Consider the following 65648-nt stretch of genomic DNA (forward strand, 5'->3'; position numbering starts at 1 on the left):
TGTGTGCCCATCTGTCCAGCCACTTGTTCCCCTGGCCCAGGTCCCCACCAAGACTTAACGACCACTGGGGAACATACTCGGACCCTGACTTCCTCATCTTACAGCAGACATCCTTCCCTCTGCCGCCCCCGGCAAGGTGTCCTCCGGGACTGGGTGGGGGAAGAGGAAAAGGAGCCTCTGGGTGGAGGCTCAGTGTCCCGAGGTAAGACCCTTCCCTCCCTCACCCCAGCCCACCTGCGCCGCCCCACAGCCTCAGAGCTGGCCTCCCCGCCTCCCTTCAAGCTCTGTGTTCTCTTCTCCCTGGGCAGTCTGGGCAACTGTTGGAAAGCCCTCGCCCCGAGCCTGGCGAAGGACTCCCCTTGTAGGGCTCCAGCCCCAGGTGGGGCTGTACTGCTGAGCCCCAGTCTGGAGACAGGCCCACATATGTGTGCCACCAAGCCTTGACGTGGTACTGGGCCCGCTAGGTGTCCACATGGAAACAAGAAAGGATGACAGGACCCCATCACCCACCGTCCCGCAAAGTCAACACCAGGGGGGTTGCAGATCCAATGCGAAAGGCAAAAAAACACAGCTTTCAACAAATGTGCAAGGATATCTTCATGAAATCTTTATGACTTTGGGCCAGGCAAAGAGTTCTCTAAAAGAACAGAGAAGGTGAGGGGTGTGGGACGGTGTAGTTGGTTGAGCCTCTGGCTCTTGATTTTGGCTCAGGTCATGATCTCAGGGTGGTGCGACCGAGCCCCGCATCAGGCTCTGCGCTCAGCACAGTCGGCTTGGGGCTCTCTCTCTCTGCCCATACCCTGCTCGCACATGCTCTCTCGCTCTCTCAAGTAAGTACAGAAGTCTTTAAAATAAATAAATGAAATAAATATTTTTTTTAAAGTGGGTTAATTCTGGGGCACCTGGGTGGCTCAGTGGGTGAAGCCTCTGCCTTCGGCTCAGGTCATGATCCCAGGGTCCTGGGATTGAGTCCCGCATCGGGCTCTCTGTCCTCTTCCCTCTCTCTCTCTGCCTGCTTCTCTGCCTACTTGTGATCTTTGTCAAATAAATAAATAAATAAAATCTTAAAAAAAAAAGTGGGTTAAACCTTTTACTCATTTTTTTTTCCAAAGATTTCATTTATTTATTTGAAAGAGAGAGACAGGGAGAGAGAAACACAAGCAGGGAGAGTGGGAGAGGGAGAAGCAGCGGCCCTGAAATAAATCTTTAAAAAACGAAGAACAGAAAAGGTGATAATGAAAGGCAGTTGTTGATAACCTGGACTATATTAAAATCTAAAATTCCTGTTTATCAAAAGGCCCTGTGCAGAGAGTGACAACAAAACCGAGGGGAAGATATCGCTCGCACAGACGTCAGTAAATGACCCTCACCCAGAACGCACGTGTCCTGTGAGTCGATAAGGGAAAGACGCATAAAAGTCGGGAAGCACCAGGAAGACACGTACCTTCGCAGGAAAAGAAACACCGTGGCCAACACCGAAGGAACCGTGAATTAAAGCTGTAGTGTGGCACCCCGCCCCCCAGCCTCCCCAGGCAAGGTGACACTGACCGCCGGTGGGGACGCGCAGCGCACAAGCCTCTGAGCGTGTCCACCAGTTGGAGCAAGTGCGCAGCCGCCAGCAAGACCTCTGGACAAGCACGTGGCCTCCGAAACCAAGGACACAGGGTTTCCCAAGGAAGTGTTCTGGAATGTTCACAGCCTCAGTATTTGTAATAGCTGCCAAGTGGAAACCACCCAGATTTCCATCCACAGATAAATGATGCAGGGTTGGGAACATCCCCACGTGGGACCACTCTTGGCGGGAAGCTGACCAGCGTAGCCCCTAGGTGTCCGACTCCAATGCACATGGAGGCTCAAAGGAGGCCGCCGGCGAGAGGATGGTTTCCGCCCCACTCCTGCCGCAGAGCTCTTGAAATCCTTGGAAATTCCCAAGGGATAAGAATCCCGGACCATCTTGTGTGTGTGTGTGTGTGTGTGTGTGTGTGTGTGTGTTTTAAATTTATTTATTTGACAGACAGAGATCACAAGTAGGCAGAGAGGCAGGCAGAGAGAGAGGAGGAAGCAGGCTCCCCACCGAGCAGAGCGCCCGATGCGAGACTCGATCCCAGGACCCTGGGATCATGAGCTGAGCCGAAGGCAGAGGCTTCAACCCACTGAGCCAGCGCCCCTGTGTGTGTTTTTTTTAAACCATTTCTGTCATCTATCATCTATCATCTCTCTTTATTGGCATATAATGTGCTATTTCCATCTTTTGTTCTAATGAGGTGACTCTGGGAGGCTCTTGGCTGGGGACGGTCCTCAGAAAGACCAGCCATGATTAGAGGCTTGGAATTTTCAGCCCCAGCCCCCTCTTCCAGAGAGGGGAGAGGTGGAAATGGAGGTAAGGATCCACCCTGTGTAGGTGAGGGAGCCTCCCTAAAGTCCCGGCTAGCTCGAAGAGCTTCTGGGTTGGGGACCCTGTGGAGGTGGGACGGTGGGTAAGGAAGCTCCGTGCCCTTCCCACACGCCTCGCCCTCTCCCCTCCTCTCTCCAGCTGCTCATCTGTACCCTTTGTACCTCCTCTTGGGATAAACTGGCAGACCTAAGGGCTTCCCCGCTCTCTGTGAGCCACTCCAGTAAGTTCGTCGCATCCCAGGGTGAGGGAGCGCGGGACCTCTGGTTTGTAGCCAAGTTGGACAGACCTTCGGGCAGCCCAGGACCTACTTATGACGGGCACCCTGTGCGGCTGAGCCCTCACCTGTGTCTCCGGGTAGATGGTGTCAGACTCTAGTGAAACCGTAGGACCCGCAGCTGGGGTCAGAGACGCAGAAGTGAAGCGTTCGGTGTGGGGACTACAGGACACTCACCGGAGAACAAAATAAGAAGAAAACAAGCTTTTCTTTTTCCACAAACATAGAAGGGAACTTAGGACGCAATTCCACTTGTGAAGTTCACTGCGGGCCGGGTTGGCTCGCGCAAGGCGGCCAGGTGGCAGACACCAGCAGGCGGGTCCTTTCCGGGTGCGGTCTGCAGCCGCCACACGCCACACTCCCCGTCTGGGCCTTTCCTGTGTGTGTGACATGCGGACCCGTTTACCAGGACTCAGAGCACCCCAGCCTCTCTCACTCTGGTGAAGCTGCTCCCTCCATCATCACCCTCACAGCCTCGGCCCTTGCTGTCTCCCACTCACTGGGGCGCCCAAAGACTGTCTGGTCCAAGGCCCTCTTCTCAGAGGAGTCTCCAGCCCCTCCAGAGCACCCCTTCTCTCTGCAGTACTTCCTTCTTGCTGGACGTTGCGGTCAGAGACGATCTGACTGACCCGGTCGTTCAGATGTTTGCTGTCTGGCTCCCCTCTTCATGCCCCCTCGCCTGGAGGCCACAAGTGTGGGTGCAACAGAGAATGCGTGGGGATGGGGATGCGGGTTGGCCTGGAGAACGGCCGAGAGGAGCGGCTTTGGGACCCAACGCTGCCGTTTGCCCGCCGTGTGGTCACGCGCAAGTCACTCACACTCTCTGTGCCCCGCCAAGCTCAGCTGTGAAAAAAGAGTCCTCCTCGTGCCCCCTCCGGGGACGGACAGGCTTTAGGAAAAGTGCTCACAAGGGCCTGGAACAGGACGGGTCATTCTGGGGACCCATCTCTGAGGCCCTGTCACGCCCGCTGGCCTACTCTTGGTGACTGGCTCAGCTGGGGGCTCGGGGCTCCAGGCCCCCTTTCTTGGAGGGCCGGACTCCACCTCCCTCTTGGGACCGTCTGTAGGAGCTGAGGTCAGGAGAGTTGCTGGGGGGAGTAACCCACTTTCCGCCCTGAACCCTCCCAACACTCTGTGGAGGCCCCAGGCCCGTACTCCCTGGGGTTCCTGCCCCCAAGAGCCCTCAATGATCCCACCTGTCCCTTCAGCCCACTGGCAGGCTCAGCAGGGCTGTGGGGGAAGGGGCCAGTGAGCCTCTTGAGGCCAGAGGAGAAAGGGGCAGACCTTGCTCCCCTACCCCACCCCCAGTCCGCAGCAGCCCCCGCCCAGGACCTCTAGGAACATTCTGGAGTGCTGAGTCCCCACTGACCACTCTGCAATGCTCTCTATTCCACACAGGTGACAGGGCAAAGCCCTGAGACCCAGAAGGGCCTCGGCTGGTGGGGGGATGGGAGACGGAGCTGCTGGCACGGGGCCTGAGATTTTACAGCGGGCGGGGCCCCTGGGAGAGGAAAGGTCATCCTGGGCCAAGAGGTGAAGTGCAGAGTGGCCTTCAGCTCGGGCAAAGGAGGCCCGTGCAGGACCGATTGCCGGGCAGCGTTCTTTGGCCAGCGTCTGACCCGACCAGGAAGACGTCCCTCACAGAGCTGGAGGCTCCTCAAATGCCATCTATTTGTGTCCTGGACCCTGACGGCGGGCGGGAGACATGTGACCACAGGGATGGAGTATTTTTGGCCGTGGGGGTGGGGCCCGCGTGGTGAGCCCAGCACCATGCTGCTCTGGGACAGGCAGCTCGGACGCCCAGCTCCGCTGCCCAGGCTGGCCACGGGGTCCCAGGTATGACACTATGAGTCCCTCATTCCCACCCTAAGAAGTCCCAAAGTCAGAGAGAGGGACTTCCCCAGGGCCAGTGAGGAGGGCAGATTTCAGGGGTCAGGAAGGCACAGTGCTCTGGTCGCAAGGCGACTGCACGTCAGCACTGGCCTGGCCAGAGTGACCTCCCGGCTCCCTGGGGGTGGTGTTAGCAGACCAAAGGCCAAAGAGCACTTCCCATTGGAGGCTGAGACACAGGGGGTCTCTCAAGCAGTTAGGGTCACCTCTGTTCGCTGAGATGAGGCAGAAGGAGGGAGCTCTGCCTGCTGGGCAGGCCTGGGTGAGGGGCAGAGACCTGGAGGACGGCCCTTGTGGTCCATTGGGAGTTAGGAGGCTCATTTCTGTTCTGCGACCTCCTGCCTAGGCAGGGGGCAGAGCCAGGCACTCCCTGATGACCCCTGAGTGGGCTCTAGCCAGCACTAGTGTGACCTTGATGATCTCAGTGGAAGCCCAGAAGCCTGTCCCAGCCAAGGCTGGTGGAAGGTCAACGCCAAAGGCTGGTCACCTGCTGGGCACTGCGGCCCCTCCTCCATGGCCAGCTGCCACCTGAGGCGTGCTGGGACAGACCCGGGCTGATCCTCGCCCAGGTGAGCTGACTCCCAGTGAGTGATCCTTGAAATGGGCTCTGCTGTGTCCAGTTGGCCTTGGTACCTGCAGGTCTGGAGGGGGACCGGAGAGGGTGGAGCTGGCCCAGTGGAGCAGAGAAAGCTCCCAGATGTGAAGAAAGCCACTTCTGGGGACAAAAGTTCAAACGTGAGGAATGCTATTAGTGCGCTTCGCTCATCTGAGCTGTGTTTGGTTCTAGGACCGTAGCCCTGGCGCATCACAAGGTTATCATTTGGGTCGGCTGGGAAATCGGGAGAGTGGGAGTTACAGGTTTCCTAACTCGGAGGAGGGGCCGGTTCTGCCCGCCGCTCAGCTCCCTCAGGCTTCCCCTCTGGTTTTCTTTCAGGAAGCAGATGGGGTGCTGGCCCCCGAGCCAAGGAGGTGGGGGGCGCCACAACGAGCGGCCGGCGGCCGGCGCCCGGGACCTGGGCCCACGAGGACCCCGCCCGGCCTCCAGCTCTGCCGCCCCGGCGCCTCTGCTGACCTGAAATGGAAAACTTCCAGTATAGCATCCAGCTGAGTGACCAGGACTGGGCTGAGTTTTCGGCCACAACGGAAGAGTGTGGTCTCCTGCAGGCCGGCCTGGCCTCGGGGGATGAGCTCTTGTCCAGTGACATTGACCAAGGGGACAGCAGCGGCAGCAGCCCTCCGGGGCCTCCACCCCTTCTCGAGGGGCGGCTGGCTTCTGGGGGGAGGGGCTGGCCCGGCTTCAAGGAGGAGGACGAGGCAGCTCCCCGGCCGCTGGTCAGCAGGTCTTGGCGTGAGCCTGTCTTGGCCCCGGGGCCCGATCAGCAGACGCCCAGCACGTCCGCACGGTCAGAAGCTCTGCTGTCCCTCAGATCTGACGCCACCCCCCAAGGCCAGAGCCTGTCGCTTCGAGGGCCGGTGTCTTCCCGAGGCGAGATGCAGAGGCTTCTGCAGGGGCCTGCCCCCCAGGGCCCTGCCCCTAGTCCCCCTGGCGAGCCTCCCCAGAACCCTGAGCCTCCTGGCTGCACCCCGGCTCCCCAGAGGCCCCCTGGCAGCCCTGGAGCCCCGGCACGCAGCCCTAGCCGGAAGAAGAGGCGTGCCGCCGGGGCCAAGGGGGGCGGGTGCCTGAGCACCCCCGGCTCGGCTCCCCCCCAGCAGGGTTCCCCGCTGCCTGCTGAGGTCAGGCCCAAGGAGCGCCTTGGCCTGGCTGCGTCCTGGGGGCAGGGTCTCCCAGCTGGGGCAGCGGAGCAGACCGCAGGAACTGGGCAGGAAGAACGGGGTCCAGAGTCTGCGGGAGCCCCTGCACAGGCGACCCGGCAAGACACAGATCCGGATCTGCCGACACCTGTCCCTGAGACTGCGGAAGGTACAGACCTCCCGAGAATGGCCCCAGGAGCTGAGCTACACACCACGTCCACACCTGCCCGGGCTGCTCATCCAGATATTTCAATGGCTGAGTCAGATGTGCCTCTGTCTACACCTGCCGCCAAGCTTCAGCCTGACATGCCTCTGTCTACACTTGCCTCCAAGTCTAGACTGGACATGGACCTGCCTGTGCCGGACCCAGTGGTCAAGCAGGAGGTGGATTCGTCCACACCTGCTCCGCCGCCTCACCTTGTGTCCAAGGCCCAGCCTGACGTGGGCGTGTCGGCAGCTGCTCCCACTTCCCGGGCTGGGCCTGACGTGGTGAAGGCGGAGGTTGGCCTAGTGGCCACACCACGATTGAGCCCTTTTGGGTCTCCAGGAGGACACCAGGAGAAGCCCAGAGAGGAGCCCTCAGCAGGTGCCCCTGGACCTCACTCAGGGGAGCCCCCACCAGGCCGGGTCCAAGTCCCCAGGAAGAAGAAAGTGCGGTTTTCCATGGCCGTGCCCAGCCCTGAGGAGCCAGGCTCAGGAGAGACCTCAGGACCCCCGTCGCCAGCCGCAGCCCGGCCCTCATCCCCCAGGACAGCCAGGGGGGGCCGAGGGGGGCCTGGAGGCTGGGACGCCATGGCAGTTGGGCCCCGGTCTCCGCAGCCTCGGATCCTCAGACACCTGCCTCCCCCTTCCCCCTCCGCTGCGGTGGGGCCCAGGCCCGGGAGCAGCTTTGCAGTGACCCTCCCAGAGGCCTATGAGTTCTTCTTCTGTGACACCATTGAGGAGGAGGATGAAGGTGCTGAGGAGGCGGCAGAAGCCGACCAGGCCCTGTCTGAAGCAGGGTGGCCAGACGTGTGTGAATTCTTCTTCCGGGACCGCGGAGCCCAGAGGCCAGGGCACGGGGGGAGCCACCCTGCGGCCCAGCCCCCACGAGCCGAGGCTGTGCGGGCCGCTCCGCCTGCAGACCCTGTGCCCATCTCCTTCCCCGAGGCCTACGAACACTTCCTTGGGGAGGACTCCCTGGGAGGCACGCCGGAGCTGGCCGCCCTGCTCCAGGTACAGGCCGCGGAGCCCCCCAGCTTGGTGCCCTGGGGTGTGGGGCCTGGCACCCCACCAGAGCCCAGCCCAACCACAGCAGAGCAGCTCGGCCTGGCAGTCAGGCAAGCAGGTGCGTGTCGCGTGGGCCCCATGGGCTGTCCAGGCCTGGGAACATACTGTCCAGGGAGTCCAGCCAGGAGGGCCACTGGGGAGGGCAGGCGAGGACCCCGAGTCATGAGCCGGCGGTGGGCGCTTGGGGTGATCTGGGAGGACAGACTAGCTCCTGGCCGTCACAGGATGTCGGCCGGGTGGGGCAGACGAGGCCAGACACAGCAGCTGCTCGGGGATCCGTGTCTGCACGGACCATCACTCTGGATCTGGGCCCTGACGACGGCAATGCCCTGCCCCCAGCCTCGAGCATGGCGGTGGCTGGGATGGCGCGGGCCTTGCCGCCTGGTCAGGCTGTCAGCAGACGTCATGCCACACTCCCCTCGGAAGGTATGTCACAGACCAGGAAGTGGCTCCCCAGAGGCAACCCGCTCAGGCCAGCTTGACTCCACTATGCCACACGCCGCTCTGTGTCTCGGGACGGAGGTGTCTGAGGGGGGCAGCCCGAACACAGAGCGTGCTTCTCTCTCCTAGGGGGGCTCCGAGACCCTCTCACCTCTTTGACCCTCAGCCAGAACGACATGTGCCTGGTGTTTGTGGCCTTTGCCACCTGGGCTGTGCGAACATCAGACCTACACACTCCAGATGCCTGGAAAACAGGTTTGGGGGCCCTGGGGGAGGAGCGGGCTGGTGCCTGGGAGGACCCGTGCCGTCCAGGCTCACTCGCCGGGCCGGCAGGGGTGAGGGCTGCGTGGCGAAGCCTAGGTTCCTCCCGTGACCTTGCTCCTCTCACGGCTGACCCACCCCTCGCCCCACTGGCCTCCTCTTGCCCTTTGAGGACCAGGCCATGCGGGTAGCAGGTGGTGACCGGGCCGGAACGGAGCCAGCACTCAGGAGGCTCTGTGTTTCCCTCACAGTCTTGCTGGCCAACATCGGCACCGTCTCTGCCATCCACTACTTCCGCCGGCAGGTGAGGAAGGGACGCCGCAGCCGCAGCCCCAGCCGCAGCCCCAGCCCCAGCTCTTAGAACCCAGGCTTGGTCCAGGAAGACACAGGACAGAGAAGTGGCCACGGGCACTTAGGACAAGGTGCTGCCCTCGGGTCTTGCCCTTTGACCCCTGTGTTCTACGGCGTCTACGAAGGAGCCGGTGTTCTTGGTCCTGCTCCCTTGGATTCCACCAAAGTTCTAACCACCGGCTAAGGCCAAGGCTATGCTTCACACTGGGAGGAGGGAGATTCCGGAAGGCTGGGTGGGTGGGTGCTGCGCAAGGAGCTGGTTAGTAGGGTGACCAGATTAGCTCATAAAAACACAGGGCGCCAGTGAAACTTGAATTTCAGACACGCAGTATTTGATGCTTTGCACTAAGTTATGTGTGGTTTATCTGAAGTCCAGTTTAACTGGGTGTCCTATATTTTACTGGGTTATCTAGTCAGCGGGGAGAAGCAGGATAAGGCATTGGGAACTTGAAGGTGTTAGAGCAGCAGCAAAGCCCCGGCTGGAAATCTGGGAAGGGGGCAAGAGTGAGGAGACTAGATGGCCTCCGGGTTGGAGGGGGGTGTCCCAGGGACACTCTGCCCTGTTGACAAGTGGGCTGAGGAAGGGAAAGCCTCTGAGGCCTCTGTGACCCCCAAGCCCCAAGGGTCTATGGCCCAGGCTGCCTTGGCTCCTGCCCGAGACAGCAAGCAGGTCCCCACAGGGGCAGGTCGGACGGTGGCTGTAGCAGTCCCTGCACGGTGGGGGTCCATAGGGCAGAAGCTGGAGCCCCTCCCATGGGGAACCTTGGATGAGGTGCAGAGGCACGATACGGTGGTGTCAGATAAAGGGATCGGACATTTGGGATTGTCCTAAGGCTTTGAGGCGTCGGAGATGGGGCAGGAAGGTGGGTGGGAGGCCGGTGGGGGCAGAGCCGTGGAGCCCTCAAGGCTGGGTGCCAGGTGGGCCTGTGCACAGGGTCCCCAGGATGGGGAACTTCTGACTGCTGAGCGGAAAACGCATGGACACACAGCACAAATAAAACCTTCTCTTTCTTTCTTATTTAGTCTCTTGTCCGATTCTCCTGACCTGCCCCAGCCCCCTGACACTCGCCCAGAATGCCCTCCACCTCTGCTTGTTGTGTCTCGGACTTTGCTGACCTCCTGCCGTCACGCCCTCTGACCTCACGTGCTCTGACCCTCACTAACCTGACGTTCTCAGCCCTCTGACCTTCACAGCTGCTGCTCCTCCCGCTGGCAGGCAAAGCCTGCGCCACGTGGCCTCCCTCATTGCTTCCCCGGAGGAAGGGCTGCTGTTGGGTCCCCTGTGAGGCCCGCTCGGATCTGTGGTCCAGCCACGTCGCCAGGCCGTCTTCAGGATGAGGCCCCCCTCCTGGCCCCTCCAGAGCCCAGGGAAGTTTGGGAGCTCCCTTCACCCTGCTGGGATCAGCCACGGACTCGGCACTGGGTGGGGTTCAGGGGTCGGATGCCGGTCAGCCTGTGGCCCTACAAAGAATGCCCCAGGCTGTGCTGTGGTCCCTGCTGGCAGGTGGTCCTGAGAACCAGCCACCCAGAAGCCATCAGATCCACTGGATGAGCCCCCCCCCAGCCTCAGGTCCTCCTCGGGGCCACCGCTTGTGGGAGGGAGAGGAAGCGTTGTCCCGGATGTCGCCATAGCTCTTGGGGGCATGACCACCTGGTGGGGAGGACAGAGATGCCAGTGCCTTTAGGAAGCCACACCAGAGCTCCCCTCAGAGAGAGACGAGGGCCCTCACTCACCTGAGGGAGGTGGCAGGGGGGCGGGCGAGACTTCCTGCACAGGGGCGACCTGGGGATCCCAACCACAAGTCTGAGAGCTGAGCCCTGGGGGAGGGGGCTTGGAGAGCAGCCCACCAATCTGCCCGATCTGAGCCCTCCCTTTTCTGTCAGGTGGCGTAGCGTCCCTTCCTGCCTCCACCCCCGCCCCCGCCGCGTCCTGTCTTTGGCCTCAGCTGGCCCTATCTTCCTGCTTCCGTTTCCCCTGCTCCCCCAGGGCCCCAGAGCCCCCACACTGTTTCCACCCCTCCGCAGGACCCCTTACCCGGCAGGGTGGGTGCTGCTACTCACATGCTGAGGGGAGTCTGGAGGGGGTGGCCCCTGGCCCTTGATGGAGCCTCGGTGCCGCTGAGAGGCTCTGGGCTGCAGGGCTCCCTTCTTGGAGAGCAAGTGGGGACCGGAGAGTCCAGAGCTGGGGCCCGAGACAGGCACAGACACAGGGACCGAGGGGAACGGGCTCGAGGACTCAGGTCCAACTGAGCTCTGCGCTGCGCTGAGGAACTGCCAGGGAAGGGGCGGGGACCTGAGGCCCTGGACCAGGACCTCCGTGGAGCTGAGGGATCCCGGCCCCCCGAGCCCCTTGGCCACTCATCATGGCCTGAGCAGACCTCAGGCTGTGGATACATCTAGCCTTTCTGTCATCCACAGGGAACTGACCTCATCCAGACCCTGGACATCCGTGATCTTGTGATAGGAGGTAGCAGGTGGTGTGTAGGGATCGGCATAGAGTGGGGAGTGTGGGGTCTTCAGAGAGTGGTCTGGGGCCTCAGGGTTGTCCTCTAGGCTCTGCCTGCTCAGCTGCAGGCAAGAAGACACAGCTTTCTTGGAGCTGGAGGTGGCCCGAGCCCTCCCTTCTCTGTGCAAGGCCTCTAGGTGGCTCCAGGACCATCCAGGCCTAAGAGATGGGGGCCAGGGAGGTGGCGGGTGGGAGGGAGAACTGGGTCAGTGTGCCGGGCCCACCTTGTTCAGGTCCAAGTACAGCGAGGTGGCCCGGCTGGGCTCCTCGCTCCGGGCCTTACTCCTGGGTGACCGACTGCTGCTGCTCCGTCTCAGCTCGGCCCTCTGCCTGCGGGTGCTGGTGCAGCCAGGGTTGGCCCGGTCCTGCAGGGACCAAAGACCTTCCAGAAGGTTCCCAAGGGCTCTCACCCACTCAGTCCTCTGAGGCTGCACAAGGTTCCCTCCGGGTCCTGCCTGGCGTGGAGTGCCATGGGGACCCACGTTCTCCCACACAAACTGTCCTCACGGCCCCTGCCTGTCTTCCACCGACCCTCCTCACCGCCGATACTCACAGGCAGAGGCTGGGCAGGGCAGCCTGTGGTGGACGGCACTGACGACTCAGGGAGAGAGGGGCTGGTGTGGGTGGAGGGGGGCGCAGGGCACCCCGAGTCCCAGCTGGTTCGTCCATCTGAGGAGAGGGAGCCTCGGCCGCCACCCACGACCTGGCCAGCAGGCGGCAGGGGGTAGGGAGGTGAGACAGAGAGCAGGACCCTCTCCCTAACCACCCACACCCTAGACCTACGCTTCAGCCCAGAATGTGAGACGTGGGGGCAGCATGTCCTCCTGTGGACCCCTCACCTGTGTGGACCCCCACAGCCCCGGGAGGCCGGCCGGCGGGGGGCCTCCAGCCCGGGGCGAGACGGTCTGCAGACAGAGCAGCCAGTGGCTGTAGTCCTCATAGCTGGCACACAGCACACGAATGGTGTTGATGAGAGGGCCTGACACACAGACTCCGTGAGGGGTGCCGGCCAGCAGAGAGCCAGGCCCCTGCAAGGCCCCGGCGAGGAGCTGGGGCACCCAGCAGGCTCCTGCCCTCCCTCCCGGGCCAGGCCTCTGCCCACCTTCAATCAGGAAAGAACGGATCTGCTTCTCCTTCTCCTCCAGGTTGATGTGGATGGTACTGAGGGGCAGCTCCCCCTGGGGGGCAGTGATGAAAGATGGGGCCGGAGCCTGGGGGGTGAACTCTGAGCCTCTGCCTGGGCCCATACTTCTGTCTCACCCTGCAGAGCTGGCCTGGGCCCTCAGACGGTTAGGCAGAGGGCGAGACAGGGCTGAGGCTGCATCCCTGAGGGAGGTCTGCACTCCCCGTCTGGCGCGAGGGATATCTGTGCCCCTGGACTTTGGGTGGGGCCTTCACTGGCCAATGGCAGGCACAGACAGATGCCTCTGGGGACTGGCTCCCTGGGTCACCGACTAAGACTGGGGGTAGGTTGGGGGAATCATGGGGCAGACCCCTGCATTTTCCTCAGTGACTGAGGGCCATGATCACCCCCAGAGCAGAAGCTAACTGTGGTGCACACAACAGACACACCCCAGCCCCAGAGCACCGTCCTACACACGCGCCCCCAGACCCCAGGAAAGTGGCCACGCAGAGGTATGGGCCCCCTCAGGCATACTGGGGCCTGGCACAAGAGTGTCTCCCTGGAGTGGTTCTGCCCCATGCCACCGGCCCCAGGCGATGGTCCTCCTGCTGGTGGCCAACACTCCAGGGTGATAAGGGGTGCTCAGGCAGGGACGCCTCCTTGGCCACACCACCGCTGAGACCAGACTGACCAGGGCAGCAGGCCGGGTGGGTGGGGCCAGCACACTCTGTCCCAACAGGCCCCGAAATACAGGTTCCTCCTGAGCTGCTGCCCCCTCCCACCCCCACACACAGGGCGCGTCCCAGGGTGCGTCCTCAGCCGGGAGGGACCCACCTTAAAGCAAAGCCCATCTGCTTCTTCGGAGAAGATAGCCAGGGATGTCGGGTACAGGACCAGGAGCCGGTCCCATTGCTCCTGTGAGGAGGTCAGAGGGCGGAGTGGGGGCGGGACCTGTGTGTGCGAGGCCCTGGCCCCACTTGCCTCCTGAACCCCTCCCCCGTCGCCTCCCCCCACCCTCTCTCCTCACCCCGCCCCATCGGTGCACCCTCCCCCATCTCCTCTCACCCACCATGTCCTCAGCCCTGTGTCCCTATGATCTCACCCCACCCCCATCTCCTCACCCCTCCACCTCCTCCCACCCCTCGGCCCCCACCTCCCCCCACCCCTGAGCACCGCCCCCCCCCCACACACGTGCGAGGGCAGATGCTGCAGCTTGACCCTCGAGGCGCAGACGGCGCTGCCCACCGTCCGATGTCCAGATGCTGCCCGGAGCCGGATCAGCCTGCGCTGCAGAGTCCAGGGCAGCTCATCCTCGGGGGGGCCCTGGTGAAGGGGGGGTTTCAGGGGCAGCGGAGGCCGTGGGCCCGGAGGGGAGAGGAAAGCGGCCTGGGGGTCCCCAGCACTGACCTGCAGGGGCACCGAGTGGCAGAGCTGTGGCCCTCTCACAAGGGCTATCTGCTTTTCCAGGTGGTACAGCCAGTGGCCCAGCTCAGCCTGGCTGGGGCAGAGCACATGAAGAGGAGCAGGCAGTGGGCCTGGGGGTAGAGGTGGGGAGTGGGCTGGGCCAGCAGCCCATAGGAAAGGCCTGATCCAAGGGTTCCCTGGGCACCACAGGGCCTGGGAGAGGAGGAGCCTGTGGCACCATCCCGGACCACTGGCCTCCAACAGGCTCTGGATGTCCCCTGCCCCCTGTCCTGCACCCCAGCTTGGCAAATGCTTATGTGCCCACCGGAGGAAAAGCCAGGATCCCCCTGTGCGCTCAGGGTCCCTCCAGGTTCGGGAGCTCAGCCAGAGCTCAAGATCGCTGAGCAGCCCCAGCTAGAGGCCCCTCCGGGGGGCCAGGTCCACTCACGCCCCCTACACACCTGTGATCTGGAAGGCATGCTCTCTGGACCCCTCAAGCGGGCAGACGCTCAGTTCCATCAGCGGTAGCAGCCCCTGCCAGAGCACACGGGGGGAGGGGAGGGCTCGGGGACGCCTCGTGGACAAGGAGACCCACCTCCCAAGAGGCTGCTCTCTCCCTCTACCCCCCGGCCTCCCCCCTTTGCCTATTTCCCCTCACCTGGAAGGTGAGTCCTTTGGAACCATGGGCCTGGAAGTAGAGGTAGGAGGGGAACAGCTCCAGGTAGCAGTCGCTGGTGTCCTAGGGGAGAGCGGGGCTGCTGGTCTGAGGGGCTGCGAGACAGGCCCCAGGCTGGTACCCGAGCACCCCCCACTCGGCCCGGCCGGGCCCCACCTGGCTGTGTTGGAATCGGAGCTGGACCTTGGCGTAGTGCACAACCTTGCCCAGGTCCCTCACGGGCACCCTCCGCCGCCCCTTCTTGAACACACTCAGGAACGGCTGCTCTGGGTCTTCTGGCTGGCTCTCCAGGCCCCGGAGGTCCTGTGGGGAGCAGAGCTCAGGGGAGGGGGCCTGACCCGGGGTCAGCTGCCCCACTCATGCCCACGTCCGCGGGTACGTGATACAAAGGTGAGGAACACACACACACCACCACTCATAGGTACAGAAGCCCGACGCACGCTCACGGCCTCTTGTGCGTACACACTCCCACCGGGCCACTGTAAGCCAGCAGCACGTCAGTCAACAGGCAGCCAGAAGGAGATGCGTCCCACCAGCCCTCGCGCGCGTGTGCTGACCTTGTCCGCGCACTGCAGCGGGACCATGACTTCAGCCACAGAGAAGGCCGAGGTCCCGGCACTGGCCCACGGGGCCCTCTTTGATCTGCCTCCTCCCTCTGTCCTCTTCTCCCACATCGGGCACAGGCTGACACGAATACTTGCTGTTCCCCCACCCATTAGGTCTCGGCTCAGATGTCCCCTTCTCCGTGAGGTCCTGTCTGGTAAACTCACACTGTAGCCGTCCCCGACCCGTCTGCACACCTTTCTTCCTTTGCTCTTCTCAACACCAGCCACATCTGGGCTTCCCATGTCTTTCACCTGTCTTAACTTCCGGTTCTGTCATGCGGATGGGAACACCAAGAGAACAGGGTCTTGTTCTGTTTTGCCCACTGCTGTATCCCTAGAAGTAGGCCAGGCCCGAGATGTGCTGGGGGTTCCCCGCTTGTCTGCTGAGGGGAGGGAGCGCCGGGGCACAAACACTTGGCCAGTCCTGCCACACAGAGAACCCTCTCTAACTGGGGGCTCCATCAGCCGACTGGAAGTCAGACTCTAACTGGGGACTCCATCAGCCGACTGGAAGTCAGACTCTAACTGGGGGCTCCATCAGCCGACTGGAAGTCAGACTCTAACTGGGGGCTCCATCAGCCGACTGGAAGTCAGACTCTAACTGGGGGCTCCATCAGCCGACTGGAAGTCAGACTCTAACTGGGGACTCCATCAGCCGACTGGAAGTCAGACTCTAACTGGGGGCTCCATCAGCCGACTGGAAGTCAGACTCTAACTGGGGGCTCCATCGCCGACTGGAAGTCAGACTCTAACTGGGGGCTCCATCGCCGACTGGAAGTCAGACTCTAACTGGGGGCTCCATCAGCCGACTGGAAGTCAGACTCTAACTGGGGGCTCCATCAGCCGACTGGAAGTCAGACTCTAACTGGGGACTCCATCAGCCGACTGGAAGTCAGACTCTAACTGGGGGCTCCATCAGCCGACTGGAAGTCAGACTCTAACTGGGGGCTCCATCGCCGACTGGAAGTCAGACTCTAACTGGGGGCTCCATCGCCGACTGGAAGTCAGATAGGGATGGGCACTGACCTGACACCCTGGCTAGAAGGGCTGAGGCCTAGGGGCTCGGGGGTGAGTTGGGGAGGGGCTGTGCTCTATTTGGGAGCTGGCAGAGGCTGCCTTGAGGGCTTTGGAGCCCTGGCCAACCTAAGCTGCCCCTTGGGCAAGCCCAGGAATGTGAGGCCTCCTTCCCTCTGGGTGCGGCCTCCTGTATCCACACCCAGTGTGGGGAACAACGCAGGGATGGGACCCATGAGAAACAGGCCACGAACAGGAAGGACCATGCAGCCGTCCGGGGGGCCCAGGCTCAGCGTAGGGGCTAGGGAGGAGTCAGCTCAGAGCCTTGGCGGGGTGCAGAAGCCCCTACGGGGGAGGGCCTAAGAGGTGGCTCCTCCCCCAGCCCCAGCTCCCAGGTCCAACAGGCCTGCTCCCCTCTCCTGCTACTATGCTCTGGCAAGAGAGGGCCACCAGGGCCACCACATCTCACGTGATTCCACCAGGCACACGTGGCCTGGACAGAGTCGAGGTGCGAGATGCAGTGACACGGAGGAGCTCTATCGCAGCCCAGCCAGACCCTGGACAGAAGTGCCTGTCCACTTCTCTGAGGCAGCATGGTTTCTCAAGCCTGCACTTGCCTGCATGGGGCCCTGGGACCTCAGAGGGCAGGAAAGGGGACAAGCCTGGGCTTCCCAGCTTGATGGGGACAAGCTGGAAAGGTGGGCTCTGGAAGCACGCGCCAGTTGCTGGGCCTCAAGAGAACACTGTGAGGAGAAGAGTGCAGGGTTGGAGCTCTGACCCAGAGTGACAAACGTTCCTCCTCCTCTGGCCTGGGGTTAGATTTTGGGGTATCATTTCCCTTGCATTCTGGGGCTTTTGCACATAGCAGAGCCTCCCACCATACCCGATGCTATCCAGGTTATGGTAAAGGGCTGGGTGGCTCTCCCCTCTCAGCTAACCCTTAGCTCCCCAGGAGCTGGGCAGGGTGAGAGGGGGCAGTATTCAGCTCAGAGGTGGCCTAGCACGCGGGAGCCGCGTCCTTGCTGTGTGGCCTTGGTAGGAGGTATCACGGTGGGCTGCTATGGAATGAGGCAGGGGTGGGTGCCGAGACACCCCCTGGGAGACACTGAAGCCTGAAGTAGGTGAGAGGCTGGCTCAGTGTGCACCTGGAGCCCCTCTCTCTCGCGGAGTGACGGCAGCCGCACCGACACAACACCCATGCCCACGCAGCCACACAGACATGCTGGTCCACCTCGAATGTGCCTGGACGCGCTGTCCGGCACCCAAGTTGGGCGGGGGGCAGTGGGTGGACACCCCAGGTAAGGCTCTGGGTGGGGAGCTTGGTCATGGTGCCCCTCCGGTGGAGCAGAGACTCCGGGAAGCCCCGCCCCCCACTGACTCAGTGTCTCAGTTTCGCTCTTTGCTCAGGCTTTCTGCCAGGTGAGCTCCCCAGGGCGGGGCGGTGTCTCCTTCCTCACTTGGTTCTGGATCTGACTCTCCCCAGGCTGACAGGGAAGACCCTGAGCCCCGTGACGCTAGGACAGGTACACACAGTCCCACAGAGACCACCACCACGGCACCCTGTGAGCTGGGACATGCCCACCCGCCTGCTCACCGGCCCGGGGATGTAGTAGAAGATCTTGTCAGCGGTGGCGTCCGGGTCAGGACCTGCCTCGGTGCCAAACAGGCCGGCCAGCTTCCTTGCGCCATCCTCTCTGGGGACAAGGGAAGGGGGGCTCACAGCCTGGCCCCGGGGGCAGCCTGAGGGACACCGCTGTGATCTGGGGACCAAGGCTGTGCTCCACACCCCTCACCTATTTCCCTTCAGCGAGGGCTTTCTGGAGAAGGAGGCCCGGAGCCTCCTAGGGGCCTGAGGGACGCAGTGGTTGTTCCCCATGGGCGGCGGTGGTGGCGGGACCGAGTGGAGCAGGTCGGCAGGCCCAGGTCCGGGTCCCTCTGTACTGAGCCTCCTGTCCCGCCTCCCAGGCGGAGCTCTGAGAAGTCTTGCCCCTTGCCTAAGGGCCGGATGAGGGCGGAGCCTTTCTGGGAGGGACCCATCCCTGACCCCGGCCCAAGGCTTTCAGGTCTCTGACCTGGGTCCTCCACACACACAGGCCAGGCTGGAGTTGGGGGGTTGGTGGGGAGGAGTCTTCTCCCCTGGTCCAGCCTGGAGCACCCATCTCAGTCTCCAGTCTGTATGGGAGGAGCCTCGGAAGCCTGGTTTGTGAGTACTCGGTCTGCCCACGCTCGGGCTAGGGTTGCCTGGGGTTGGGGCTCTGTGAGCCCAGGGCTCCCTCTCCCCAGTACCACTCCTCCCCGTGGAGAGCACACATCCCGTTTCCACCTAAAGGCCACATTCTGAGTCACCACTGACTTAAGGGGGTGTGTGATTGTTCTCAGCTGCTGAAATAGGAGTTTGTGACTTTGGGCAAGGGGAAGCCATGACCTTCCCCCAACCTCTCCCACTTCAGCCCAAACCTCACCCCAAGACCAAGAAGGAGGCCACAAACCTCCTGGGTGCACCCAGGGCCATCATGGTGTGGTGAGGCAGGGTTAGTACCGTGCATGCCCCTCTCCCCAGAGCCTGGGATGAGATGGGACCATGAGGGCCTCTCAGGGCCAGGCTGACTGGGAACCACACTCCTAGTTGGGTGCCTATGCACGATATCACATCCCTGACCCACCTGGGCGTGATGATGTTGCCTTGAAGGACCCAGATACCAAAGCAGAGCCTCAGCCCAGCTGCACACCTGTCTCCAGGCCCTCCTGGTCACCCCAGATGAGACCCCAAAGGGTGGAGATGTACACTCAGCCTGAAGCCCACAGAGCCCGAGAAACATGTTTATTGTTCAAGTTGGCTCATATTGCTGTGTGGGGTCTGGGGCACACCGTGCTCGGCTCAGTGCAGGATCCAGAGGACACACCGTGCCCACGAGAAGGAAGCTCGCATCATGCCCTTCTTGGGAGTGTGCCTGGCCGGGCAAGGCGGGGGAGGCGTGCAAAGCCCAGGCCGGAAGGGTCTGCACCAGCTCAGAAGCCGCCCCCCACCCCTGCAACCCTGGCCTGCTGCTCTGCACCCGCCCCCGCAGCCCCTTCAGGTCTAGAGTCTGAGCTCACCTCTGACCCATGCGCAATCCAAGTGTCCACCCCCATTGCTCGTTGGTGCCCCCAGTGGGGCAGGACACCTGGGAAGGCAGCTTGGTCCCAGAGACACAGGACACGTCAAGGGGAAACGTGTGAACTAGTAGGTGCTGCGCGGCTCACTGACCCATAAATAATAAATAAATAAATAAACCAGGAAGTGAGTAAACGGCGCGCGCGCGCACACACGCACACACGCGTGCACACACACACACTGAGCAGTGAACACAGAAGTGGCCGGCCTCGACGCCGAGACAAGGACAGACAGGGTAGGACTTTCCTGGTGGGGGCCGAGCACCCCGCCCCCGACACGCGAGGTGCTGGGGCCGCCCTGTGGGGCTTAAGGCATGTGGGAGGCCGCGGGGCCGGGCCTCTGGGCAGTCCGCGCCGCGGGTCAGAGGCTGGTGGACGACACGGACAGGGTGGGCGAGGAGGGCGGCGGGAAGTTGAGCAGCTCGAGCACTGCCACGCCCACGCTGCTGCGCCGCGTGAACATGCAGGACGCGGCCACCCACTTGTTGGTCCTCGGGTTGTACTTCTCGATGGAGTTGAGGCTGGAGCTGCCATCGTTGCCCCCCACGGCATACAGCCAGCCGTCCATGGCCACCAGGTCGTGCGTGCTCCTGGGGGTGGGGAGGCGAGCGGGGAGGTGAGCCGCGAGGCGAGAACTGCTCTCAGAGCCTCCCGGGACGGAGCCGGAGCCGTGGGAGGCGCCCCCGGGGGCGGGGCCGGGGCGCTGGGCGGGACGCACGGGGCAGGGCGGAGACCGGGCGCTGGGCGGGGCCTGGACGCTGGGCGGGTCGCAGCGAGGTGGGCGGGACCCAGGCACTGGGCGGGAGGAGTCTCCGGGGGCGGGGCCCTCGCGCTGGGTGGGTCGCAGGGAGCTGGGCGGGACCCGGGGGCGGGGCCCTGGTGCTGGGCGGGTCGCAGGGAGGTGGGCGGGACCCCAGCGCCGGGCGGGAGGAGTCCCCGGGGGCGGGCGGGGCCCTGGCGCTGGGCGGGTCGCAGGGAGCTGGGCGGTACGTGTACATGGATAGGAGGCGTGGACACATCACACTGGCAGGAGGCCTCAAGGCAGACCTGGGAGTCTCTGGTGGGCAGTGGTGACAGGGGGACACTCCGGGCCTGTGGGGGAGGGGCCAGCGCACCTTCGGATGTTCATGGGGGCCACGCTCTCCCAGGCACCGGCCTTAGGGCTGTATCTCTCCACAGAGTTGAGGCAGCTAGTGCCGTCGTTGCCGCCGGCCACGTAGAGGGCCCCCTCCAGCACCGCCACCCCTGCTGAGCTTCGTCGGCTCAACATGGAAGCCACGGGGGTCCATGCGTTTACCTGCGGTTGAGGGGATCAGCAGGGGGCAGACCCATCACCAGCCTCCCTCCTCCTCCACAGTGCAAGAATCCTACTCGAGGACAGGGTATCTGTGGGACGGGGTGGGACCTAGAGGACGGATCATCTGGGTGATATGGGTGACCAGAGTGAGGACCTCAAGTCGCTCTTGGAAAGGGAAATTCATGGGCTTGGGGTGTGTTTCCTACCTGGGGCTCATACTTCTCCACAGTTGCCAGGTGTGATGAACTGTCGTAACCACCCACAGCGTACAGGTTCCCATCTGCAGAGAGTCAACGTGCCCGTGGTGTGCCTGCTATGTGTGGGGTCCCCAGGGTGGGGGCAGGTGGGGGTGGGGTGGACACTACACAGGGCAGGACCTGTCACCCACCAAGCATGGCCACACGCACGTATCGCCTCCGGGTGCTCATGGCAGCGATGGACGTCCATGTTCCCGTCAGAGGGTCATAGCGTTCAGCACTGTGGACATCAGGCCTGCCGCTGACCTTGAGCAGTGGCAGAAAGGCTGCCCTGGTCCCAGGACCTGCCCTCTCCCATGGAATGATTAAAATCCCATCCTGGGCAGTCACAGAGACTGATCCCAGAATCCCACTGGAGCAAGCAGCAGGCCCTCTGGGTGGGGACAGGGGCCCTTAGCTGGCTGCCTGCATGATCCTAGGCATGTGTCCATGTGGTGCCCAGCCCCTGGGCTGGGGGAAGAACTTGAGAGGAAAAGAAGGGGCAGCTGGGCTGGTGCAGATGAAGAGGCCCAGGGTGCCCTGGTGACTTGAGTCAGGTTGGATCCCTCTTTGCTCCCCTCAGGCATGATCTCTGCAGTCCTGATGCAGCCACACCTGCAGCCGAACCAACCCCAAGAGGCCACCCGGCCCTGACCCCGGCCACTACCTGTTGAGGCAGGAGGCCCCATCGTAGCCACCAGCTGCATACAGGAGCCCGTGCAGGGCAGCCACACCCAGGCAGCTGCGCCTCGTGCCCATGGACACCTCAGGCTGCCAGGTGTTGGTCACAGGGTCGTACGACTCTACGGTGGCCAGGTCTGAAGTCCCATCGTAACTAGGGGAGGGGTCCGCTGCTGGTCAGGACTGGCCCAGTGGGCATATGCTAAGCCCCTGACCCAAAACCAGCTTCCACACTTACCCACCCACAGCATATAGCCGGTTCCCAACTGCTGCCACGCCCACCCGGGCCCGGCGTGTGGACATGGAGGCCACGACGTGCCAGCGGTCAGTGCGTGTGTCATATGCTTCACAGTCTCCGTGGATGGCGAACAGGCTCCCACCACCTAGGAATGGGGATGTGACGGGGCAGGACAAGGGACCCAGGGAGGCAACGGCTGGGGGTCTCTAGTGAAGCTCAAGGTCAAGAGTACAGGGGCTCCAAGGGTGGGTGGGGATGAGGATTGGTGAGTGGGTCATACCACACAGGGTCCTCCACAGGTGAACAGAGGAGCAGGTGTGGGTGGGTACAGGATGTGACCAGCGCGGTATGAGGTAGGCTTGTGCTAGGCTCAGGGACAGAAGCACAGGTCAGGGATGGGAGAGGAGAGGGAGAGCATGTGGGGGAGGGTCCTGGACCCGAGGGGACAAGGCAGGTGAACATACCCACGGCAAAGAGCACGGGGCCGGCCCCCTCACAGCGCCGGGGCCGCGTACGGCTGGTGCCCAGAACACCCCTTTGCTCAGGCAGCAGGTGGAATTTGAGGGCCTCGATGAGCAGGTCCTTGCAGTCAGGGTGGTGCCTCACCAGGCTCTCAGCATCCACGTGGCCCAGCAGGAAGTCCCGGCTCAGCAGGGGCAGGCGCACACACTTCATGAGCTGGGGGGCAGGGGAGCCGCGGTCAGGCGGCAGGCCGCAGGGAAGAGCTCCCCCTCGGACGTGCTGGCTCTCCTTGAAAACGTCTCTGCACCACTCCTGTGAGGGGGTCTCTGGACACAGCAGACCCCAGGGGCACCCAGGCCCTCAGCCACTATGTGTCCCCTCCTAAGCACCGTGGGCCCCTAGGTGCTGGCCTCACCCTTGGCACATGCTGTCTCCGAGCGTCCACGTCATGTTTGACCCAGCTCAGGACGGCACGGTAGACATCCTCCTCTGAAGGCACGTTCAGGCTGTCGCTAGAGACCAGTTCCAGCACCTAGGGGTGGGGACCCTCAGACCTGAGATCTAGGGAGGACCTTGGGGGCCCATGGAGCCCTGAAGGTGCCCGGGAGGGAGAGTCCAATGGGGAGGCCAGTGTTCCTACAAGAAGGGACCAAGCAGGGTCAGGAACCACAGACTCGGTTCCCACGGGCCCAGGCCCAGAACCGTCCTAGGGATGCAGAACCAGGGCCCACAGGCTGTAGGCAGGGATGTGGTCAGAACAGGATCCGAAGTAAAAAACTGAAGGTTTGGGTGGGTCGGAAGAAGGGGGTGTGGTGGGGGTGGGGTGGGGAGAGGGCAGGGGATGGGTAGTGAGGCTGGAATGCGGGTCAGAGGCTGGAAATAAGGATTGGGGGGCAAAGGGCCAGGTCTGAAAGGCCAAGATGAAGGAAGCCAGGAGTCCTGGGGCTGGGGCCAGGGGCCGGGGACTGGGTCAGGGTCAAGGTGGTGCCCCCGCTGGCACGTTACCTGCTTTAGTGGCAACAGCATGAACTCCTCGGTCTTGGCCACATCCACAAAGTGCTGCAGCACGTACCTGTGTGCGGCCTTGAGCAGGTCGCTGCATGAGTGCGTGTCAGCAAAGCCCCGGATGCCCAGACAGTTGGAGGGGTCGAGCTGACTCAGCAGGAACTTGCAGCAGGCGTCACGGACGCCATTCAGCTGCAGGAGGCTGGCAGCTGGGAGCAGAGTCTGTGGGGTGACATGAGAGAGAGAGAGCCAGGGGAGCAGGGACAGGGAAACGGGCCATGAGGGACTGAGGGAGAGGCACAGGGGCCCAGTAGAGCTGTGCGACCTGAGACCAGGCAGCCTCACCTGCACGTTGCCTTCGCCCACCACAATCTCAGCTGTGTATGCAAACTGCACCAGCTGGTCCAAGGCCTGAGGGTCAATGTCATGCAATGTCACGTGCGTCTGGCGGCTCTCACTCATCTCATCTGTGGGGACAGTGGGTCAGGCCGGTCCCTGCCCAGGGAAATCTGCAGAGCCCCCCGAGTGCCCAGACTGGATGCAGGGGTACTTGCTTGTGAACATGGCGTGGAAGTAGGGACTGCAGGAGGCAAGCACCACCTTGTGTGCTCGGATCTCCTTGGCTGCCACGTGCAGGACGATGTCACACAGGAGGCCACGCTGCCGCATGCGGCTCATGGCCACGAAGGCATCGTGGTAGTGCCGTTTGGAGTTGTGGGACACGGTGTGGCCCTCACGGCTCAGCAGCTGCATTGCACCCTCCATTGGGGCCGTGGGCCGGGCCTGGCGAGGACGCGCGCGCTCTGCCTCCGGGCTGCAGACGGGCAGGGCCAGGTCAGATGCACGCTGCAGGGAGCTGCTCACCCACCCCTGAAACTGCAGGCGGGGCCAGGGCACCTAGGTGGCAGCCCCCCTCCCTGACAGCCCCTACCTGGCTTCCATCAGGACCCCCCCAACTTTTCTCCTTCACATACAGGGAGTCTCCCTAGAAGTGCAGCAAAACTGCCCCACACCTGCTCCTCTGGGGAGGTCCAGTCGCACCCGATGCCAGGGTTGGCCCTACGCAGCTTCCTCTGCCAGGACCCCTTCTGGCACCACACTCCCCTTGGCCCAGGTGTCCCCACAGAACAGCCCGTCTCTGCCCGTAACTTGTAAGAACCAAGTTCCCTTTGCCCTTTTTGGGACCAGGCGCTCCTCTGTCACTGGCCGCCCTTCCCGTTCCCCATCAGAGTCCAGCGTCCTCAGCACGGGCTGGGCACACAGGATGTGCACCAGGCGCGACTGGCTAAGGCTTCAGGACAGCTCTGAAGACGGCCCCTATGCCACCAGCAGGTCGAACCTCCCCTGACCCTCCCCAGCGGCTCCACCCGCCCCCTCCCCTCTATCCTGCAGACAAGTCGCCCGAGTCTGAGCGGCGCAGCCGGAATTCAAGGGCGGCGGGAGAGGACAGCGTCTCCGGGAAGCGGCCACTTCTGCACGCCCGGTCCCGCGTCGCTGCGTGCGCGACAAACGGGGGCAGTTGTACCTCCATGGGCGGGCCGAGCCTGCGGGGCGCCGAGGCCGCCTCCTCCGGGCAGCCAGCCAGGGTGCGCGCACGCCCCTCCTCGTCTCCTTCCCGGACCCACTCGGCCCCTGGTCTGGCTTACGGTCCCCAGGCCCTCGGCCCACTTACGCCGGCGGCTGCGGCTGCTGCGGCGGCGGCGGCGGCGGCGGCTGCGGCGCCTCCGGCCCAGGCCCCGGGCTGCCGTGCTCCGGGCTTTGCGTCCTGCCAGCCGGGCGCTCGCCGCGCGGCTGCATGGGCTCGGCTGCCGGACCCGCCGCGACCCGCGGAGAACGCGCAGACGAACGGACCTGGGACTGCCGGAGGGCTGCTAGGCGGTGGCGGCCGGCTCGGCGTCCCTCGCTCCCGCCGCCCGCCCGCAGCCGCTGTTTCTCGGCGCCGCCCGCCCCGCCTCCCGCGCTGCCCGCGTCTTCGCGGACGGCACGGGGCGCTCCAACCCTCCCAGTCAGCGTCCGGGCGCCGCGCCCGCTCTCTCCTCCAGGAAGCCCCCGGGGCCCCGCCCGCCGCCTACGTCGGAGCGGCCACCCGGACCGTCCATCCCCGCCAGTTCCTTTGAGAAGCCCCGCCCCCGTGAGCACCCTGGACGGCCCTGCTGCCCTTGGGGCCTGTGGCAGCTCGGTGCCACGTTCTGCCTGCCCCCGTTGTGACCCCAGGCAGGCCAGTGTGCCCGGCTGGTCTTCGCTGGGTTCGCTCCGTGAACCGCTACGAGTACCAGGCCTTGGACTGGGCGCCAGCGGCGGGGGCGGGGGTGGGGCGGGGGCGCAGGGCCTGGGGGATCTGCCAGGAGTCACGGCTGCTCCCAAGAAGCCTGTGGGATCGGGCGTCCCAGGCCCGCAAACTCTTGCCCTTTAGGGGGGTGGGGGTAGGAGGGCATCATCTGGTTTTCCACCCCCGTCTAGCAAGGCAGCCTTCCAGCCTCTGGGCTTCTGTACCCGCCGTTCCACAGGCAGGGCAGAGGAAAAGTGGCCGCTCCCGCCCAGCCCACACTGTGGATTTAGGCAAATTCCCGGCAGAGGACTCGGAGGACCCAAGGGTCAGGCGCAGTACTTCCCGGACGATTTGGCCAAACGGGCTTCAGTAACAGCTCCGGGATCTGACCGCTGCCCCCCGCCCCCGCTGTGGCCTGTCCGGTGAAGCAGAAGTGACTCTCATCATTCTGACCCTCATTCGATGCAGGCGAGACTGGCCTGGGCATCAGAGCGTCATTTTTTTCGGCGAATTGCCCACCTATGGCATTGCCTACGCGGCTGGCCTGCTTTTCCTGCGAAGCTGGGCTCTTTATTATTGATTTGTAAGAGCTCTTTGCATAGAAGTCCTGTCCGTCAAGTGTCTTCCCCGGGGCGCATTTCGTCCGGCGTCTGTGCATTGACCCCCTTCCAGGCACGTGCTTCTGGAGCTCTGGGGAGGCTGTGGGCAGCAGGGGAGAGGGGGCCCCAGGTCCCGGGCCTCGTCTTCCCTGGGGTAGGTGATTTGCGAGCGGCAGGTCAGCGTTCCATCCCGTGCAGTCCTGCCCGACTTTCGAGATCGACAGCCCGACACTCAGCGGCGTGTGCGGGAGCCGTGACTGAGTCCGGCCTGCGCCCGCCGCTAGCCTCCATCCGGCCGGCCACCCTGGGAGCCCGGAGCACAGAGGAGGTGAACGTGCCCTCCCGCCTGGATGCCCCCGGAGCCTCTGTTGGAGAAACTTAGAGCCACCAGTGGGGCGCGGCGGGGCGGGGCCGAGGGCGGGGCCGGCCCGGAGGAAGTGCGGCTGCCGGACGGCATTCTGGGGCCGGAAGTGGGGCGCACGCTGCGGGCGCGCGGCGATGGCGGCGGCGCGGGCCGGTAGGCGGTGAGTCGGGGGTCCGAGGACCGATGGGGCCCGAGGACCGGTGGGGCCCTCCGGTGCCTCCTGGGGCATCTCCGCGTCCCCGGTGCAGCAAGGCGGGGCGGGCCGGGCCGGCGGGGAGGCCTGACTCGGCGGTCGTAACCCGCAGGCGCCTGGCGGAGCTGACGGTGGACGAGTTCTTGGCTTCGGGCTTCGATTCTGAGTCGGAATCCGAGTCCGAAGGAGCCGCGGGAGCCGGGACGGGGGCGGTGCGTGGATCCGACCGGAGACGGGATGGGCCAGGCGGGAGCCCCTCGTCCAGGTGAGGGGAGCGTCCCCCACGGGACGGACGTGAGGCCCAACCCTTCCCACTGTCCTGGCCCGTCACGCGGATGGGGGCCGGGGACCTCCGACCCCGCCGCAGACCTTGGGCTCGTCCGTTCTTCCAGCGCTTGCTGTGACGAGCCTCCTTTTATGTTTACGCTCTTACCTCGTTAGAGAGCCGATAGTCACGCACGTGGCACAGGGAGAGGCACAGCGAGAGAGGGAGCACGGGCAGGGGAGAGGGGGAGGGGGAGCGGGCTCCCCGCTGAGCAGAGAGCCGCGTGCGGGACTCGATCCCGCACGGGGTCCCAGGGCCCTGGGACCGCGACCTGAGCCGGAGGCAGGCGCTTCACCGACGGAGCCCCCAGGCGCCTGACAACCCGTATTTCAGGCGTCCACTGGTGCGTCGGGAAAGGGTCCCTTTTCGGTCTGGAAGAGGTTCCGCAGCCCGGGTGACCCAGAGGCGTGGTTAGGGCCAGAAGACCTAAGTGTGGCAAACGGCGAAGGAGAACACGGCGTTGGATAAATAGGGAGCGTGGCGCGAGGGCTTCTGTTGCTGTTGGTGCAGAAGGACCTTTGAGGAGCTGGCCATTGGACAGAGACCTGAGGGAGGAGGCCACGCAGACGGGGGAAGGATGCTGTGGTGTTTGGGTGTTTCGGGGATTAGGGGCGGTGGAGCTGCTGACGTGGGGGCAAGTCTTAGAAAGGAGGAGTGACAGGGAGAGGAGAAGGTGACCCTGGAGAAAGGACGATGGAGTCAGACCTCGCAGGCCGCTTATGAGACATGCCGGTAAAACGGGACGCTCTCTGAGGTTTTGAGCTGTGAGGTCATGTCACAAGACACAGAACACACAGGGTCCCTTGGGTTGCTGTGTTGAGAATAGCTTGGAGGTGGTGGGTGCAGAGATAGGGAGAGACCACTGTGGCAGGCGGGAAAGTGGAGAGACGGTATGAGGGCTTTGAAGGGGTGTTGCTGGGGAGAGCTCACGGCACTTTGCGTGCTGGTAGAGAGAGCGGCGTCTCTCACTTGAGAGCCTGGAAAGGTCGGGTCAGTGATACGGGAGGTGGAGCAGAGTGTGGCCAGAGCAAGTTCAGGAGAATCCCGGGTGCGGTGTTGTAGGCATTGGGTTTGACATGCAGGTGTTGGAGCGCGTATAGAGAGGCTGTCGGATGTGTGCGTCCAGAGTTTAGGGGAGAGGGGATCTGCTGAGAACGTGACCCTGGAAACTGCCCTGCGTTGGCTGTGCGCAGCCCTTGTGGAGGGAGCCGTTCAGGCCCTGTAGCTTCTCTATGGAGGCTGGCAGGCTTACAGTGTGGAGGCCAAGAAGCCTCATCCCACTGCCCCCACCCCTGTGGGCTGCGCCCGTCCGTTGTGCTTGATGACCCCCACCTTCTTAGCCGGCATAAAGGTCGAGCATCTGAGCATAAGGACCAGCTCTCTCGGCTGAAGGACAAAGACCCCGAGTTCTACAAGTTCCTGCAGGAGAATGACCAGAGCCTGCTGGACTTCAGTGACTCAGACAGCGCGGAGGACGAAGAGGGCCAGCTCCACTCCCTGCCGGACACGCTGGAAGTGAGGGCCTAGGCCAGACTGGTGGGGGCAGGGGCACACTTAGGGCCCCTGCTCCCTGCTCTAGCCTGGCCCTCTGTCTGGTACAGGAAGCCAGCGTGGAGGAGGAAGATGCGGATGAGGGTGGGACCCCCCAAGGACTGAAGGGGAAGAAGAGGGGTTCTGCTCCTGTGACCCTTGCGATGGTTGAGGGATGGAAGCAGGCGGCAAAGGTGAGGCGCGGCATGGTGTGGGCAGTTGGACACCACCGCCACCTGCTTGAGAAGGAGTCTGCCCTGGCCTCGTTGCAGTGACTCGGATCTGTGCAGTTGGGAGGAGGCCTTCTCTGAGCATTGGCACTGGAATCCTACTTAGCACATTTCTTTGTGCTAAGAGGCTCCAGGATTGCGTTCTGTCCTTCGGTCAGAGAGTTCAGGGGCCCTTCTGCTTTCTTCCCCTCAGCTTCCCTCTCAGGGGCTCCCCGATGCCTGAAATCCACTGTGGGCAGGACGTACTCTCTGTGCCTTTGTCGGTCACGGGAGCCGGAGCCCTTCTTCCAAGGCTTTTGCATTGGTTTCTGTGGGAAAAGGAAAGGGCAGAAGGGAGAGTTCTGGATACCACCTGTCGTAGGTCGCCATCCGGATCTCGGACCCTCCGCCTCTCCCCTCTGACCCTGAGCCAGGCTCCCTTCCCTTCCAGGAACATTTTGGACTCCTCTCTTTGTTCCCTGCGTGTGTCTTCATAACAGGGCTTCCGCCGCTGCTCCACATCTCAGAGTGCGGGCAAGGGGCACCTTTCTCGTTCAGAGCAGGTTTCTGGAGCTCTGGTTGCGTCATGCTCTGTCTGACACAGCTCACTACACCCCCCCCCCCAACATTTTGGGTCCTCTTAACCCCTTTAGCTTCACCTGACTCCAAAGCTATTCCACGAAGTTGTGCAGGCATTCCGAGCTGCTGTGGCCACCACCCAAGGAGACCAGGAAGGTGCCGAAGCCAGCAAATTCCAGGTCACGGACAGTGCTGGTGAGCTGGGGTGAGGGGACGTGGGATACAGGCTCTCTGTTCCATCTTCTGTACTGTGAATGGCATCTGTGGTCCCCTCATTGTAGTGTTCAATGCCCTGGTCACCTTCTGCATTCGCGATCTCTTTGGCTGTCTCCAGAAGTTGCTGTTTGGAAAAGTCCCAAAGGACAGTAGCAGGTGAAAGGGAAGAGGGGAGGTAGGGAGGTGTGGTCAGGCCCCTGCATTGGGGAAGGCAGAGGCCTTGTAATCTAGGGGTCCTCTCTAGACCCAACCAGGACAGAGGGATGTCGAATGAACATAGAGCCAGGCGCATTGCAGTGTTCCTGCGAGAGGCTGGGCACTCAGGGCCAGTTGGGTGGCTTTGTCCTCCTTTCTTTTTTCTTTCTAAGAAGGTACATCCTCTACCCACAATTTTTTAGGGGGCCCAGAGTGTGCGCTTGGCTTTGCACTACTAATTTTCTAGGTTGGGATTCTCTCTTTTGTGATCTCTTTTTCTTTAAGTGAGTATCTTATCCACTCCTTTGCTGTTTGGTCTGGGGAGGCGTGTGTGCCCATATAGGTAGGTGCCTTTTCACAGCTGAGTTTCAGAACCTTAAGTCCCATATTAGAGGAAGACCGAGCAGAGGAGGCTGTGAAGAGTCTTCAGATGACAGAGAAAAGCAGCAGACCTTTGGCAAAAGGGGAGGCACATTTGCCTGGGAGGGCCATGCAGCCACGTGACCAGGAGGTAGTGAGGGCCTGAAGGGTCAGACTATCCCCAGACGCCAGAAAGAAGGCTCCAGGGAAGGGTCCTGCGTTACCTTCTGAAAGGGAGGCTTGGGGCGGTGGCGGACCTGAAGACAGGAGTATCTGGGTCTGGTGGAAGTTGCCAGGGTGAGACACGTGATCAGGATGGTGCAGCTTTGTGAGGTGGCCCTGTCGGAAGGGGGCAGGGAAGCCAACAGACAGGTAGGGGTGGGGCTGGCATTGGCCAGGTATGGACTCTTGCATGAAGGAGGCCGCTGCATGGGGAGAGCAGTCACCAGGAAGGGTGGTGGATTTGGGGAGAAAGTGCATTGTGGGGGTTCACTCAGATGGCTGTGGGTTTGGTCTCTCTGTAGGGTGCTGCACCCGTCTGGAAGCCCACTGTGGGGCAAGCTCCGGCTGGACATCAAGGTTTACCTGAGCTCAGTTATACAGGTGTGGTTCCAGAGGGGAGAGGGCCTGCTGTGCTCCACGGGGCCTGGCCCTGTCTGGTGGGCCAGTCCTCCCTTGTTTCCCAGATGGGCGTGGGCTTGGGGCCTCACGGTGCTCTCCTGCTTCCCCAGCTGGTGGCCTGCGTGGCCGAGGCGACAGTGGCAGCGGCCGTGCTGCAACATGTCAGCAACTCCGTGCCCTACTACCTGACCTTCCCCAAGCAGTGTCGCCTGCTGCTCAAGGTCAGCCGGCTGTTCCCTGTGCCAGAGTGGTGGGGGTGCGCGTCACTGCCCTTCCAGCGTGCCCCTCTCGTGTGCCCGTCCCCACCCTACCCCCGCTCGGGTTCTGTCTCCATCAGCTCTTTGCTCCTGGGGCTGCAAGACCAGTCCCGCGAGGCGGCGGCTTTCTGATGTCTCTGACGAGGAGCGAAGCAAGACGTAGTCTTGTTTTCTCGTGTGCTACGTGCTACCGCCTTGCGGGGTGGGTTTTACGTTTTCCTTGCCCCCGAGTTGAGTTCTGAGTGGTTCTCTTCTGGGGTGCTTCGGGAAGGGCTGTCTCCCAGCAGTGACCACGGGGCTCTTTGGCTGGGCTTGGGGAGGCTGGGGTGGGCAGTGACATCTTGCCTTCTGCAGAGGATGGTGGTCCTGTGGAGCACAGGTGAGGAGACGTTGCGTGTCCTGGCCTTCCTGGTCCTCGTCAGGGTCTGCCGGCATAAGAAGGATGTCTTCCTGAGTCCTGTTCTCAAGGTAGTGCGGGCCCAGGGCTTCTGCCTCTGGTGCCCCTGAGTCTGTCCATCAGGGTCTAGGTTGGAAGTGCTGGCCTGAGGGCTGGGGAGCTGCCTTTGTGGTTGGTGCCGTCTGTTGGCACTGCGGCTCTGGGCTCACCCACGCTGTCGTCATAGTTCCCTCCATGAGGAGTTGGGGACTGTGGCAGGGATGGGAGTTCTTGAACGCCTGCGGCTCCACATCGGCTACTCCGCACACCTCTCTCCCTCAGTGGATGAGGGCATTGGGTGTGGAGAGGGCGGGGACCGTGCCGCTCGGCCTCAAGTTTGGATGGCCTGTCCCACATGGAGTCCCTCTAGAAACCCCTGTGTAGGCCTGGCACATAGCTGGGGCTCTTCTGCCTCCCTGCTCCCTAGTCCCTCCGTGGTGCCCTTGCCCCTTCTCAGTTGCTCATGCTGCGCTCTCCCCTTGGCACTCTCCCCACCTGTGCGCCCCTCCTCTCGGCACTGCAGACTTGGTTTGAGATTGGTGGCTGTACGGTGTGGAGGCTGAGCGGCAGCACAGGGCCCAAGGGGCAGGCGGCGTGTAGGGGGAGGGGTCTGCAGCAGACATGGCCAGACTGTGGCTCCCGCCAAGGCAGCAGCTCTGAGGGAAAGGCCCAGGTGTCTGGCGGTGGCTTGGAGCTGGGTGTTGGGTACCTAGGGCCCTGGGAGCTCAGGTGGTTCCAACTGGGGTCTTTCCTGGCAGCAAATGTACATCACATACGTGAGGAACTGTAAGTTCACCTCTCCCAGCACCCTTCCACTCATCGGCTTCATGCAGCGAACCCTGACCGAGCTACTCGCCCTGGACACTAGCGTCGCCTACCAGCACGCCTTCCTCTACATCCGCCAGCTTGCCATCCACCTGCGCAATGCCATGACCACGCGCAAGAAGGTGTGTGGGTGTGCCTGTGGGGCGAGGGATGGCCCCAGCCTGACCCTGCTGAGGGCCTGAGGGCTCCTGGAAGCCTCAGTCTCTCAGGAGAGACAGCCTAGCATGTGTCTGGGATCGGGGCCTTTGCTGGTGGGGGCTTCGGGCATAGGCGGCGGGCAGGGGGGCTGAGGTTGGGCAGGTGGGCTGAGATCCCGTGCACCTGGTGGGTGAGGAAGAGCAGGGCCTTGCCGGGAGCCCCGTGCTGAGCTGGAGATGGCCCTCGCTCTGTGTGCAGGAGACATACCAGTCTGTGTACAACTGGCAGTTTGTGCACTGCCTGTGCCTGTGGTGCCGCGCACTCGGCACCCTCTGCCCCCGGGAGGCCCTCCGGCCCTTGGTCTACCCCCTAACCCAGGTGGTGATCGGCTGCATCAAGTGAGTTCCGCTGGGTGCGGTTGCCCTGAGGTCCGAGGGAGGCCAGCTTTCCGTGGGCTGCTGTGGGGGTCGGGCTCGCTGTAAGGGGAGGCATCCTGGACGGCCAGGAGGAGCTGCTGCTCTGGGAGGGTGTGGGCCATCCCTGGACCCCGGGTCTGTTACTGGGCAGCGCCTGAGGAAGTACGGGGGTGGGTGGTGTGGTCTGTGGCCCAGTGTCCCCGGCTGGTGCGTTCTAGGTGATGCTGGGTAGAAAAGGGTAAGTACCCTTGGAGGGAATTTGGTTTTTGGACAGAGCTGGGCTGTGTGGTTGTGACTCTTGAGTTGTGGTCAGTATCCAGGGCGGATCCTGGAGGAGCTGCAGGAGGCCAGGTGGCTGCCATTGTTGGCCAGGAGGGGTCGCCCCTGAGCTCCTGAAGGGGGGCCTTCCAAGCATGGCGCAGTCCTGCATTAAAATGAAACTAAGTCTGGGGGCGCCTGGGTGGCTCAGTGGGTTAAGCCTCTGCCTTCGGCTCAGGTCATGGTCTCAGGGTCCTGGGATCGAGCCCCGCATCGGGCTGTCTGCTTGGCAGGGAGCCTGCCTTCGCCTCTCTGCCTGCCTCTGTGCCTACTTGTGATCTTTTTTTCTGTCAAATAAATAAATAAAATCTGAAAAAAGAAAAAAGAAAAAGACACTAGGTCAGAAGTCATTTGGGGTGTTCTCTCACCCCGACAATTGAGTGAGGAGGCAGGTCCTTGAGACCAGGATGTCAGTTGGGGCCTTTTGTTCTGCTGTGTTCTGTCTGGAGGAGTCAGAGGGGCAGGTGTGCCCACCCACCCCGACAGAAGTGAGGTTAGAACCCCATGGGTGGGAACGGGTCATGGGCAGCCAGGCCAGAAGGGGGAGGCTGGTTTGTGGGGGTCTCTGAGGCTCAGGCCTCTGCTCACCCCTGCTTTCCCATACTCCCAGGCTGGTCCCCACCGCCCGCTTCTATCCCCTGCGCATGCACTGTGTGCGCGCTCTGACGGGGCTCTCGGAGAGCACCGGCACCTTCATCCCAGTGCTGCCCTTCATACTGGAGGTGAGAGGGTGCCCGCCACCGGGGACTGGGGTGGGGGGCGCGGGGCCGGGGTGGTCCGGTGCCTCTGGGCTGTCTTCGGAGGCATCTCTTGCTGTCTCTGGACTGTCTCTTCTGAGATATGGTGCTTCCAGAGTGCTGGTTTTCTCATTTGTAGAGTAGGTTCTGGGAGGGCATGGCTCTGTGCAGAGCTTGTGTTGTGTGCTGGTAGGCGGGAGTGGCCGTGAGGACACGGACTGCTGCTCTGCAGGGCTGGCCTGACCATGCTGGTTTTAGGACACGCTTGGGTCTGTCCGGTCTAGTACAGTGAGCAGGCGAGCTGGGCCAGAAGCCTCGGTCTGATTCCAAAGCTGCATTTCTTTTCCTGCACGCTCCTGTGTGCGTTTGTGTGTACACACGTGTGTGCACGCGCACGTGTGTGTGTCCTTGCATGCTTGCATGTGCGTGTAGCTCAGGTACTGAAAGGTGGTCTGACTGAAGCCCAGAAGCCCACTAGGGGCGAGGCCTGGACCCACTGTATGCTTAGGACTTCACATCTCCCCGTTAGAGAGGCCCGAGTGCCACCCACCGCGAGATGGGCCAGGTTAGTGTCTCAGTGTGGTGTGCTGTGGTCCCAGGGCTGTGTTCTGTGTCTCTTTACCAAGCAGGAGAGAGAAGGGAGCCCCTGAGGGTTTCTACTCTGATTTCTTCCTCTCACAGCTCTTGTACGGACTGACCCTTGCCTCAGCGTGCCGCAGCTCTGCGGGGCACGTCCCTTCACACCCAGGCCTCTCCTTTCCAGAGAAAACAAGTCAGGAGGCAGTTTCTGCCCTGCCGTTCCTGGGTGGGTGGGAAGGGGTATTGAGAGCAGCCCCCCTCCCCGTCCCTGCGCCACCTCAGGCTGAGCCAGGCTCGAGAATGCTGGTGTTCCCCCTCGGGAGACACTGTTACTGCCACAGCCGTGGGTGCTTTTCACCTTGGGTAGCGTTGATCTCGGCTGGGAACCATCATCCCCGGCGCTGTGGTGTCTTCTGTGTTGGCCACCCGTGCCCTTCAGGACACCATCCTGGATCACCTCTGTGCACGGGCTGGGCGGGCACGGCTCCCACTCTGCTGCCCCAGGGCACCCTGCAGCCTTCAGCGTTTGGACCCAGGGTGGGCTTCTCCAAGACGCAGAGAGTGATGGACGCAGCCGGTGGTCTCTGTGGAGGATGAAGGAGTGGTGGCTCCCCAGACCTTCATCGGCGGTCCTCCTGGGCACGCAGCCCTGGGGTTGGCCCAAGGCTCTGGGGGTGCAGTCACAGGGGGAGAGCGTTGCGGTGGCCGTGGCTGTGTGCAGGTTCTTTGGTCTCTAGATGTAGATTTTTACAGCTTCTTGACCTAGTTTTAGGAAGGAGTCGGTGGCATGTGTGTGCTCCTGGTCCTGTTCCCATCGGCCAGAGCCCCAGTCGGGGATAAAGCGATTGCCTCGGAGGCCAGAGTGCTGCATGGCAGGGGGTGTGGGGGCCCACAGGGCTGGCACTGCACGTGGCTGCCTGTCCCTGGTTCCACAGTGGGTCTGTAACCCAGGGTATGGGTGGAGTGTGACCCAGTGGGGCATGAGGCAGAGCAGGCCAGGCTGATGTGGCCTTGGGACAGGTTTTCCAGCAGGTGGACTTCAACAGGAGGCCGGGGCGCATGAGCTCCAAGCCCATCAACTTCACCGTGATCCTGAAGCTGTCCAAAGTCAACCTGCAGGAGAAGGCGTATCGGGTGAGGCTGGCCTCCTGTGGAGGGGCGTGGGGAAATGCCTTGGGTGGGGGTCCCAGCCGGATGGCATAGGGCACTGAGGTCAGTGTGTAGGGTGGCAGGGGTCAGATGAGTGTGGAGTTTGGTGGACCTTCCCGGGTTTCTTGGGACGGGAGGGGAATGGTGTTCCTTGGCCTCAGCCACACTGAGTGTGAGCGTGGCTTCTGGGGAGGCTGTGGGGTCCCGTCCTCCAGCTTCCACCCTGCAGAGTACGTGGACACATCGGACCGCTCTGCAAGAGTGCGGAGCTCCCGTCTCCCCAGCCCCGACCTTGTCCTTTCTGCCCTGCTTCTCCAGGATGGCCTGGTGGAGCAGCTGTACGACCTCCTCCTGGAGTACCTGCACAGCCAGGCCCACAGCATCTCGTTCCCTGAGCTGGCGCTGCCCGCCACCCTGCAGGTGTGTACCCGCCGTCGGGGTCCACCGTCCCTTCCCAGACCCCTCGATGTCGCAGACAGAGCTGCTTGGTGGGCTCAGCTCCCCATTCACGGAGTGACCAGAGGGAGGCATCCTTGTCACCGCCACACAGGGCCGGGAGCCAAGCCTAGCCTCTGTCGAAGGTCCATGTGCTTTCAGGCCAGATGTTTTCCATCTCATGGAGGCAGGTGCCTCTCCTGGAAAGGGCCAGGTGGCACTGCCTGTCCCTGTCTGGCGCTGGTGGGCAGAAACAACCTGCACAGGCGGAGGCCTGTTTGGTGAGTTGGGCCGGGCTGCTCTCCCCAGAGCCACACTGGCTGGAGACGCATCCAGACACAGGGGTGGCTGTGTCTGCAAGCCTTCATTTCTGGGCTCCAGGTCCCAGGGGTCCTAATGTGGAACAGGGCTTTGCAGACTCTGCTGGTGAATCTGATGGTAAGTGTTCTAGACTTCACAGTTATGGGGTTTCTCACAGCTGCTCAGGTTTTCCAGTCGTTGTACCAAGAACCCACAGAAACGCGTGAGTGAGTAGGTTGGACGCGCATCGGTATGACTTTATTTACAGAGACAGGCTGGGGGTGGCCTCTGACCTGGAGGGTAGCCCCGTGCTGCCCCACTGCTGCTGCCGTGTCTTTGCCTGGCCTGTGGGATGGGCCGTCTGCTCTCCAGCCCCCACAGGTCCAGGCACCAGAGATCGTGCAGCGTCCCCCCCCACCCCAAGTCTGGTGTGTGGACTTGGGTCCCCTCCCCAGGTAGTGTGCACTAGGGCTCCCCATGGCCAGAGCTGTGCGACACATGAACCCATGTTCCCTGCTCTCCTGTCACCTCCCTGTGGTCATGTGTGGCCCAGACGGATTGTGGGGTGCAGAGCAGGTCTGTGTCTGGACCTTGACCGAGCCCCTCTTCCTTCCGCAGCTGAAGTCCTTCCTCCGGGAGTGCAAGGTGGCCAACTACTGCCGGCAGCTGCGCCAGCTGCTGGAGAAGGTGCAGGAGAACGCAGAGTACATCTGCAGCCGCCGCCAGGGGGCCCCCTTCGCCGTGGCTGACCAGCACGCAGTGGTCAGTTGGGAGTTCGGGAGGGGGACGGGCAGCACTGTCTGAGGGCACCGGTCAGGGCCGGGCTGGGCTTTGGAGGTTTGCCCAGGGTGGGACTGATCCCGAACCTCTCCCCGCAGGATGCCTGGGAGAAGCAGACCCGAGAGGAAGGGACCCCGCTCACCAGGTACTACAGCCAGTGGCGGAAGCTGAGGGAGCGAGAGATCCAGCTCGAGATCAGTGGCAAAGAGCGGGTGTGTCTGCAGGGGACGTTGCCGGGGGTGGAGGAGGGGGATGTGGGCATGGCCCACTGGGTTACTCTGAGACCGGGATCCAGCTCCTTGCCTGTGACACCAGAGTGGGGAAGGGGGCTTGTGGGAGGGGACAGTCCCAGGGACGATGTCGGCAGGATGAGTGGGGGCCTGTGTTCCAGCTGTAGCCCGTTCCGCGGCAGCTCTGAAGGGGCACATGTCATGCAGAGCTGGGTAATGGTGGGGGGGGCTTCTCTCATGACCTTCAGGAGGAGGTCACTGGAGGCCACACTGGCTGGGGATTTTGGGGGAGTGAGTGGCTGGACTGACCTTGGCACCAGGAGCTGAGGCAGGGAGCCACAGGAGGGGCTGTGCCTCTAAGTCTGGGCCTGGCCAGTGGCTGTGGGATGGTGTGACTTGAGGGGACAGCTTCATGCCGAGTGGCATGCCTGTGAGTGTCTGTCCCTGCGCTACCACTGTGGGTCTGCTGTCATTTCTGAGATGGATGGTTGAAGATTTGGAGGCAGAAAGGTGAGGGGCTGCAGCCGGGCCTCCAGCCCGTGGGCGTGACTGAACCTTTGACCGCACCGTGTGGCCAGCGTGTGGTCGGGGCCTCCTCTCCTGCCTGGCTGTCCAGGAGTCCTGTCCGGTGGTGTGGACCGAGAGTCGGCTGGAAAAGTAGCCAAACAGAGTCTCTGTGTGGGGGACCGGTTGGGAGGCAACGCTTGAAGGGGGACGGGGGGAGGGAACGGGACACTCGGATAAAGCCTTTGGAAATGCGAGGGGTGGGGAGACAGCAACCGGGGTCAGGATTCTTGCCATGTGACGCATGATGTGGCCTTCCGCGGCTAGGGCTAACCCTTGAGGCGGAGGGGGTTCCTGGGGCTGAAGCAGGGCAGGTTGGAGACTGGGCTGGGGTGGGCTCTCAGAGCCTCCTGATGACCTTCGCCTCCTGCTCTGGGTCCTGCCAGCTGGAAGATCTGAACTTGCCAGAGATAAAGCGGCGGAAGGTGGGAGACAGGAAGAATGAAGACCGAGTGGAATTTAAGGATCTCTTTGACCTGGACAGCGATGAGGAAGACAGTACCATGGACTTCTCAGAGACCGGTAGGGGCCTGAGCTCCTTGTGGGGAAGGGGATGGTGGACCTGGAAGGCTTTCTTGGCCACCTCATGGAACCAGAGGAGGGTGCCGGCTCCCACCTTACTGCTCACGTCCGCGGGGGCCCTTCTGCCGCTCGGCTTTGAGGTGAGGGCTTCCTGGCATGGGAACACGTGTTCCCAGACCTTGCTCCCTCGCTCTCACTCTGGGCACTTGCGAATCCTCTCTACCTGCCCAAAAGGGGCCTGAGTGAAAGGTGGATGGGTGTGGGGCTGTGAGCCTGGCCCAGCCTCCTCTACTAACTGCCCCCAGTGAGCACCTGCTGGCGGGCCCACTCCCATGGGCTTTTCTTCTTGGTCCCCAGGGATGCCTGGGTCCCCAGGAGCTTGGCAGAGGGTAGAGGAAGAGGAGGAGGACGAGGACGAGGAGGAGGAGGAGGGGGGCAGCTGTCGCAGCCGAGAAGCAGCCGGCAATTCAAAAGGTACGTGGTTCCCGGGCGTGAGGGGTGCTGCTGTGGCCCTTTGAGCCTGCCTGTCCGGGAGCCCAAGGGTGTCACGGGTGTGGCGGGGCAGGTAGGCAGGGCGGTCAGGTGGGAGGATAGCTCTAAGCTGGACCCACACCGCTCCTTGGGGATACCAGGCCAGCTGCTCCGTTCCCACTGGTTCTGGCAGCCAGTAACAGTGGCACCAATAAATTAATTAGGGCTCTGATTAGTTAGTGATGAGTAATCTCCAAGGCTGGGTTCTCCCTGATCAAGTGGAATTTACGTAGCCGTGGTCTCTCCCTGCAGATGGAGGCCCGGACATGCAGGCGGGCCTGGGCCTCCGGGAGCTGCGGCGGCTGGCCCAGGGGCCGGAGGATGAGTTGCAAGACCTCCAGCTCTCCGAGGAGGACTGAGGGCCGCCAGCCTGGGGACCTGCAGGGACTGCGGCGCACGGCTCCCAACTCAGTGGGCCGTCGGGCACATAGCTTCTTGGCCGGCCCTGAGCCTGGCGGTCGGGGCCCACGCCGGGGTGGGGGGAAGGGCAGTCGATGGTGCACAGGGCTTTATCTTTCCAACACGGAAGACCAGAAAGTACCGAGCCCTGTGCAGACCCCTGCAGTGGCAGCTGTGGAGCCCGTGTCCACCGCTGCGCCCCCACAGTGTTGGGTCAGAGGCATCAAGACCGTGAGAGGAGCTGATCTGGGGCGGCACTCTGCCCCGACCTCTGCCGCAATCGCAGGCTGCCGACAGGCTCGCCAGGAGCAGTCCCAGTTCCAGACAGAGCTGGCGGGCACGGCCGCCGCCAGTGTGGCATGATGGGCCGCCTCTGTGTCCTTCGTCATTCTTTGGTCTGTCTGCAGGTACCCAGGATGTGGAGTCCCTGTGCTTGGGCTCAGGTGTGGGTCCCCAGGCTGTCTGCACCTGGCTCTATGGCCACCCCCAGAAAGTTTTGGAAACTCTTTTCCTCTTAATTCTCATTTCCTTTAAAAAAATTCTTTGTGTCTTTGCATCCAAATCAAAAAGAAAGGAAGCTGTGGGGTAGGTCTTTTGCATCAGAGCTGCTGGCACTGGAGGGTTGGGGAGCAGGGTCGCTCACCCACTAGTTCAGCACAGAGGCTGGGGGGGCTCTGCAGGCCCTGGGAACAGAGCCACAGTTCCGTTCTCTTGCTTGGGAGAGGCTCGGCCAGCAGGCGGATGCCCCCCCACATAGGGGGAGGGGACCGTTGTGGGGGACAGGGGCTGTTCCCCAGAAGTGAGCTCCCGCTCGGGGGCCCGCAGCGTTGGTGGCTGCAGCGGCAAAGCCACAGGGAAGCTGGCCATGTAGAAGACTCTGCCTAGGCGCTTGGCCACCTGTGGAGAGACGGGCCTGGGTGGGGGACTTCTGGACCGGTGGCTTACAGCCACAAAGAGCCTCAGTGCTGCCCGGCCCCTGTCTGGAGACTACGCCCCCCCCCCCCCCCGCACTCACCTGGGCCCGGATCTTGAGAGCAGGCCCTAGCTTCAGCCCCATGGTGGTCAGGAGGTGCTCCTCGGTCAGCAGGGGCAGGGTCTCCCCGTCGATCCCCTGTTCTCTGAATACCTGGGGTGGGGGGATGTCAGGGCCTGAGTGCTGGGACCAGTGCCTGCCCACCCTGTTGGGTCCCTCCAGTCCACCAAGGGCCAAGTGCCTGGGGTTGCCTCATGGCTTTCCAGAGAGAAGCTGTTGGTGTAGTTTGCTGGGGAAACTTGCAAACGAAAGGAAGATCTTCGCGCGTTGGGTATATGCGTATGTTGGAGGCAGAAGCACTGACATGGCGGGGGGTGGGGAACCCATGCAACAGCACCCTTTCCCCTCCCCACACGTGGTTTTTGAGGAGGGGAGCTTTGGGGTGGGAAGGGGCGTGGGGAATGAGAACTGAGAAGGTGTATGTCCACTCCCGCCCCTCACCGGTGCGTATTCTCCACAGCCAGCCAGGCCCCCCACAAAGCTGCAGACATCGTCCACTGTCCACTTGCTGAGGTCCTCGGGGGCTGTGGCCTCCTCCCCATCCATGAAGAGTCCCCCCATGGTGCCTGGGTTGGGGGGTGGTATTACTAGGACTATGGCCAGCGCGCTCTTCTCCCACCCAGGCCTATCGAGCTTGGCCCAAATTGTTCAGAGATGTTGGATTGATGACTACCAGGGATTTTTTTCCCCCCTCCCCATGGACGTCCTCCCTAAGACCCAGGTGCTGGTGGGGGCTGACCTTCTTCCACCCCATGGAGGGATCGAAAGCCTGGAGGGGGGATGCCCACCTGTGTGGAAGTAGGGGCTGACGGCATAGGGTAAGCCCAGAGGCAGTGGAGGGGGCAGCATGGACCCTGAGAGAAGCCCCTTCCCCTCAGGGCTGGCCCCTCCAGTTGAGGCTTGGCCCCCAGCAGCCACCAACTCAGGGTCCTCTCCTTCTGAATCCTTGGGGGGCTCGTCCTCAGAGCCATCTTGTGCCCAGGGCCCAGCCCCGGTGGTCTCCTTGGACTCACTGCAGTGGGCTGAAGCCGGGCTGGGGCCCCCCTTCTGAGGGGCGCGGCGGACAGGCTCCCGGGGAGGGGTGGGCGGGCCGGGGCCCGGGGGCCCCTGGGGGGGCAGGGCCAGCAGCGGCGCGGAGCTGTGTCTCAGCACCAGCATGGCCCCGCGCCGCTGCAGCTCCTCGGCGCCATCGGACGGGCGCAGGGCGGCTTCGGGTGCCAGCAGCTGCGGCCGGTGCGCGCTCTCCAGCTCCTTCTGACGCAGCAGCTCTGCGGACATCTCCAGCCTGGACCAGGGGAAGCGGACAGTCGTGTGGGTCATGCAGCTCGGCAGTTCCGCCTTCGCCTCACCGGTCGCCGCCGCACTTACCGGGCCAGGTTCTGCTTCCGCAGGAGCTCCTGCTGCCGGGCGAGCACCTCCGCCTGGGCAGGGGGCAGGAACCCGTAACCTGGTGGGAGGGGGACAGACCACGAGGCCAGGTGGCCGAGTGGTCTACGGCCGCCCAAGCCCACCTGGTCCGCCCTTGGCTTCAGCGGGGCGGGGATGGGTGTGCGCTCGGGGACACGGGGCTGGTCACCGGCGAAGCCGGAGGCACCCACTCCGACGGCCTCGCGGCAGGCTCACTCACCGGCCCCTTAGGACACAAAGAGCTCGCCCACCCCGCCCACTCCTCACCTGGGGTCTGGCAAAGGGCCGAGGGCACCCCCAGAAAGGGGGGCCTGAGGTGGGGGCCCAGGGTGATGTGCGGGGCATTCTGGGGCGACAGCAAGGGGGGCGGCTGCGACAGCTCCCTGTGGACGACAGGGCGGTAAGCAGTGCGCGCCGCAGGCCCCGGCCTGGTCCCCGCGAGCCCCCTCCGTTCCCGGAACTGCCCCGCGCCCCCGCCCCCTCCCCTCCCGCCGCCGCCGCCGCCGCCGCCTCTACTAATTGCCGGCCCCGCGGGCGGTCGATGCGGCTGCTCGTTACGACTCCGGGTCGTGCGCCGCCCCCGCCCCCGGCTGGCGGCGCCAATTAATCTCCGCGGCGGCGCGGAGGCGCTGACCCGGCGGGCGGCGGCGACTGCAGCGGTAATTACCGCGCGGGGCGCGCCGGGTCCCCGCCTCCCCGCCTGCGGTGGACCCTGTGCGGCTGGGGGGTGGGGGGCGCAATTAGCTGCAAATAGCGCTCGGGGGAGGAGGCCGGAGGGGGGGGGCAGCGTTGTTTGGGGGGGCGTACCCTGGCGCCCGGCAGGAGACCGGGGAGAGCTGCCCAGCCCCTTACGCCCCGTAACTCGCTCACCCCTTGGCCTCTGCAGGTGGACCAGCGGGGCGCCCGCGCGCGCGCGGTGGGGGGGGGGGGGGTGCGGTACTGCTGGTGTGTGTGTGTTCCCTGTCCCAGCTCTCCGACTTAAGGGTTTCCAGACCTCGCCCTGCTCCCCCCTTCTGTCCCCCTCCGCACCGCACTCTCCAGGAACTCCCCCAGTCTGTCGTCAGCCTCTCACCTACCTGTTGGGGGAGCAAAGCCCTCAGCTGTCTCTGGGGCACCTGGATTCAGTGAGCCCCACGGTTGCTCAACAGAAAGGGCAGTCCCCCTTAACACCCTGCCCAGAGGGGCGGTCACCCCCACATATTCTACTCCAGGAGTGTTCTGGACCTCTGGCCAGCTCAGCGGGTGTCAGGACCTTTCTGCAGACCATGAACCTAGTGCCAGCCCCATGCCTGGTGCACTCTAGCACCATGGCAGCGTGTGGCCACGATGGGGGAGAAGAGAGTGCACGACTGAAGGCAGGTGACAAGGTAAGGAGGGGCAGGCCGTGGACGCGACCTGCAGAAACCAGGTATGAGGTTTCTGAAAGGCCCACCCCAGTTTTGTGTCCAAGAAACTGGCAAAGAGAAGATGGGGGCCTCTCTGATGTGGGCACCCCAGTACCTCTCTGAGAAGGATGGGGTGCCCGCTGGCACGGTGCCCTCTCGGTGCTGAGCCAGGCCCTGCTTTCGACGCTGACCTGCCGTGGATGAGGGCAGGTGGACTTCCAGGCCACTGGGGCTCCTCACAGCTGCTGCTGCCACCTCCTGCCGGACTCTGAGGAGATCTGGGAGTGGGGGGGTGGGGGTCAGTGGTGACCCAGAGGCCAGGCTACCCCAGGTCTCTGACAACCCAACCCTGTTGGGCGAGGGACACCCAGGAGACCAGAAGCCCACGAGAGCACATCCTTACAGTGCCCTTGCCCGTTGGCCGTGGGAACAGAAAGATGAACCGAAGGCCACAGGACCGGGAGACCCAGACCCTGACAGTGCAACTAGCTTTGTATGGTGTCAGCAATGGGGGTTGGGAGGCACCCGCCTGTACCCGGGGTGGGGCAGGTAAGGTTTGAAAGCGATTTGGGGATTTCAGTAACCAGAATGCAGTGGGAGGGAGGGAGAGGCTCTGAAGGCAGGGGCTCTGTGGTGCGTGAATGTCGATATTGACAGGAGTTCAGAGGTTATGGAGAGCTGCAGGAGCCCTGAGGGATGGGGTTGTGCAAAGACCCAAGACTGGGGGCGCAGGCTTGCTCCCGGAGGAGGGGGAATGGGTTTCCAACCCTGTACTGACAATGCCCCGTGACCCCCTTCTGGGTCACACGCAGTGCACGCTCAAGGCGCCTAGCACTCTGCTCCCCGTCCGGGTCCCCCGTGCAGCTCAGGGCCGGGCCTCCGAGTCCCCCCCGCAGCCCCCCATTTGTGCAGGCTCCGCCGCCGCCGCCGCCGCCTGTTTATAAATTAATTACCCGAAAAGCGGAGGTGGGTCCTGCCCGGGCCGGGTGCCAGCCCGCAGAGCCCAGCCGGCGCGGCCGCCTGCATCGATCCCAGCGGGGCCCCTCGCCCCCGCGCCCGCCCGGCGGCCTCGGTTATTTACAGTCGGCTCCGCGGGCGGGGGCGGCGGCGCAGAGCCGTGATTGACAGCCCGGCTCCCGGCGCTGCTCCCCGGTGGCCGGCGCCCCCTCCCCCGCGCAGGCCAGCCGAGCGGGCCCCAGGCAGGGCAGGGAAAGCAATTAAAAAGGAAGATTTTTAAATTATTAACATTTGGTGAATTATTCAGGCTCTCGGTGCCTGACTGCCCTGGGGGACAGTGCCTTGTGTAAGGAGAAGAAATCCTGCCCCCTTTCCCAGCACTCCTCACCCACCTCCAGCCGGAAAAGCCAAGTTGGGGGCAGCACGGTGGGCTGGGGTCTGCAGGCTAGGGTGCAGCTGGTCAGGGTGTCGGATGGTGGGTGGGTGAGGTGTGTCCGTGAGAGGCAGGAAGGACGGAGCGAGCACAGGGTGGGGAGCTAGGTGGGGCAGGGACTGCACCCCGCCGCTGGGGCTCTCCGGAGCACCAGCCAGCTAGGTCCTGCTGGCCCCGTCCTAGCTGCTCCCCATCCCGCCTTCTGGATATCCTAGCCTGACTGCCTCCCTCTTCCTGGCGCCTTCCGCACAGAGACCCAGGCTGTCGCCAGGTGAGGTGTCCAGCACAATCTCACACACCACCCTGACGGCAGCTGAAGCAGACAGACCGGGGGACGACGAGAGGCTGCAAGTACTGGAGAGGGGTGGGTGGGCCTGGCTCAGGCCCCACCTTCCACTCTCACTGGGGCTCATCCCAGACTCAGTTTCCTCATCTGTGAAATGACTGTGCTGGCATGTCCCAAGGGAGGGCTGGCCCTGCTGGAGAGTCTGTGGGAGATGGTGGGGGTGGACTGTAGGGATATGCAGGTGGGGGTCCCCCAGATCTACCCAAACAAGTGGGTGCCTGGGCAGAGGGAGGAGGAGAGTCTCCCCTCAGTGCCCACCCACAAGGGGCTAATGGGTGCTGAGGGGCCTACAGATCCACATCCAGACCCAGTCTTGGTGTCAGCAGCCACAGACCCCAGGGCCTCTTGCCAGACTGAGCAGAGGCCTCCAGGGACAGCAGGAGCCCAGCACACACGGGTAGACACGGTAAGGGATGGTGCTCTAGAGTGGGGGCACGTACCGTGGCTGGGGAGGCCCAGGTGGTAGAGACGCTGGGGGTCCTCAAGGGTGCTGGCTCCACTCAGGGCAGACATAAGCCTGCGGTAGTGGTCCTCAGGGGCCATGCTGGGCCCTGGTTCTGGCAGCAACAGAGCCTCTGTGTTGGGGAGAAGGTGAGGGGTTCTCCTGCAGATGCTGCTACACGAAAGGCAAGATCTCCCCTCTTAGAACCTGCTGCTGGGCCGATTCTGCCCTGCATGGGGTCTAAGTTACCCCCTCCCTCCTCTGTGGCCTGTCCCCCCGCCTCCAAGTTGAGCTCCCACCTTGGGGTGACTTGCTCCGCGCCTTCTTCTCCAATGGGCAGTCGCCGCTGCTGTGGGGGGAGCGGCCTAGCCTCTTGCCCGACAGGTCACCTGTCGGGGAGGATAGAGTGAGTCCCCTCACGCATCTCCAGGCTTGGAGGGGATGGAGGCTGGGAGGTCCAGGGGCCGAGAGGGACCCAGTCCAGGGCTCAGTCCCAGCCAGCCCCAGCTCAGCCCAGAATCTAACCCATCATGGCCCAGGTGCCCTTGGATCCCGGGCAACTCAAAGCCTTTTCCAGTCCAGGGACCCAGGCCTTCAGCCAAAGGACATGTTGCCAGGGTTTGGATAGGTCAAGGGATGGTTCTGATCCTGGATTTTGGGGTATGTATGTATGTGATGGAAGATCTGTGGCAGTAGAGTCAGGTGGCAACTCAGGAGCCCACAGGTGCCCTGTTGCCCCTGCCCAGCCAGACTGGTCTCTTGTGCACGTTCTCAGGCCCTCCTGATCATTCTGCCAAAGAGGAGCCGGAGGCTTTGGTTTAGCCTGGAAGTCACCTTCCCTCCCAAGGGTGAGGACCCCAGCCTCTGTCCACTCAGGGAGGTTGCTAGGCAGGCCCCCAAGATCAGGCACCCCTGCCACACCCACTCCTGGGCACCTCCACCTAGGTCACACGCCTCCCTGCCCCCGGCAGGCCTGAGCCAGCACTCTGGCCTTGCCTGTCACACACCTGCCCGCCTGCCTGCTGGGCTCTGAGCACTTGAGGGCACAAGAACAGTCTCATCTTGTATACAGCCTGGCCACAGTGGTTGGGGGGGGGGCAACTCTCCTGTGTCCTCCCTCCAAATTATATTCATCTGTCTCCCCAAATCAGCCTCTCTCCAGCCCAGCCCCCGATCCCTCTTTCCCGAGCTCAAGGCCTGGGATGGGGTGTCTGATGAACAGCCCAGCAGATGTCCTGGTCTCCCGGGCCCGCCACAGTGCTGGCCTCCGGGCTTGAGCCCGTGGTCTCGCCCCCTCTCCGACCTGAGGAGGCCGCCTGGGTGGGTGGGGTGAGGGCTACCCCCTCTGTGAACCAGGCCTGCCGTGACACCTCAGCAAGACAGGCTTCCCAGAGCCTAATTCCCAGAGCCTAATTCCTTTCTCTTATTCCCTTAATCTGTCATTTTTATCAGGCCGGGGAAGTGCGGCAGCAGCGAGAGGCCAATCAATCCCCACTTTACAGCTGACAGAATGGTGCTAATAACTTATTGATCTCGGCCACCTCGGCAGCCCAAGCCCAGGCCTTGCCCCGAGAGGGACGAGGGCCTTACTGCTTGACGGAAGGGCTCCTCCCTCAGTGACCTGGCAGGACAGGAAGCCACACACCCAGCATAAGGGCCCCTCGAGGAAGCCAAAGCTGGCCCCCAACAGCTCGGGGGCATCGGGGCCCAGCTGGTAGGAGAGCCGCACCATCCCACTGGTGGGGGGGGCCTGGAGAGGGATTCGGGCTGGGTCCACACCTGCTGCCCAGGCCCCTTCCTGCACACACCCGATCCGGCACTCTTACTTCCCAGAGTTCCATTCTCATCTTCCACAGTGGAAACTCCCCCTTGCCTTGCTGTGGGGCAGGGGTGGACAGTGGGGGGTGGGCCCCTCTCTGTCTGGGAGAGGAAGAGCCCCAGGAGACCGAGCCCCATGGCTGCAGTGAGGTCCTGCCAGGGGAATCTGGGGCTTCCCTAGTCCTTGATAAGGGCCACGCTCACTCATAGACACAGATACACAGTCCTAAGACGCCAGCATGGACCCAGGGGGAGCCCCTCACAGTCCTGCATGGCCCTTCCTGTCCAGGGTCCATTCCTGGGGGAATAGGGACTAACGGGTGGCTCCTGGGGAAGCAAGAAGAGGTGACGGCAGGCAAATGTCCCCACCTGAGGGCCGACAGGAGCAAGTAGAAGCCAGTGGGGGACGACAGCCCCAAGGAGACACGGTGCACACACGTGACAGTTCACGCAGAGCATCTGTGACCCCTGGCGTGCCTGCGCGCCCGCCCTGCACTGCAGCATAAATGAGAGGGGGAAACCCAGACACAGAGTGTGCCCTGGGTGCCTGGGCCACACCATGGCCCCGAGCACACAGCCCCGGCAGGGAGCAGGGCACACGTGCCTGCTTGCACGCCTGCACACTCGTGCCCGTGTACCGCGAGGTCTCCCTGTGTGCGGGCAGCAGGGGGAGGGCCTCCTGGCTCAGAATGTCTCAATCACTGTGGGGCTCCCGAGGCTCCAGCCGATCGATGGGGCAATTAGATTTTATCAGCTGCCTGCTCAGCCGCCTCAGCAGCCCCCTCACACCCACCCCACAAAGGCCTTCCCAGACACAGGTGCGCCTGGGGGCACTACTGGCGATGACCATCTCCTGCCCAGCTTTTCTGGGAGCCACTGCTGGAGACTTCCCTGCCCCGGGGCCATAGGGCTGCAAGGGACCCCTGCCTGCTCCCGTGACAGTCCAAGCGCAGCCGTGCCCCACTCTCTGCAGCAAAGCCACACAGCCAAGTCTCCTCCGGCCTGCTCCTCTGGGGAGGGCCTGGGTCCCCCAGCTGCCCTCTTGTCCCGAGCTCCTGCTGCCTCCAGGAGCCGTCCTTCCAAGATGACCCCCTGAGATGACCACGGGAGCTCCTGGGCCAGCACTCTCCTGCCCCACCCCTGAGAGGTCCAGGTGGCAGCCCCCCGTCTCTTGGGCCATGGTCCCCTTTCCTCTAGGAGCCTGTGCTCTGTGGGGCCGGTGGGCACTCTCATGCACACAGAGCATGTCCCTGCCCTCAACTGAGCCATTCAGGAGGTGCATTTCTGAGCCTGTGGGAGGCCCGCATGTCCCTGACTGTCCTCCCCACTTCTGCTCCTGCGGGAAAGGGGTGGCAGTGGCCTTGACCCCTTCAAGCCCACCCCAGAAGTAGCCGCGGTGGGACCGCTGCCTTGGCCTCCTGTCTGCCTGGCTGGCCTGGATTAACGCAATTACCATCCCATGGAGCCCCAGGGGACAGCCGGCCTCCCTGGCTGCCAGCCAAGGCTGCTGGGGGCGGCGGCATCCGGAGCTGCTGAGTAGAGACGCCGAGAGGATGGCAGGGCAGGCTGTCCTTGGGCTCAGCCGCAGCAGCCCAGGCAGCCGCGGCCTCTGCCCCCGTCCTCACCTGCGGCCCCCAGGCCCAGCTCCACGCCAGCTCTTCGGAATTCACAGCGGCTCTGGTGCTCGGGCATAACGAGGTGGCGGCTGCGATGGACGCTGGATATGAGGGCGGGCAGGTCGCTGTCCCGGCTGCGGTGGAGCAAGACAGGGAAGGTGAGACCCCAGAAGGCTGTGGGGGCCCGACACGCGCCTGACTGAGCTCGAGCATGGGCCCGCGCAGGGCCGGAGGACAGTCTGGAAGCGCGCACCCCGTGTGGTCTGCGGCAGCACACGCGGGCGTCCGCACCGCGGGTCCCGGGGGAGACATCTGGTGGGTGTGACCGAGGCAGGTCCCACCCAGGACCAGGACCTGCCAGGTGTCCGCCCGGCACGGGGCCCTCCGCTCAGGCCCCACCACAGCTCCCAGGGAGGGCGTGTGCCGGGCCCAGCAGCCCAGCTCGGTCTTGCCACGCTCGCCCGACAGTGAACCGCGGCAGTCACCCGACGAGGGGGTGTCTGCTCATGAGGAGCCGCGACGGGAGAGGACGCCACTGTCACACGTGCCTCTGGCATTTCCTCCAGGGCCAGCCGCTTCATCAAGGAAGTCGCACGCGCTCTTTCAAGGAAGGTGGGCAGCCGCCCACGGACCCTCTCTTTCTTCAAACGCGGAAACCGAGGTTCCGACCACAGCCCTGCAGCCAGTGAGATGTGAGCACACGCGGGGACACACACACACTCACGCAAGGGCCACGGGAGCATGCGCCCACGCGCGCACGCGGACACGCAACCCTGGTGTGCTCGGGGCTCTCCCTCTCCTGGAGGCTCCCAGCTAAGAGCCTCCGCCACCAGGCATGTGCGGGCCTGGAACAGACGTGTGCTTAACTCTTTGGTTCCCTCGTTCCTCTTTCGGCTCGAGCGGCTCAAGGTTACACCACAGAGTCCCAGGGAAAGGGCAGAGCAAGCAAATGTCAGTGGACTGTGTGGGGGACCAGCCCCTGCTCCGTCTGCCGCTGGGGCTCTTGGCCTAGAGAAGGGGCACCTGCCACAGAACAGAGGCAGCCCGGAGCAGCAGAAGTCAAGACAGAAGAGACGGGGGGCAGGGATGGCTCTGGCACTGCACCCTCCCCCGTCCCCTTGCTCCCCGGCCCACCTGTCATAGGGCAGCCTTCCAGCTGGGCCGCTGCAAGGGGGCCTCCACGGAATGACCTGGGAACCGACCCTAAACCTCATTAAATAGCCCCCAGCCCCCCTGGCCTGGGTGGTTGGAGCAGGCTAATCCAGGCTGGCCCCTAAGCAGATCAGTTTCAGCCCCAAAGACTCCAGGGCTGGGCTCTAGAGCCTTCTGGGAGACCCAGATGCGGGTCCGCTCCCCACCCCCACCCCCTCTCCCAGGAGAGAAGGCACCCCCCCATGCAAGGAGGAGGGCAGGTGGGGTGGGAGTGAGTACTTTATGGGATTAATTGGCAGCAATTCTCATCCCTCTATCATCCTCATCAATGCGAGGGTGTTGAGGAGAGAAGTGCTATCCTCAGCACTAGGGAGGGGTCGGGGGTGGCTGGACGCTGCCTCCGAGATCTCCTGTGAGGGGATCCAATTCTGGTGTCCCCAGGACTCCCACAGGAAGTGGATCAACTCCCCAAGACAGGAGGTGAGGAGAGGTCCCATCAGTTTGTTCCCCATGAACCCCTCGTCCAGTACCAACACAGGGACCTGGGCCGGCACCCCCTACCTCGCCGCCCCCACGCTGACCATCAGCTCTGTCACTCATCGGCCAGCCAGGCACTTGGGTGGTGGCGTGGCAACACGGAGGTGAGGCCTGGTGGGAATCAGGACACCGTCACTCACCACACCCCTGCTCTCCGCCTTGGGGGTTCGCCCCACGGGCCCCAAGACAGCCTGGCCTGCCTCTGGGACACACGTTCTGGCCACTCAGTGAACAAATTATGCCAGGTTCTATATAAAGAACTACAAAGAAACACCAGGCTGAAAACACATAAACTCTGCATTTGGCGTCCCAAGTCTGAGGCTCCTGCAGCTGTAGAAACACTGTCTGCCCCCGGCTGTGCGTGGGGGACCAAGCCCGGGAGGCTCTCTGTGGCAGCACAGGGTGGGGCTGTGTATCCGAAGGTGACGGGGAGAGCCCGAGTGACAGAAGGGGCTGCATGGAGGAGGCTGTGTGCCAGAAGGTTGAGGGAGAAGGGTCTGGCCCCTCTGGCCCCTCTCCCCCTGAGGGGCATCCTGGCCTCCTCCAGGCTCCCTCAGCTGACTGTCGTACTGTTCCGTGTTTGCCCATATCCCAGCCGGCGCAGGGGCCTCAGGAGGGCAGGGGCCACGTCTCTGCCAGCGGCCGGGGGTGCTCAGGCGCTGAAGCAGGAGCTCTGAGCTGGCCACTGGGCCAATGGATGGACCTCATGGACAGACGGAGGAGGGACAGACGGATGAAGACTGACGGATGGAGGGAGAGGGACAAATAGGGTGAAACATGATGACGGATGAACAGACGGGCACTGCTGAGTGGATGGACGCAGAGACAGACAGGATGGGCATAGCAGAGAGATAAATGGACGGGGCTAGAGGACAGACAGGAGACTAGAGAGGAAGGAAGGACGGAGAGGCCAGGAGGGGCCGGGCTGTCTGCCGGCTGCAGCCGTCCTTGGCCCAACGTTGAGGTGCCCCCTCCACAGGTGGGGAGAAAACAGGCTGGATGACCTGCCCCCAAACTACAGTCTCCTCTCTGGTAAACTCCAGAAAAGCACCCCAGCCATCCCTAAGGCCTGTGCGGGACTGAAGGGGCCCCCGCACCCTTGGACTTGGCTCCTTCCCAGGGGCCCCTCCGTCTGGACTCCTGGGACCTTCTCTCACTTTACAAGGCTGGGGGGTGCTCAGGAGGCAGGAAGGGTCATCGTAGGACTGGAGGGGCCTTCCTGGGGTTCGCTAGAAGCTTCACTGACACGTTCATCCTGTAGCTTCCCAAGCAAAACTCTCATAAAATGTCATCAGTGTCCATCACTGTTCATGAAAATGATCAGTTGAGCAGGCAACTTCAAAACGAGGTGGAAATAAGTTTAAAGATGTTTTTGTTGTAATTGGGCTCTAGGACTCAGATATTTTCAGAGATGTATATAATAATACATATGGCACAAGCCAGGCTGGGAGTGGGGAGGACAAGTTCCCACCTTGGGGGCCTGGACCCTCAGTTTTGGCTGAGGAAACCAGGCCTGTGCTGGGTGCCCGCTGCCTCCTTGGTTGGGCCCCTCCTCTGCCCTCCCTGTGGTTAAGACTTGACCCCACAGACCGGAAGCCACAGCCGGGGCTCTACCCACAGACTGACCATCTTTGGCTCGTTTGGAATCTAGAACTTGGGTCTCCCCAATGCCCCCCCAACCTCCTCTTCAGGTCCCCTCATTTTTATCTCCTTGGGTTCGCAGTCCCCTGCCCTCCATGCTGCCGCAGCCCGAACCGCAGCCGCCTAGAGCAAACCTCCAACCTCCCGGGCCGGGTCTCCAGAAGGGCCCCATGGAAACACACACTCTGTCGCCCGCTGCTCAAGAAGTTCGGGCGCACCCCGTCCCATAGGCTCGGCTCCCGAAGTCCTTTAGCATTCGATGGGGCCGGACCTGCCCCCCCACCCCCCCACATCCCCTTCCCTTGTTCCTCCACATCTTCGCAGACAAACTCTGTCCCTACTGAATGTCTCTGCACCTAGGAGACCCCGTGCACACATCACCATTCTCGTCCCCTGGTGGGTCTTTGGGAGGAGGGGAGGGAGAGGTCATGGCGTTCTCTTTGGGCTGACTGACTTAAATGGCCAATCCTGTGCAGGCAGGCGGTGCCCAGAACCTGCACTTCACTGCTGTCAGGGCCCGGGCAACAACAGACAGACAGAGCACAGAGTATGGAGGGGAGGAGGGGACGGTGGCTGGAGAGATTTAGAAGCAGGCTCAGGGGAGCGACAAGACGCCGTCCAGCCCACGCACAGTGCGTGGGGGTCAGCCTGGCCCGACCCGGCCCCTACCTGCAGGACGTCTCTCGGAAGGAGATGTTCACGTCCCAGTGGGTGTGGACTCTGCAAGGAGAGAAACAGAGGATCAGACTGGCCTCCAGGGTCAGGTACCTGAATAGCAGGACGTGTGGATGGCATAGCCCTCATCCGACCCAGAGTGCTGGCCCCCAGGGAGCTGGGCTGGCTTGGATCTGTCTATACTGCCATCTGGTACCAGCTCCACCAGCCGGTGGCTGCTGCCAGGACAGAACCATGGGGCAGGAGCTGACTCCTGGTCTCACCAGACAAAGGAATTGGGAGGACAGCCTTGAGGCTGCCACAGCTCTCCGTCCTGGGGCAGCGAACCCAGAAGAGTGGCCACACTGGGCTCTGGGTGAGGGCCGCAGCCTCTCCCGCCCATCAGCCACCAACTGAACCAAATTCCGTGTGGCTGGAGCAGCTCCACCAGGCTGGACCGGTCAGAGAGCAAGGCCCAGGGCTGCTACGGGCAGCAATGGTCCTGGGGCAGCCCCCCAGTGGGCGTGGCTTCCTGGGTCCCAGCTGCTACTAGTGGGCCTCCTGCCTCACACTGTAGGTGGGAGGGTTGCCGGCACGAGAGGTCAAGTAGGGACACAGCTCTGCCCTGGGCCTGTCCCCTCACCCACAGCACTGTTCCCGGAAAGACCCTCCGGCTGAGGGACGGCAGCTGAAGACTGTGTGGGTGTGTTGCCTAGCAAGCGTGGGTATGAGGGCTGGGAAGCGGGGGTGTGGGGTTAGGGAGGGTTGTTTTAGGGCAGGAGAAATTGGAACATGTTCAGAGACTAGGTGGGAAGAGAAAAAGCCTAGAAACTCGGGGGTGAGTAACGTGTTGGAAGGACAGACAAGTGAACGGACAGAGAACAGGTAGGTGGTGGGATGAAGAGGTGAGTGGGCAGAGGGAGGCGTCTCTGCCAGGGGAGGAGACCGTGGGAGCCTGGAAGGGACAGCGGAGAGCCAGGAGGGCCACTGCCTGCCAAGAAGAATGAGCACGTGAGTTTTAGGGGCTGCTTCTGGGGGAGGGGCTGCTCAGATCCTTTCTCTCTGCCTGGCTGTGGTGGTGCCAGGCCCTCCCTTCCTGGGTCTCCCTGACCCTCCTTCTGGAGCCCTGGCCCTTCCTAGAGCCCCCTCCCCTCCCCGCATGGAGCCACATCGACCCCCTCCCTCCAGGTGGGGGCAGGGTGGGTTCTCGCCACGGCCTCCTGGCATCCAGGGTTCAGGCTCTCTCAGCTTCGGCAGATACCGAGACATGACAAGCTAAACTCGAGCCCTGTCCCCGGGGCAAAAGGCCCTCACCCTGGCCTGGCCTGGCCTTCAGCCACCCAGAGATGTTCCAGCCAGAGTCCCTGTGCCCTCCCCACCCTGGTCCCTGGTAAAGGTACCTTCTCTTCATGATCCGGACATGTGGGGTGTCCTCCTGTTTCAAGCCTGGCCGCCGCCCACAGGCTGGGCCACTCCCATCGCTGTCACCATCACTGGGTGAGAAGCTGGGGGTCAGCTCCTTCTTTAGGACCCGTGCAGCGGGGAGGGCAGCTGTCCTCTTGTCCGCCAGCCGCCCCCGGTTCTGGGCACGGAGGGAAGAGAGGAAGGTTAGGCTGAGCCAGGGCCCTCAAGCTGCTGGGAGCCTCGCACTCCAGGCCCACCCCTCGGGCAGGCGCAGGCCACAGAAGCCCTCCGAGCAGCCGCTCAGATCAAAGAGGCACCACAGCGGGCCCTGCTACAGGGCTTCTGGCCTGCCGGCCAGGCCCAAGGGTCCACGGAGTCCCCGTGGCCAGAGGCGAAGACAAGAGCAGAGAGGTGAGGCCTGGGTCTGCCCCCCCACCCCCCCCGTGCCGGCAGGGGGGCGGAGTGAGGGCTGTAGGCCCTGGCCAGGCTCCTCATGACTCTTCTGTGTCCAGACTCTGCACTCCAGCCTGGCTCCCTCCCTCCCTCCCTCAGGCTATCAGCCTGAGCGCGGGGATGCCCACTTGGAGGCAGACCCCTGCTTTCCCTGGCTCCAGGGAGCCCCAAGGGGCCACGTTTGCCCAACACAGTACATCTGCGTTCTGCCACATGTTCAACGTGCAGCTGCCTCCGTGTGCTTGTGTCTGGGGAACAATCCCGAACAGCTCCCGCCTGAACCCCCAACAAATGCCAAGTCCTTTTTCTGCTCTGCTAGTGCTATGCAGTGGCTCCAGGGCTGGTTTGAAGCCCGAGTCTGGGGCCTGATCCTGCTGACCCCTTGCAAACTGCAGGCAGGCCTGGGGCTCACAGGTCACTTGCTGGGGAGCCCTTCCCAGCCTAGACCCTTTGCCCCTTGGGCCCCGAGGGAGCCCACCTTCTGGGTCAGAAACAGCAACTTGGTTTCTTCCACGACACCCACCTCTTCCCTCCCCAGCCACAAGTCGTGAGTATGTGGAGCTGACGCGTGTGCTGTGTGCTGGGGTCAGAGCAGGAAGGCAGGCCCTGTGCACAGACACGGGGGGGCGCTCCCCACCGAGCCTGTCCCTGCTCAGTGCACGTGCACACACCAGACAAGGTCACCATACACCGCAGCTGCCTCCAGGGTCTTTGGGCCCTGCTGCCCCAAAGGACGAGGAGGAGTCATTGATTATTTTCTGGTGTGCAGGAAACTTTCTTCTTTAATAAGGGGTTGCTGTTTCACGGAGGTGGCAGGACCTTGGGACCATCTAATTCTTTCTCATCTTTTCGGTCACCTGGGGACCCACGGACACTCTCTTTCCTGTTGCCAGGACAACCATACCCATGAGCCCGGGGAGGAAAGTGTGAAGGAGGGTTTCGCTTCACCCTGGACCAATGTCATCCTGGACCTAAAGGACAGCTGTGCGGCCATTACAGTCCTGCTCTCCAGAATAAAGAAGGGTTTCTCTTTTCAGACCGAGCCCACCCCAGCTCCAGATTTGGGCGGTGTTCCCAAGAGGGCCAGGGAGCCCTAGTCTTCTCTCTTCGCTGGGTCGGAGGACCGCGATTACCCCCTCTCCAGGTCCCCCCTCCAGACTCTCCGAGCCACAGTGTCCCCCATACTTGCCCTCGTGAATCCACTTGGGACACCCTCTGTGTTCCTCTCTGCAATGCTCAGTGAGATACACCGGATGGCACTGGGGTCAGGTGGGGTGGGGTGGGGCAATGGAGTCTGAGGGTTGGCCTGGAAGATGAAATGGCTGCTTCGTGGCCCCTTCGGAGACCCTGGACTGGGCCCTGCGCTCTAACAACAATGGAGAGAGTGGGCAGAGCTGCAAGCAGAACGGCCTGCCTGGTCCCCGCGCCCCTCTGTGCCAGCCAGCGGGCTCCAAGGGGAATGTTTTTAACATTCTGCCCTGTCCGAAGTGTGCACAGCTGGGAAGTCCCACTCGGCTCTGCCCTTCTCTAGCCTGTTGTGGTCCAAGCGCCAGGACCTTCTCTCCTGCCTTTCTGTTTTAATTAAACTACTGTCTTCAGAAAAAAAGGAAGTGTATTTCCCTCTGCTTCTCATCTGTAAGACAACGAGGAGGAGAGGAAAATGATAGCAGTAAGCCTGCCACTTGGGATGAGGCAGACCACCTATGCTGGCCTGGGGTGGCTCTTGGAGGCGCTCCTGTGGGAGGGAAGCTGAGGAAGACGGACCAGGATGGGCAGCCCCGACCCTGATCAAGGACAGGGAGCAAACTTTCCTCCCACGCACACCCAGAACCTCAACCCCTCATCCCTGCGCAGCAGCACATAGATTTGAAAGCACAGGCTCCCCAGAATGCAAGGGTGGGCACAGGAAAGCCACACTGCCTGGCTGTGACCCCTGCATCATATGCACACCTCCACTGTGTCCCCGGGGTGTCTGTGACCATGAGGAGTGTACGTACCTCTGGGCCTGGCTGTGGGGGATGGAGGAAGACAATCTCTATTGTGGGGGCTGGAAAGTCAAGAGGGGCTGTGGAGCTCCTTCCTAAGTGAGGGGTACAGGGATGGGCCTGGACGGGATCCGGTTCAGGAGAGGCAGGCCCAGGTCTGTGGCATCCCTCATACAGGGCAGGGACCTGGGAGCCCCGGACCCGCAGGCAGTCCGAGGCTGTGGCCTCATCGCTGCCTGAACTCTCCACCCCTCCCCAGTCCAAGCAGCGTCCTGGGGAAGTTGAAACTGGGCTCAGGCCACCTGAACCAACACTCCTCTGAAAGACCTCTGGAGGGGGTGGGTTGAGACAGGCTGGGCCCCTCCAGTCCGAACAGAAGCCCCAGGCTACCCTTGAGGGTGCCCAGAAGACTCTTCTCCAGTACCAGCTGCTTGAAAAGGTGGGTTAAGTGGAGGGAGATTGGCGTTTTGCCCCTGGCAGGTACCGTGCCAGTGGGTAGGAGGTGGGCTGCCTGTACGTACATACTCCGGTGACAAGCCCATGGCAAGGTGTGTGGGGTGGGTACACACCGAGGCACGGCTGTAACCCCCTTGTGTGTCTGATCTGGTGTCTGGGGCTTCCAGTCTGCCCAGGTTACCCGCCTCCAGGGTCCACGAGGAAACCAAAGCGTCCCTTCATCCTTCCTACTTGCAGTCCAAAGTAAAGAATCCCAAGCGGGTGTCTTGGGCCCTTTCTCACCCCTTTCTGTGTGAGGGTGCTGCTGATGGGGTCAGGAAGGGCAGCACAATGCCAGCCACCACCAGGAGCCGGGGCCCTAACTGGCTCTCCCCTAGCAGCTCAAATTGGTTCCTCTCGAGACGCAATTTCTTCTTCAGACCAATCCTCCAACTATAGCTACCTGGAGGGCATGGGGTGTGGGTGACAGTGCTTCTGGGGCAGGCCCAGAACCCCAATCTCTGCTGCTCCCCTAGGCCGAAGAGGGGGTCGATACACATCTACACCGGGTTCGGGGTCCCGTATCAGCCTCCATCTCCAGTTCTTGCCACCGAAGGCCCACACTGCTCAGATTCTGCCCCCATCTGGGTTGTACCCTCACTCAGACTCTCCTGGATATCCAGGGCTTTGCCCAGCAGGGTTCCAGCTCTCAGCATCCCAGATGTTAACCCATGTTAACCACATCCAAGCTGTGACCACCCCAGAATGCACACCCAGGCCCGCCAACAGTGTCATATCCCAGGACAAGTGTTACCTTAGGATCAGCCCCTCTCCCAAGCTGGGCCAGCTGACACAATGACAACCCCCCACCCCACAAAGACCTGTGACAGGGCAGGGTCCCTAGGCCACACTTGGATGGCACTGTCCAGGGAGGAGACTTTTACAGCCTAGACTGTCCCCAGGACCTCGGGAGAAGCAGCTCCAAGGCTCCCAAGGAGAGGCTCCAAGATAGGCAGCAATCAGACCCTGCATCTAACGAGTGGGCTCCTCCAGGATTCCCACCCAAAGCAAAGTCTCCCTATTTGCCCTTGGGGGGCTCACTCCTGCACACCGGCAGGGCTGAGGTTAGGACTCTGGATCGTAGAAAATGGGCACAAGCTCCACAGGGGAGAAGGAAGACCCCCAAAGCCCCAACTTTTCTCCCACATCTCACCACCGGGGAGGATATTCGGCAGCCTGGACAGTCGCAGATCGGAGGGTGAACCTGCAGAATCCCTTTGGACATAAGCGTCTTCAGACTTTTTCCTGGGAGGAGAGCCAAGGCAGGACCGATGAGAGGGCAGCGCTGGGGCACAGGGGAGGCCGGCGCACGCGGGCGCAATTTCCGGGCGCGCTAAGCTGCAAGCCGGTTCCCCCTCCTGGCACGTGTATGAACGTCCAACTTCCGAACCCGCTACCTGGGCCTGCGGACCTGCCGCCCACCCCACCCTCGCGGACGCCGCGAGGATCTGCAGAGCCTAGAAACTCAAAATCCGGGCAAGCGCCCTCCCCTGACCGAGGGCGGCCTCCTTCCCGCCCCCTGCGTCCCTCCTCCCGCGCTCTGCCCTCTCCAAGCCGGTCCGGGGAAACTGGGAACGCGGCCGGGGAAGGTCGAGCCTGCGCGCAGGGGAGCGGCGCCGCGGGGTCCTGGGCTGTGCCTGAGCCCGCAGGGGGAAGAGGGCGGCCACAGCAGAGCCGCGAACTCAAAAGCCCAGCGGGACTGGGTCCCTAACTTTCGAACGACCCCCATCGCCACCCCCGCCCCTGGCGCTCACTGAGTTTCCCCCGCTTGCCTGCTCGGGCGCCCGCACATCGCGCCCTCGGAGCCAGACTCGCGAATCTCCCGCAAGCAGGCTGCTCGCAGCCCAGCCGCGCTCCAGCTCCGCGCGCGCCCCCGCCCCCGCCCCGCCGCGCGCCCCCGCCGCCCCCACCTGCCTGCGACACCCCTACACCTTCCCCTTCCGTCCAGCCGCTCGCACCCGCACCGGGCCGCCTGCGTGCTCCTCCGCTCCCGCTAGAACCTGGTGGCTCCCGGACCCCGGAGGGAAGTTGAGTCCCGCCCAGCCGGCCTCCCGCAGGCTCCCGAGTTCCCGTCAACTTCCCCCGGGCCGCAAAGCTCAGGAATCCCGCAAAGACCTTCCGAGTGGGAGGAGGGGCCGGCTCGCGCGCCGCCGGGAGCCCAGAGCACCGCGGCGGGAGCTGGGGTAACGGCGGAGGCCGAGGGCGCTCTGCTCGGGTCCACCGAGGCGACCGCGCTGGGCGGGGGGCGGGGGGCGGGGAGGGGGGGGAGTGTCCCTGCGGCCGCCCCAGAGTCGCAGCGCCCTCTCTGGGCGGAGATGGCCTCCCGGGTGGCAGAACGAGGGGGTCCGGACCCAAGGGTCCTTGGGGAGCCGCGGGGAGGGACCGTAGCGGCCTGCGCCCCCGCGCCCGCCCCGCGGCCGCACCTTTGTGGCGGATGCTGCGCTTCCAGTCCTTGGCCGTCTCCCGGCCGCTGACGAACTGGAACTCGTTGGGTGTGAGCCACTCCCCGCGGTGGCGGATGGACGGACCCTTGCTGCCTTGGCAGAGTTTGCGCACGTAGAGCAGCGCGCGGTTGGCGCCGCACTCCACCTCGATGCACGGCTCGCCGTTGTCCAGAAGCGGCTGGAAATCCGGCGCCGCGGCCGCGGAGGACGAGAAGCGCTCGAGGGCCAGAGGGTCCCGGGGCAGGTGCAGGTGCGGGGCGGCCTCGTGCAGGCTCAGGTAGGCGCGCGGGGAGCGGAGCGGGGGAGCCAGCAGCGCCTCGTAGCCGGCGGTCGCGGCGGGGAGCGAGGCGGCCGGGGGCAGGGCGGCCGCCGCGGGCAGCGGTGTCAGGTAGCCTGGGAGCGGCGGCAGCGGCAGTGCGGCCAGGGTCGGATGGAAGGTGGCCAGAGCCAGGGCCAGGTCTTCGCGGCCTGGGAGCTCCTTCTTGACCGCCGGCATGGCGGGCCGATGGCCCCGCAGCCCGGCTCTCCGCCGCCGGCGCAACTTGTTGGGGCCCGGGCCGGAGTTGGGTCTCGGGGGCTGGGGGCCCAGGGGCCTCCCGGCCGCGCGCCCGCCGCACCCGCTACTGCGCCCCGGCACCTGCAGCCGCGCCGTCCGCCGGGCCACCTCCGACCGCTTCTCGGCCGGCCGGCGGGGCCTTGGCCGCCCGAGACATGGTGCCGCCGGAGCTGCTATCGATCCCCTATCGACCCGCCTCAGCTCCGGGGCCCCAGGGCTCCACAGCGCGCCGGGCCACCTGCGCCCGCGCCCCCTGGGGCGACCCCGCGCGCGCGCGCGCGCGGCTCGCTGGTCAGCCCGCAGGGCCCAGCCGGGCAGTGGAGTCCAGAAGTCTCCGGCCCTGAGCCCCGCCCCGCCCGGGGGTCCCAGGTCCCCGCCCCGCCCGCCCGCCGCTCCGCCGCCCCAGCCGCGCACCCGCGTACACTGGCGCGCGCCCGCCGGGCAGGGACTTGGGAGACTCCCGCCGCCGCCGCCGCCTCCGCCGCCGCCGCCACAACTTGGCCCATTTAAACGGCCCCGGCGCGGCGGGCGGGCGGGCGCGGGCTCCAGCAGGGGGTGCGTGACGGCCGACTGGGCGCCCACGGCTGGCGGCGGGGCAGCGGGGCGGGGCTGCACCCCTGCCCTGTCCCCGAGTGGGCGAGGGTGTGGGATGGGGAGTATCCTAGCGAGGAGCTGCGCGCACCGGCCGCACCACTGTCGAGGGAGTCACTGGGCGCCGCGGGAGGCCCGGACTACACGTGCGGAGGGGGCGGAGGCCGGAGGCGGAGGAGGGCTCTGTGACCGGGAGCGGCCCGCGGGCCGGGTTCTGGGAGGGAGGGTTTTCACAGCGGCGGGGGGCGGGGGGTGGGGTGGGCAGCAGTGTCGGGCGTGGGGGGCCCCTGCATCGGCAGGGTTGGCACGTGTGTGTCGGGAGGCTTCCGGTTCTGCGACCAACCGCGAGTCTGTCAGTTACTCTGCCCTTGACGTGGCTGAGTTCCCTGGGTCATCGCAGGACGACTTCTTCTCGTCGTTCTCACTTTATAGATGAGGAAGGTGAGACATAGAGAGGTCACGTAATGAGCGGTTTTAAATCCGGGCTCTCTGACTCCAGGACAAACACACGTGAGCCATGCCGTGGGGCAGGAAGGTGGGTGAGGGATGGAGGGATTGGGGAGGAAGGGGGGCCGATGACCGTGAGATCACGCCCTTGAGCACGTTTCTGTTCCCTAGTATGAGCCAGTCTGGGGAAGAGGAGCCCTCTACACCCATATCCGCTTCGTAGTCGAGGAAGCAGGTCAGCCTTGGCCCAGTCCTGGAACCAGGGAGGCTTGTTCTTTGGTGTTGAGCCCCCAGCTCCCTGCATGCGGGCATGTCAGCCTTGCGGTAGAAGTGTCAGGAAGAGAAACAGAAACCTACGGAAAGCTGATGAGATAGGTTTGTTTTTCCCAGAGGCGTTATTCTGAGCAAGCTAGAGAGTAGCCTCAGATCCCATCCCAGCACCGAGACCCCCACCTCCACCCCTCTGAGATGCATTCGTGTGGGCATCTGTCTGACCAGGCCCTGGGGGCTGAGCCGGCTCCCAGGCATGCTCGCATGCACGCCTTGTGCAAGGGAGGGATGGAAGTGAGGGAACACACCACCATCACTCACCTCCTACCAGGCACCAGCATCAGCTGGGTGTGAGCCTGACCACTGGCCACTGCTCTGCTTTCCCGTGCTGAGACTCAGGTGGGGCACCAGCCAGCCCCCAGACCCGCTAGGAGAGCAGGGTCTGTGCTGAGACTGGGAACAAGTCTGGGAGCCCACAACCCTCTATGTCCCCTTCTGCTCTGCTCTTGGCACATCTGCCTGCTGGGCTTTCAGGGGCCAGGTATGGGCATGGGCGTGAATGTGAGTGACCCTAGTTAGTTTGTCCTATGGACAAATGGACTCCCGTGCGTGCCTGACCCGGGTGCACACTCAGCTTCTGTGGCCCATGCCTTGCTCTCGGGTGTGCCGGCGCCCTGTCTCATGGACGCAGGAGGCTGTTCCTGCCCCAGAGCCAAGGCCCAGGGAGGAGCCATCGTGCTAATCTGTGGTCGACAGGGTTTGGAGAGGTTACCAGGGCTCAGTGGGAGGCGACCAGCTGCCTGCAGCCCTGAGGCTGCTTTTGAAAGGCGGTCCCCTCCACTCAGTTCTTCTCATGTTCGCTGCACCTGTTCACGACCCTTAGGCCTCCTAACCCCTGACCTTTAAACTGAGGCTTGGGAAGGGAAGGCTAGGGAAGTTCATCTCTAGATCTGACAAGGTACCATGTCGTCTGTGGAGGGGGCCTCCCTCCCCTTCTGCAGGACCGCCCCTGGCTCACCCCTGGCCTCTTTCATCCTGAACAGGCCCACAGCGGTGAAGGAGGGCCAAAGAAGGCCCCAACTCTGGCTTTCCGAAGCGGGGTCCTGCTGGTGAGGCGCCAGGCTAAACCCACGGGCTCACGCCGGCTTCCATGCTACTCGCCGGCTCCACCCCTCCCGGGGGGCGGGGGGTGGGCCTTCCTGAGACCATGAGTGGGTTAAACGCTCCCTGCAGGACCCCTTCTCCTCCGAGGGCCACTCCATGACTCTCAGGAGACCCCCTTCCTGGACTTGGGCTAATCAGTTCACCCCGCCCCCCACCCCTGACTGTTCCCCTCCTGCTCACGGGACCAGAGCCTCTTTCCCACAGGGATCAGGCATCCTGAGTCCTGGACATTATACGCCTTCCACGAGGATCCGCTCACTTTCTCGCTCCTGTCCACCTGTGTCCCGGCCGGCGTCTGGTGGCCCGCGCGCTCCTCTGCACTTCTGACTGGAGCCAGAGGTCAGAAGGACGGAATTTTGGCTCTAGAATCTCCTCCAGCCTGGACTTCAGGTCTGGTGGCGCTTTGGGGAACACCGGTGGGATCAGCGGCTAAAGCCCCTCCTCTGGCCCTCAGAGGCCCCGCCCCTGGCTCCCTCAACGGCCTCGGCGGCATCGCTGCTCGCGGTCCCCCCGCTGGGGGCCCTTTGCCGCTGGGCCGAGGCCGGAGCCGCAGCCGCCGCCGCCGCTGCTGCTGCCGCCGCCGTCGCCGCCGCCAGGGAGGGGGAGGGGGAGGGGGGTCGTAAATAACCCGCGGGGCGGCGCGGGCCCGGGCGGTGCAGACGGTGACCCGAGACGTCCCCGGGGAGCGCGGGGGCAGTCCGTAGACCCTGCTGCCCCCAACCCAGGCTCGGCCAGCCTTGACCGCCCCTTCTGGAGCTCTCTGACCCCGTCCACAACCGGCCCTCCCGCCAGAAGCCTCCCTCCCGCCCTGGAGGGCCTGCTTACCCCCATCCCCAGACTGTGCCCCTTTGAGCCCCTTCTTATGCATTCCCTCACCAGTCCATCATTTACTGAGCACCGGTGTGGAACCCCAGGAGAGGGTTCCAGAGGCGAGGCTGGGAGTGAAGCAGTGTGTGCTCCTGAGCTCGCAGGTGCGCACTGGCCGGCCCCTCCGCCTCCGTATGGCTGAGCTCATCCAGGGTGACTGTCAGGGCCGGAGGGCGGGAAGGCAGGCCGGGACAGATGGGCTGGTCTGTGAGTGCTCAGGCAGGCCCCCGAAAGCCAGCCACAGATGTGTAGAGTCTCCAAAGCACACGCAGCAGCTCCCAAAGCTGCACACACAGGACAGGGCCGGGCCCAGGTGCTGACTTCTTGACCGCAAACATGGACACCCAGTAGACGTGTCCCTCACACCACCGCCAGGAAGAAAGACACCCCCAAGTCCTGTGCACGAATACACAGGCCTGCAGCCTGAGCCCCAGGCGGAGACAGCCGTCATGGCTAAGGCAGCAGGGCTGGGGCAAGGGTCTGGTTTAGGAAGGGTTAACCGGAGAGGTCAGAGGGCAGTGACTAATCAGCTGGGGCTCCCTCGGGCTCTGGGCCAGAGCGGCCAGCGCTTCCAGGAATGTGTCTGCTCCCAGCTGCAGGCCAGACAGGGGGAGCTGCAGGCCACCGGGCTCCTCTGTGTTCACTGACCTTAACATACCCTATTTAAAGGAGCAAAGACATAAGACCTAGGGTTAATCTTCAGTTCCCCCGTGGGCGTGCAGACTTGGGGCACCCACAGGGCCCGCGCTGCCAGAGCACAGGTAACATGATACTCACCTGCTGTGTTACACAGAAGCTCACACACACACTCTCTCTCAGACACACACACAGGCGACACAACTGAGCTCCAGGCGCAGGGTGGACTGGGTACTCTGACGTACGGAGGAGGTCGCTGGTCTGGCAACGTGGGCTGGAGTCTGGCTGCCGATGGCTCTGCAGGTCTGGCCCCTCTTGGGGAGGAAGGAAGACCCCCACTCCCCGGCATCCCCGGGGGATGGAGAGCAGCGCCTGCTTCCCAGCAGCCTGCCGGGCGCCGCGGGCCCTTTCGGGCCTGGGTTGTGCTGGGCGAGGCTGACCCAGGCTGTAAGGAGGGCAGACTCTGCAGTGGCTTGAGATTTGGGTTCTCCTGGCCAGCCATGGAGTGACCCCGTCTTCTCTGCCCTTCTTTGGACCTTAGTTTCTCTGTCTGAAAATGGGATAGGGACACAAAATCTGTGGGTTCCCTTTGGCCCAGAGGAGCGCTGTCAGGGTGAGATGTGGCAACAGGTGCTCTGGTCCACACGGTGAGGCAGGCCTGATACGCCCTGGATGCTTTCTCCATAAATGGGCCCAGAGTGCAGGACCAGGGGCGGCCTCACTGCGAGGCATGGCCGAGCGAACGGCAGGAACAGTCTCCCAGGGCCCCTAGGGACAAGAGAATCTTTCCCAGTGAACGGGCATGAGGGCTGCTTTCGCGTAGATCCCACATGAAGGCCTTGGGGACCATGCTCCTCAACGTGGGCGTATAGGCCCTGGAGGCTGCATCCCAACTCGGCTGGTCACATGTTCGCTCTATGCGGTCACCCGTCTTGGCCTGGGCAGATCTGTGAGCACTGGGAACCTGCCACAGTCCTGATGGAGACATGGTGTGCCATCCTCCAAGTCATAAGGCAGTGGTCGGCCTGCATGGGGGGCGTGGGTGTTGGGGGAGGAGTGGGCTGGGATGTGGGAGGGGCCTCGGAGTCGAGCATGATGAACATGGTGGGGTGGAACGTGCTCAGGGGGCCTTTCTGCCAGGGCTGCTGGGTGGAAGTCGAAGGAGGAGAGGGGACACTCAGGTGGGGACCCTCAGCACAGAAAGCCTGGAGGCAGAGGGAGCCTGGACTGAGGGCTCAGGTGGTGGAGGGCTAGGAGGGCAGGTGGCTCCAGCTGCCATCTCCAGGCCCAGCTCTGAAAGCCTCCCAGGCTGCGTGGGGACTCCAGCCTGGCCCTTGGAGCCACCGTTTACATGTTGGACTCCCTGCCGAGCGTGAGCTCCCTAGGAGCAGGACTTTTGTTTTCTGACATACTCCCACATCAGCATTTGAGGGCCGCACACAGGGGTCTGTCCTGGTGAGGCCCACCCAGCCCAGGCTGGCCTCCCTGGCCTGGGGCAGCCCTATCCCTGCTCACCTCTTCTCGCAGCACCTGTCCACTGGGCTTCTGCCCAGGCGGGACTCTGAATACCCTCCTCTTCCCAGAAGTTTATTAAGAGTTTGGCCACAGGCATCCTCTTCATCAGAGACAGAGAGAGAATGTTCTCAAGCCTCGTGGCAGGGCGTCATCCACTACGTTACAGCAGGATTGCAAGTCTGCACCTGCCCACACGGGGAGGAGGGGTGGGTGGTCTGGGTACCACCGTCAGGGTTACCAGCGAGATCAACAGTCACTTTGACAGCACTGATTTGTCACATCAAGGATTTT

At 63.3% G+C, this 65648-nt stretch overlaps 5 protein-coding genes across 9 annotated transcripts; 2 read left to right on the forward strand and 3 right to left on the reverse strand.

Moving 5' to 3' along the window:
- Positions 1–5039: 5039 nt before the first annotated feature.
- On the forward strand, positions 5040–9653 carry PERM1 (PPARGC1 and ESRR induced regulator, muscle 1). The gene is made up of 4 exons (XM_080802470.1): positions 5040–5128; positions 5494–7638; positions 8151–8276; positions 8534–9653. The coding sequence occupies exons 2-4, from the start codon at positions 5637–5639 to the stop codon at positions 8641–8643; spliced, it is 2238 nt and encodes a 745-aa protein (XP_080658596.1). The 5' UTR covers positions 5040–5128; positions 5494–5636; the 3' UTR covers positions 8644–9653.
- PLEKHN1 (pleckstrin homology domain containing N1) lies at positions 9630–17837 on the reverse strand (the record flags this gene model as incomplete). The annotated part of the gene is given in 15 exon segments (XM_080802471.1): positions 9630–10284; positions 10368–10416; positions 10695–10904; positions 11061–11201; positions 11364–11504; positions 11693–11842; positions 11979–12118; positions 12242–12317; positions 13097–13177; positions 13454–13797; positions 14128–14200; positions 14325–14405; positions 14499–14645; positions 17556–17750; positions 17754–17837. Coding segments are annotated over 15 exon segments (2028 nt in total). The 3' UTR covers positions 9630–10168.
- Positions 17838–18515: 678 nt separating this feature from the next.
- On the reverse strand, positions 18516–25037 carry KLHL17 (kelch like family member 17). Of its 3 annotated transcripts, none has more exons than XM_080802404.1 (13): positions 24706–25037; positions 23588–23847; positions 23379–23500; positions 23034–23255; positions 22444–22560; positions 22031–22244; positions 21847–21930; positions 21567–21711; positions 21315–21482; positions 20800–20888; positions 20618–20691; positions 20230–20411; positions 18516–19704 (listed from the first exon to the last, which is right to left on the reverse strand). In XM_080802404.1, the coding sequence occupies exons 1-13, from the start codon at positions 24828–24830 to the stop codon at positions 19476–19478; spliced, it is 2031 nt and encodes a 676-aa protein (XP_080658530.1). In that variant the 5' UTR covers positions 24831–25037; the 3' UTR covers positions 18516–19475. The 3 variants fall into 3 exon arrangements, with proteins under 3 accessions (XP_080658530.1, XP_080658532.1, XP_080658531.1); XM_080802406.1 differs by lacking the exon at positions 24706–25037 and adding an exon at positions 24559–24653 and having other exon boundaries at positions 18517–19704; XM_080802405.1 differs by lacking the exon at positions 21847–21930 and having other exon boundaries at positions 18517–19704.
- Positions 25038–25251: 214 nt separating this feature from the next.
- NOC2L (NOC2 like nucleolar associated transcriptional repressor) lies at positions 25252–39673 on the forward strand. 2 transcript variants are annotated; one of them, XM_080802403.1, is made up of 19 exons: positions 25252–26229; positions 26571–26723; positions 28124–28298; positions 28385–28507; positions 29176–29296; positions 29383–29473; positions 30397–30475; positions 30604–30714; positions 31105–31218; positions 31945–32133; positions 32408–32547; positions 33494–33605; positions 35220–35333; positions 35667–35768; positions 36702–36845; positions 36962–37075; positions 38044–38179; positions 38537–38653; positions 38963–39673. In XM_080802403.1, the coding sequence occupies exons 4-19, from the start codon at positions 28478–28480 to the stop codon at positions 39067–39069; spliced, it is 1821 nt and encodes a 606-aa protein (XP_080658529.1). In that variant the 5' UTR covers positions 25252–26229; positions 26571–26723; positions 28124–28298; positions 28385–28477; the 3' UTR covers positions 39070–39673. The 2 variants fall into 2 exon arrangements, with proteins under 2 accessions (XP_080658529.1, XP_080658528.1); XM_080802402.1 differs by lacking the exon at positions 25252–26229 and adding an exon at positions 26301–26425.
- On the reverse strand, positions 38112–59807 carry SAMD11 (sterile alpha motif domain containing 11; the record flags this gene model as incomplete). Of its 2 annotated transcripts, XM_080802400.1 has the most annotated exons (14): positions 38112–40006; positions 40125–40235; positions 40584–40708; positions 40931–41427; positions 41511–41589; positions 41817–41932; positions 43050–43212; positions 45111–45245; positions 45412–45501; positions 48556–48680; positions 52546–52596; positions 53931–54112; positions 58021–58112; positions 59291–59807. In XM_080802400.1, the coding sequence occupies 14 exons, from the start codon at positions 59805–59807 to the stop codon at positions 39761–39763; spliced, it is 2529 nt and encodes an 842-aa protein (XP_080658526.1). In that variant the 3' UTR covers positions 38112–39760. The 2 variants fall into 2 exon arrangements, with proteins under 2 accessions (XP_080658526.1, XP_080658527.1); XM_080802401.1 differs by lacking the exon at positions 59291–59807 and having other exon boundaries at positions 43050–43256; positions 45107–45245; positions 58021–58092.
- Positions 59808–65648: the final 5841 nt, after the last annotated feature.

The sequence above is a fragment of the Martes martes genome, assembly GCF_963455335.1.
Source record: "Martes martes genome assembly, chromosome: 4".
Lineage (NCBI taxonomy): Eukaryota > Metazoa > Chordata > Mammalia > Carnivora > Mustelidae > Martes > Martes martes.

What these genes read in the sequence shown, in the direction of transcription:
- KLHL17 (XM_080802404.1), bottom strand. Translation starts at nt 24,830, where the DNA reads ATGCAGCCGCGCGGCGAGCGCCCGGCTGGCAGGACGCAAAGCCCGGAG. An exon ending in CTTCCACGCCATGTTCACAA is followed by an intron (nt 23,501 to 23,587) that starts GCAAGTACCCCT and finishes CTGTCCCCACAG; the next exon opens with ATGAGATGAGTGAGAGCCGC. An exon ending in GGAGACAGCATGTGCCAAGG is followed by an intron (nt 22,245 to 22,443) that starts GTGAGGCCAGCA and finishes CCTGCCCCCCAG; the next exon opens with CTCATGAAGTGTGTGCGCCT.
- NOC2L (XM_080802402.1), top strand. Translation starts at nt 26,400, where the DNA reads ATGGCGGCGGCGCGGGCCGGTAGGCG. An exon ending in AGTGTCGCCTGCTGCTCAAG is followed by an intron (nt 30,715 to 31,104) that starts GTCAGCCGGCTG and finishes TGCCTTCTGCAG; the next exon opens with AGGATGGTGGTCCTGTGGAG. An exon ending in CATGGACTTCTCAGAGACCG is followed by an intron (nt 38,180 to 38,536) that starts GTAGGGGCCTGA and finishes CTTGGTCCCCAG; the next exon opens with GGATGCCTGGGTCCCCAGGA.
- PERM1 (XM_080802470.1), top strand. Translation starts at nt 5,637, where the DNA reads ATGGAAAACTTCCAGTATAGCATCCAGCTGAGTGACCAGGACTGGGCT. An exon ending in CCTGGCAGTCAGGCAAGCAG is followed by an intron (nt 7,639 to 8,150) that starts GTGCGTGTCGCG and finishes TCTCTCTCCTAG; the next exon opens with GGGGGCTCCGAGACCCTCTC. An exon ending in TCCAGATGCCTGGAAAACAG is followed by an intron (nt 8,277 to 8,533) that starts GTTTGGGGGCCC and finishes TTTCCCTCACAG; the next exon opens with TCTTGCTGGCCAACATCGGC.